Source organism: Natrix helvetica, assembly GCF_964273705.1.
Source record: "Natrix helvetica genome assembly, chromosome: 5".
NCBI lineage: Eukaryota > Metazoa > Chordata > Lepidosauria > Squamata > Natricidae > Natrix > Natrix helvetica.
This window is the reverse complement of record NC_138551.1, coordinates 118,781,051-118,853,139: the sequence shown is the minus strand read 5'-3', so window position 1 is coordinate 118,853,139 and position 72,089 is coordinate 118,781,051. Positions and strand designations below refer to the sequence as shown.

The window sequence follows — 72,089 nt, the reverse complement described above, 5'->3', positions numbered from 1 at the left end:
ATCGAAAAATAGGCCTGAAAAAAAAGCTGAAAGGGCTGCAGGTTATTTTCCTCTTTCAGTTCAATCCTTAATTTATCACTTGAATAATGAATTTTATTTAAAGTAGTGGTGGAACCAGTTGTAGTTACTGCACCTCAGCCCATTTCCATATTTGTATAACTGATTATTGCTTTTTGATCAATGTTGGCTTAAGGTTCAGTAGGCTTTTGGGGGCTTATATATTTTTAAAAAGTATTTGTTGCTGCCCATTATAATAACGTTTTTGTTTACAATAGGGAAATTTATGGTTTTCTACATGTCTTAATATTCATTTTCAACATTCAAACGGTCAACATGAATTCCCAGCTCCTGCACAATCTCACACTTGGCTACAACATCCATGCCAACTATTGGAGCACTTTTCGCACTTCAGATGCCTTGCTGGACATTCTCTCCACTGGAGAAGCCAATGTCCCCAACTACGGCTGTGGAAGGAAGGACAACCTTCTGGCTCTTTTTGATGGAGCTAGAAGGGACATCTCCATCCAGATATCAACATTAGGAGGCACCTACAAAGTCCCACAGGTTTGTGTGTGTTTTTCTCTCTCTGGTAAAGTGAGGGGTGGGTGGTGGTGGGTGAGCAATAGATGCAATCATGTCTTTTCCATGGAATTCAAGAGCTACTTTTCTACATATTAGCAAAAATGACAATATTTTACCCCATTATGTTCGTGTTGAGATTAATCATAAAAAGCCTGAAATGCAAGCAATACATTCCCCGGAGAAGACATTCTACCAACTATTTAACTGATCAAAAAATATCCCTCGTTGTTGGGGCCTCTATTGGCATCTTCATTTCCACATATAAATAATATCCAGTCGGATTGATAGAAATAGTAGCATTTTATCTATCTAAAAAGTGGAATAAAAAGGACTCTAGCAATTATATGCCAAATAGACTAGCAGATATTGTGGCTGAAATGTATGCCTGGATCCTCTTAGTTAAACTTGAGAAAAATGCATTCCTTGCAGAAGAAACAGAAGGTTTTAGGTAGTGAATAGCTATATAGATTTTATAAGAAATATTGCATGTCAATAATCTAATATTGGTAACAAATTTGTCTTGAAATATCTAATCTATATCAGCAAAATAAAACACAGTTTTTCTGGCTTTCTAGATGTTAGTGCATTTGTCATAATTAACAGAGAAATATTATATAGGAAATTGATTGCCCTCAAAATGGAGCTCAGCCTTGTTGGCCCTGATCCAGGCTCTTTCTCCAGGTCCTTGTTTGAGAGGGAGGTTTGGGCTCAATAGATCAATGAGAAAAAGGATTGATACTTACCAAGGAGGAAGGGAAGGATGCAACACACTTGTTATTCTCTCTTCATATTGAAAATTTACTTCAACTAATGAAGGATCCAAACACAGATCATAAATAAATGTTATTTCTTTCTTTGCCAAAAATTACTAAATTAGTGGACCAGTGAAATGCAGTGCACATAGTTTCCAGTACTTGGACTTTAGAAAGGCTTTGACAAAGTAAACCACTATCTACTTCTTGGTAAGCTAAAAATATGTGGGATAGACAGCATCACCCCCAGATGGACTCAGCCTGTGGTCCTCAATGGAACTACATCTACATGAGGGAAACAAGCAGTGGGAGACCCCAAGTTTCCATTTTAGGCCCAGTCCTCTTCAACATCTTCATCAATGGTTTGGATGAGGGATAGATGGGAAATCATCAAATTTACAGATGACACTAAACTGACCGGAATAGCCAACAGCCCAGAAGATAGGCTCAAGATCCAGATGGATCTAGATAGACTTGAACCCTGGGCCTATCTAACAAAAGGAAATTCAGTAAAGAGAAAAGTAAAGTAATACAATAGCAGAGTTGGAAGGGACCTTGGAGGTCTTCTAGTCCAACCCCCTGCCTAGGCAGGAAACCCTATACCGTTTCAGACAAATGGCTATCCAACATCTTAAAGATTTCCACAACTTCTGGAGGCAAGCTGTTCCACTGATTAATTGTTCTAACTGTCAGGAAATTTCTCCTCAGTTCTAAGTTGCTTCTCTCCTTGATTAGTTTCCACTCATTGCTTCTTGTTCTACCCTCAGTGCCTTGGAAAATAGTTTGACCCCCTCTTTGTGGCAACCCCTGAGTCTTACACTGAGGCTAGAAAAACCAAATGTACAGGTACAGATTAGGTGAAACCTTGCTTAATAGCAGGAACTGTGAAAGGGATCTTGGAATCTTAGTGGACAATCTCTCAAATGTGAGCCAACAATGTGTGGCAGCAGCCAAAAAAAGCCACTGCAATCCTAGGCTGCATTAACAGAAGGATAGAATCCAAATCACGAGAAGCATTGGTACCATTTTATAATGCCTTGATAAAACCACCCTTGGAATAGGGCATTGATGGCGAACCCTTTTGGCACCAAGTGCTCTTGTCTGGGATGCAATCTGGAAGAGGAGTTGACCAGTGTGCATGTTGGTCCATACATGTGCACCAGGCAGCTCCTCTTCCAGTTCCTGGCACTGCCGCGCATGTAAAGGCCAGCTGATCGTCTTGCTCACATGCACACAAGAAACCCGGAAGAGCAACGGGCAAGGCCATGCGTGCCAGTCGACATGGCTTTGCGTTCCACTTAGCCCAAGCTAAGAATCTGAAGCAGAGGGCACCATTTCCCCTCCTGCGGCCTCTGTGCATCCATTTTTGGCCTCCCCAGCCCCCAGAACCACTCTGCCGGCCAAAAGCTTTGGTCTTACTTTGCAGTTTCAGTCCGTGGGGCTTGCGAAGGGAAGGCCTGCGCTCAGCTGGTGGGTGGGGACTGGCAAGTGGGTGGGGTGATTTGGGCAGGGCAGCCTCGTGGTCCCATGTGGGCTGGATTAACGGCTTCAGTGGCCTGTATCCTGCCCGTGGGACGTAGTTTGAGGACCCCTGGTATAGGGTCTCCTTCTTGAGCAGGGGGTTGGACTAGAAGACCTCAAAGATCCTTTCCAACCCTTTTATTTTGTTATAAGTTCTGTTATGGGTACACATGTTTAGCATGCTAAATACCTATTGAAACATGCTGATTTACACTGTGATATTATCATACTTACACATTGGATTGTATACCCTGTGAGGAAGACTTGGGTTCTTTTGTCATAGTAATTATCTGATAATTAATACTGGTAAATCAAGCTCAAAAGTTATGATCTTTGGGAAATGACATCCTAGCCATAGATGGTCAGTCAATAGAGCAAATAAGACCTTTCCTTACCTGGGGTTGTTTTCTCTGAGTCTGAATCTTGTCTCCCTCATCATCAAAGGAGCTCAGTTAGATCAAAGACATGAGTGAAAGTGGTGCTTAAAAGAAAACCTCAGAGCTCTCCAGCTTCCTCAGCCCCAATTATTGAAGTATATGAGGCCAAGGTTTCCCCCATGTTCTTACATCAATCTGATGTTTGGGGCTTCAGAGAGAAACCACCAGCAGAACCAACCGAAATCACAGCCTCCGAGGAGTATCTTGGGGTGGACAAAAGGACTTCAGCTGCTGCCCCCCAGAGCTCATTTGGGAATTTACACAATTTCTACTTTGTCTAAAATGAGAAAATATGGGTATTGGCATAAAATTTAATCTATGGAAACTAACAGACTCTGAAAATTGTGGCTGTTAGAACAGACAAAATTTCAATTAAAGACCAATCTTGGATTCTACTACTGACAAATTGTATGAGGAACTAAGGTCTCCCTGTTTCTTGTACAACTGGAGAAGCTAAAAAGATTCCTCCACAAAGAATCTGGGCCTTAGAAGCATTAAAATATGCAGCAATCCTGAAAAATTATAGTAGGCCCTTTATTGGAATAGAATACTTCAGTTGGCATTTGCACATGTTAATCTAATTGCAATAAATTGTAGGGGTGAGATACAGTAATATGATTTATATTGTTTATAGTTTTTAAATTTATTTATTATTTTCCACTTTTATAATACAATCTTGCTAATATTCTGTCTTTAATATTTTAAACAATGTCGAATTAATAAATTATTCTAATGCTTTCATGAGAACAAAATTGGATTTATTAAAATCTAATATTTTGCACTTGATTTGACCCAAATATAACACAGCATTCTTCATTGTGCAAGGTTTTTGAATGCAGCTCAGAATCTGATAAGTCCAGTGAAACTCTGAAGACGAAGCTATGGATTATCAGCTTTTATTTCTGCAGAAAGCAAAAGACTGGATGACCTTTTTGTCTCCCACCTTAACAGAGCAGGCAGAGAGAGAAAAACAGGCATGTGCCAAAAACTTTTCCAAACATCTTATAGCTTGCACAGAACATCATTGGTATAGAAACATAATTTGATATCACATAAATTTCATGATTTTTGTCAGCGCTCTGAAAACCATAGAATGTAGAAGGGAAAAGAAATCCATTTTTTGGAGTATAACTCATAGCTTTGTTAGGGAATGCTGAACAGACATTTTAAGGTACAAGCAAGGCTACTTGGCAGAATCCACATTCTACTTTTCACAAGACGTTACTTTGCTAGGCTAAGCTTGGCAAATTGCCTAGAAGTTTTATCTATGTAGTTGGCACGTTAGGTTACAATGGAGCTTCTCTCAACAGCAATTTAACAAAAGCTGAATTAGGTTACACTCTGTGCAGTGGCGTAGCGTGGGGGGTGCAGGGGGTGCCGGCCGCACCGGGCGCAACATCTGGGGGGGCGCCCTGACTCGCCCCGCGCCGCCCTTTGCCGGACTGTGGCCGCCTCTTTCCGCGCCCGGCTTGGCCTGCGAACTAAGCTCCCCGGCCCCGGCCCGCCCAGGCCCCTCCTGCGCACCGCCTACCTCCCAGCGGAGCCGGCAAGACCCGCCGCGCCGCCCCCGCGGGAGCCGAAGGAGAGCGGCGCTGCGCTCCGTCTGCCCGCGACTGCAACGCCACAGCGTCCTCCTGCTCCGCCTGGAGCGCCCCGGGGAGCCGGCGCCTTCCCGAAGCCCCTGGTGCGCCTCCCACCCCCGCGGCACCTGCTTCCCTTCAGTCGAGCCTTTTCCCGCTGCCCTGTCGAGCTCCTCCTCGGGAGGAAGGCAGGAGGCCAGCATGGAGAGCCTCACTTGACTGATGCCGACCAAGGGGCAGCTGCAGTCGGGCCGCCCTCGGGTTAGGGGGCGCAAATTACTTGCCCCGGGTGCTGACAACCCACGCTACGCCACTGACTCTGTGTATGCTCTAATGCAGTGATGGCAAACCTTTTAGCGACCGAATGCCCAAACCGCAACCCAAAACCCACTTATTTATCTCGGAGTGCCAACACGGCAATTTAACCTGAATAATGAGGTTTTAGTTTAGAAAAACAACTCATACATGATTAACGTCTTTTCTTTGAAAAAAACCCACAATAACAGCGCATTCAATGATACAAACACCTTTTATGGAAAGGTAAACGTTTGCATTTGGCATGCTTTTGATTAAAGTGACTTTTGCTGTTGTATGCATGCTGATAATCTTTCTAACCTTGACTCATACTTTGAGAGTTTGAGAGCAACACATGAAGCACTCAGGTCATCTGTTAGTCCAGGGGTGTCTCTTTTGCAGAGTCAGGGATCCAGAAACTTTCATTCTCGGGGGTGGGTGGGGGGGGTGGGGAAAGTGGTTACCTGCAGGTCTCCTGCTCCTCCCCTCCCCCCAACTACTTTCCCCTTAGCTACTTAATGAGGCTTCTTTGTCTCAAGGAGCAGCAAATGGGGCCAGACAGAGACAGGCAATCCAAGTGTGTTTGGCAGAGAAAGCATACTTCAGCCAAGGCACCCAAACTGCTGCCAATGGTGTGGGCCACAGCTGAGCATGCAAATGGGGCCAGACAGAGACAGGGAGGGTAAGAGAGTAATCTAAGTGTGTGTGTGTGTGTGTGTGTGTGTGTGTGTGTGTGTGTGTTAGAGAAAGCATGCTTCAGCCAGGGCACCCAAACTGGTGTGGCCGACACCTGAGCAGGGAGGCAGGGTGTGTGTGTGTACTTTCATCCTCATTCAAGCAGGGCCTCTTATTTCCTCCCCAGCACAGTTGGGGCATGAAGGCTGCTGCCACCTAAGCACCATGATTGCCCCCTCCCCAGCCAGCCAGCCAGCCCCACCTGACCTGCTCCCTGCCGGCTCCTGCAAAGCCTCGCCATTCTCCTCCTCCTCTTCTTCTTCGTGGGGTCGTCCTCCTCCGCCCAAGTGGCAGTGGGCTCCACAGGACAGGTTTTCATTTCTGCCCTGGGGCAGAAAACTCTGGTGGGCTGGAAGTGAGTGTGAATGGCCTGGCTCTCCAGGGCTTCCTGGGTCAGTTGGAGGCTTCCTTCAGCCTTCAAACAGTTGCAGGGCTTGTTTGGGATTTTTTGCTTCCAGGTTGGTGCAGGAGGCTTTCCAGGGCCAAAATGGGGAAAAAAAACCTGTGCTTTCTGCACCCCATTTTGGCCCTGGAAAGCCTCCTGCACCAACCTGGAAGCAAAAAATAAAAAATAAAACCCCTGCAACTGTTTGAAGGCTGAAGGAAGCCTCCAACTGAGTGAGAAAGCACTGGAGGTCCAGACCATTCACTTCCAGCCCAGCGGACTTTCCTGCACAATGTGAGCACACACACAGACACACACACAAACACACAAACAGACACTGCATACTCATGCATCCCTCGCCCTGGCCCTTGGCAATTTTGAAACCCACCACTGTTAGCAACCCACAAGGAGGGGATACTTTCCTAAGAGCTCACAATTCGGGAATAACTGGGGGAAAACCCTGCGCTTTCCATGCCCCATTTTGGCCCTGGAAAGCCTCCTGCACCAACCTGGAAGCAACTCCCCCCCCAAACCCTGCAACTGTTTGAAGGCTGAAGGAAGCCTCCAACTGAGCCAGGAAGCACTGGGGGGTGGGGGGGGGGAGGCCATTCACACTTCCAGCCTACCGGAGCTTCCTGCACAATGTGAGCCCCCCTCCCCCACTGCATTCTCACGCGTCCCCTGCCTTGGCCCTCCACAAAGGCCCGAAAACCAGATGGCCGGCAGGAGGTGCGCCTGCATGTGGATGCTAGTGGAGCTGGGCTGGGGTGGCTGGTGTGCCAGGAGAGGACGCTCTGCATGCCACAGGTTCCCCATCACAGCTCTAATCCTTTCAATTCCTTTTTCAGATCAATCATGTAAGAGCTTCAGAGACTCTGAGTGATAAAAGCCGATTCCCCTTTTTCCACCAGATGGAGCCAAAAGAAGGATTCCAGTACTCAGCAATTGTCCAGCTGCTCCTCCACTTCAGATGGACCCTGATTGGCCTCTTTGCTTCAGACGCAGAAAAGGGGGAGAATTTCATGAGGATTTTTACTCCTGTGCTTGTCAGGAATGGAATTTGTGTGGTTATATCACAACTGTTCTCAAAGACTGGATATACTGCATACCTCAGGGATTCCCTCTCTAAGTGGAGACAAGTCAACGTCTTTGTTCACTTCATGGAACATGATTCCATTTGGGAGAGAATTCTTCCTTTCCATTTAACATTTATGCGTCTCCCAAGACCCATTGAGGGGAAAGTCTGGATCCTCACAAATTTTGTAGGGTATAAAATAAACAAGCGCAGACTTCTCAAATACATCCATAGTATTTGGGGCTTTGGTTATCTGGGAAAAGAAAGGCCAAAAGATTCTGCCTTTGAACCCTTTTTCTTTGTGGAAGTAAAGATTAAAGATCCTTATTTTCATTGTTCTCTTTCAAAGAATGTCTTTTCTGTCAAAGGCCGCAGAAGATGCACCCATAAAGCCCCACTGGAGACCCAGAGGAAAAGGGACAGATTAAGGATCCAAAATGACTACCACCATTACAGTCTCATGAAGACTCTGGCCCAGGCCCTGAATGCTGCATATTCCTCCAGACCGAGGAGGGGAAGGAAGGAGGGAGAAAAGATCTTGGGGTCTCCAAGGTTGCAGCCATGGCAGGTATGGGGGTCCCGATATGGATCCATTAATCTTAGATCCTTTGGAGGAGGAATCCAGAGGAGAAGGAGGGGAACCATCTCAACAGATCTGGCCAATTTAATTACTCAGGGAATTAATGGTTCCAAAGAGTAGATACCATGGCATTTTTATATTTAGCACTGCTATTGGAAAATGCTATATTCCTTTTAAAATAAATTCCCGTATTTGTGGGTTTGTGATGAGCCTTGTGGAATTCCACGTTCCTTCCGTCCCCATTGCAGGTGGGTCTGTGTGCAGCTGGAGAGGCAGCTAAGCCCCTCTATTCTCCTCCAATGAAAGGGAGCCTGACGTGGATCTGGATGCTTTATTGGGAGAAGAGGGCAGGTGAAACTGAGGAGATGCAAAGAGTGGGAATCAAATAGAAAGACGAGATAGGCAGCATTAACTAATAGCCAGCAAAGAAGCAGCTGGAACCTCTCCAGCGATGCTCCGTGTGAGGGATGGAGGCGTCTCCGGATGACTAGGGGTCTCGGGCACAACGGCTGCTTCCGTCTTCTCCAAAGGCTGACAGAAAAGGGAGTCTGGCTTCAGACCGTTTAGTGAGGCTTATCTGCCCCCGGCCACTAGGTGGGGCTAGAGCAACAACAGCACAACAGTTACCGTATTTTTCAGAATATAAGACGCACCTTTTTCCTTCAAAAAAGAGGCTGAAAATCTGGGTGCGTCTTATACAACGAATACAGCATTTTTTGCCTCACGAAGCCCCGCCCCTTCACCAAAATGGCCGTGCATACCCTTATGGAGGCTTTCAGAGAGCTTCTGGGGGCTGGGGGGGCAGTAAGGAGCACGAAATGGACCCTTTGTGCCCCCCACAACCCCCAGCAGCACTCTATAAGTCTCTATACGGCTATGCATGCAATTTTTTTTGACAAAAAACAAGCTTGTTTTTGAGAAAAACCTGGCATTTTTTTATCAATTTGCCCCCCCCCCCCAGGAACATTCTGCAAGCCCCCCCCCAAGGCTATTTTTAAAAGGGGGGGGGCATTTTCACAAAAACAAGCTGTTTTGGGGAGCTTTGCAGAGTGTAAAAACTTTTTCCCCCTCTTGGAAAGCTCTTTAACTGGTTGATGAGAATTACATTGATCAAGTGCTGTGCCAGCAGAAACAAAGTCTTAGGTGCTGCAGATTGTCAGCGATTTCCTTCTCCAGCACATGGATAAATACACCTTGAAACATCTACCTATCTACCTACTCTTTCTCTCTCCGTCCCTCCCTACTGTATTTCTCTCGCTATCTCTTTTTATTTCTCTCTCTCTATCCCTCTATCTACCTACCCCCCCTCTCTCTATCCCTACCTACCTACTGTATTTCTCTATCTCTATATCTCTCTCTATTTCTCTCTATCTCTATCCCTTTATCTACCTCCCTTCCTCCCTACCTAATTACTCTCTCTCTCTCCCTACCTATTGTATTTCTCTCTCTTTCTCTCCCTCTATCTATCTACCTACTTTTTTAAAAAAAATTACCTCTTCAAATCCTTGGTGCGTCTTATACTCCGGTGCATCGTATACTCCGAAAAATACGGTATATGTTGTGGCATGACAACCGTTATAAATTAGAAGGAGACACTGAGACCATCTAGCCCAACCCCCTCCACTCTGCAGGAATCCCAGTTCAAGCTTCTCTGACTGATGGCTGCTCAGTCTTTGCTCTCAGACAATCCATGAAGAGGAGACTGAACTTCTCTGCTTCACTGGCTCAGCTTTAAAACAGCTCCTCCTTTTATGATATTTTTTTTTCTCTCATTCAGTTAAAATCTCCTCTCTTGTAACTGAATTCACTTTTTCCATGTCTGACACTCTGGAATAAGAGTGAACAGATCTTACACTCGTGTGTAACAGGAGTCAATTATTGAAAGAGGGTTGTATCCAGTGGTGGGATTCAAATCTTTTTACTACTGGTTCTGTGGGCATGGCTTGGTGGTCTTGTGACTGGGTGGGTGTGGCTTAGTGGTCATGTGATTGGGTGGATGTAGCCAACTTGACATCATTCCCGTCAAGAGGTACCTTGCCTGGCCTCTCCTTGCGTCAACAAGATACAATTTCCCTGTCTATTTATTTACTACTAATGAACATCCAAAATACACAATTTAATCCTATGTATATATGCCATATGTGTACATACATATTACAAGGTATAGTCTGTGTATAGGCCCACAAAAAGATACATTATTTACTTTATACACTGTATGTGTATGTACACACACACACACACACACACACCTCTTCTAAAACTATACACATTCAACCTCACTTATTACGTTTGGAAAAACACACCCAGAGTCCACTTTCTGCCACACATTTAACTATCACTTCTGCACATTTGAACATTACACAGGCCTTCAGATGTTCTTCCCTAGCCTGCACATGACTGTTAGAGCCAGGAGATGTCATGGATTGCGTAAAATGTGGCAAAGCTCACTTCACAATGCTCTTGCTTAGCAACCAAAATATTGGGCTCAATTGTCTTAAGTCAAGGAATGTCTCTTCCTTCCTCTGCATGGCAGCCTTGTCCCAGTAAATTCCTTCCCTTTTCTGGCAATTTTCCTCTCTGTTAGAGGCACCAAAATAATCCAGGGGATATTGTTATGTATCACAAGTTTTCCCTCTGGTCCGTTTCACTAGGGGGCGCTCTGCTAAACGCTGATTGGCTGGCTGCTTGACAGCCGGCATATATAAAGGCTGTCAAAGCAGAGCTCAGCTGTTGCCTGTTAGCTAAATGCGCGAAATGTGAATTGCCGCGTTGGCAACCTGTTAGCATTTTGTTAAGTCCTGGCTTGCCTCCGTTTGTCCACCTATGTTCTCCGCAAGATAGAACATTTGGCGACGAAGGTGGGATGCTCAGGAGGAGCCCAGGCAGAGCTGTGAATTCACTAACCACGAGCTGAGTCACTAAGAGCTGAATTCCCTCAGGGGATCACTCGACGAGAGGTCGAGTAAGTCACTTGCCTACGAAGGCTACCTCCGGTTATCAATCAAGGAACGAATTTACCTCAGAAATGGCATCGATGAATACGTTAGCCACTTTCAACGCGACCACAGAGACCTGGGCTTCATACATTTCACGTTTTGAGTGTTTTTTAGAAGCCAACAGCTTTACAGATTTAACTGAACAGCGGAAAAAGGCATGTTTTTTAAATTTATGTAGTACGGAGATGTTTAATTTGGCAGAGACCCTAGTTGCCCCACACTCTGTTCACGAGGTAACCTGGGACGTATTAATGACCAAATTAAAAAATCATTATGCCCCAGCGCTCTCCCGTACAACACGTAGATTTCCTTTTTACCGCAGGGTTCAGCAGGAAGGAGAGTCTATAAACGACTATGTGGCTGCTTTACGAGCCGCAGCTGTTCATTGCAGATTTAAAGACTTAGATGAAGTCCTGACAGATCAGATTGTGGGGGGTGTTAGGGACCTCCGTATAAAGCGCCGCCTGCTGGCCAAACCTGAACTCGACTTACAAACAGCCCTTGACGAAGCCAGGGCTGTAGAGCTGTCAAATAAATCCACAGAAGAAATCCAGAAATTCGCAAAGCCTCTGCCCACAGACAAGACCACTGAGGTTCACCATGACGACGTCCTCGATGACACCGGGGCCATCGGAAATGATGAAGTACATCGTCTACGTGGTGAGCAACTTAAGGGGTGACCGGGTAAGGCTATATCCCGAACAAATTGCCCTGGGTGTGGGGGTAAGCATGATAGGGCGGACTGCCGTTTCAAAAACGCGTCCTGCCTCCGTTGTGGAAAAAGGGGCCATTTGGCAAGAGTTTGTAGGGCAGCTGCGCCTTGTGCCAGCGCCTTAGAAGGGAACTCTCCCAACACCAACCAGGGGTTCAGAAAACCCTCTAATTTAAGCAGGAGCACAGGCTCCAGGAAACAGGACTCCTGTTTTACAGTCAGTGAGGACAGAGATGAGTCTGAAGTAGATCAGATCATCCATGCCCCGAGAGGAAAAATTTTCCTCACAGTTAAGCTAGAGGGCAAACCCTGCCAGATGGAGGTAGATACTGGATCAGCAGTGTCTATCATATCGTGGGCAGGAATTAAGAGACTAGTGCCAGACATCTCCCAAGCAAGATTAACCCCATGACCATTGAAGCTAAGGGATTTTCAGGGAAATCCCATTCCTGTGCTGGGGAAATTTTCTTGTAAGGTGTCATTTAAGCAGTATCATAAGAGGCTCCCTCTTATTGTAGTCAGGGGTCCCAGGCCAAGCTTGTTAGGGCTGGAGTGGTTTGAAGCCCTGGGTCTAGCAATAACCGGCATAGATCAGATTCAGACCACTCCACACCTTGACATATTGATTAAGGAATTTCCCGAAGTTTTTGGGGACGGGTTAGGGAAATACACTGGCACTCCTATTTTGTTCAATTTAGACCCCCAGGTACCACCACGGTGTCTTAAGCCGTGCAGAGTGCCTTTTGCTTTAAAACCCAAAGTAGATGCCGAATTGGACAAGCTATTGGCCCAAGGAGTGTTAGAACCTATTGACCATGCCCGTTGGGAAACTCCCATTGTCATACCAGTGAAGCATGATGGGTCTGTGCGCATCTGTGGGGACTGTAAATGCACGCTTAACCACGCATTGTAACAGAGCGCATACCCTGTGCCAGTGGTGCAGCATTTGCTGCACTCTCTGGGTCAGGGAACCATATTTGCAAAGCTCGATCTGGCTCAGGTGTATCAGCAGTTGCCTGTGGATGAGGCAACTGCTGAAGCCCAGACAATAGTCACCCATATGGGCGCGTTCAAGTGCAACCGCTTACAGTTTGGGATTAGCGTAGCGCCTGGGCTATTTCAAAACTTGATGGAAAGGCTTCTACAAGGGATACCAGGCGTCGTGCCTTACTTTGACGACGTCCTGGTATCAGCCCGTTCCCTGTCACACCTTATGGCCCGTTTGCGAACTGTACTTCAGCGTTTCCGTGGTGCTGGTTTAAAACTGAAGACTACCAAGTGCCAAATTGCAGTTCCCCAAGTTGAATTTTTGGGATTTTTAGTAGATAAAAAAGGGATCCATCCGACCCCTGAGAAGGTGCGGGCGATTAATCAGCCCCCCCCCCCCCCCCGACAAACAAAGCCGAGCTTCAAGCCTTTTTGGGTCTGCTCAATTTTTACAATATTTTTCTGCCTCACAAGGCGTCTGTGGTGGAGCCCCTCCTCCGATTGCTAGACCGATCAGCTAAATGGTTTTGGGGGGAAAAGGAAGCCACAGCTTTTGAAAATGTCAAGAAGTTTTTAACCTCTGAGACTGTTTTGCACCAGTACAGTGAGTCCCTCCCGGTGATCCTGACTTGTGACGCGTCTCCCTATGGGGTCGGAGCAGTCTTAAGCCATCGTCTGCAGTCCAGGCTAGAAGCACCGGTGGCGTTTTTCTCCCGCACCCTGTCTTCACCCGAAAGAAACTATAGCCAACTCGATCGGGAAGAGTAGAACAACCTAGAGACTTACCTGATCTTCCCCGTGAACTTCCAGCGGTGATAGAGTCGGGCAGGGAAAGGCCCGAGTCTTTGAGAACCATGGCCACTAACCCCGAAGCAGAAGTCACTCTGCGGAGATCTGGGCGGGTCCGTCGCAGACCGGGGTATTTGCAAGACTACGCATGCGCGCTCTAAGTGTGAAGGAGTGTTATGTATCACAAGTTTTCCCTCTGGTCCGTTTCACTAGGGGGCGCTGTGCTAAACGCTGATTGGCTGCCTGCTTGACAGCCGGCATATATAAAGGCTGTCAAAGCAGAGCTCAGCTGTTGCCTGTTAGCTAAATGCGCAAAATGTGAATTGCCGCGTTGGCAACCTGTTAGCAATAAATTGTTAGCATTTTGTTAAGTCCTGGCTCGCCTCCGTTTGTCCACCTATGTTCTCCGCAAGATAGAACAGATATAATGTCTCCAGCTGGAGCAGGGGGTGGACTAGATGGTTTCAAGGTCCCTTCTGACCCTACTAGAGCAGGGCTTGGACTAGAAAATGACCTCCAAGATCCCTTCCAGCCCTTTCAAACATTGTTCTGCTGTTTGAGTCTTCTGAAGCCATGGTTTGTGTCCTTCCTCTCATTTTCCCTCTTTCCCTCCCTCCTGCCCTCTCTTCCTCCCTCCATGTATCTATTGACCCATCCATCCAACTATATCTCATTCACTTCCTCCTCCCTCTCTTCACTTCCCTCTCTTTCTTTCGCTTCCTTCCATAACTCCCTCTTTCTTTCTCTCTCTCTCTCCTTTCCTTTATTTTCCTTTCTTTTTCCTTTTCTTTCATCTCTCTCTCCCTCTCTCTCTTATTACCCCTTCCTTTCCTCCTTCCAAAGCTAGGAGATCCACCTGAAACAAAAACTCCTTTGGATGAAACCGCCCATTTTACACACACACACACACACACACACACACTCTTCCAACCAGCTCTGCGCCTCGCCTCATTGTTTGATTTTAGTGGTGGGCTGGTGGCCGAAGTCCTTTCCAAGCACCTGGCAGCATCGCTCGCATCCCAGGAAAGCCCGGCTGATTAACTTATTGGGACGCGTTTCGATCGGTGCCTCTTCCTCGCAGGCAAGCTTCTCTCTCTGGAGCAGGCAGAGAAGGGGGACTTGCAGGGATAAGATTGTGAGTTTGTGTGCGTGTGTGTGTGTGTGAGTGAGAGAGAGAGAGAAAGAGAGAGAGAGAGAGAGTAAGAGCAAGAGAGAGGGGGGAAAGAAAAAGAGAGTGAGAGTGAGGAATCAGAAGCTCTTCACCCTTGTGGGCCGCCTGGGAGGAGGTGGAAATGAGGCGAGGGCCTCTCCCCATTTCCTCTGGATCTCCCTCCCTCTTCCCCAAGTTTTTCTTTCCTCCCATCCATTCTCTCCCCCACTCCTGAGAGCAAGGCGGCGCTGCTTTGCCTGGGAGTTTTCTGGGCCCTGGAAGGGGGTGGGTTCCCCAGAACTTCTTTCCGAGAAGCGTCATTCTGAAATCCGCGTTGGAGGGCATGTGCGTGGGGTGTCCAATGAGGGGCTTTTAGCTGGAGGCACCTCTGGCCAGGGGGAAAATTGGAGTGGCTTGGGTGAGTCAGGAGGGACAATTGAAATCTGTTGGCTGAGCTGGTCAATCCACCACCCCCCGTTGGGCCTGGCCGAACTTTCCTCCCTCCCTCTGTTCACCGCGGAGCTGCTGCAACCTCTCCCCCAACACGCTGCCCAGTTATAGGCCCAGCCTGACCTTCCCTGCAGTATTTGGGGGGGGGGGGGGGTGTTCCTCTGTTTGGGGGTAGAATTTGGCTGCAGAAACACAAGGTGGGCAGCCTTGGAGGGCCTGTTCACCCTTCCCCTTTTCCTCTCAGCCCTGCAAAACCAGGAATCTCCCCCCCCTCCAAGCAACAACTGAGACTGTGCAGGGGGGAGGAGGGGGGGCAAGAGAAGAAGATCTGAAAGACCCCAATTCCGCAGCAAGAGGAGTTTCTGCAATGGGGAGGGGGAGGGGGTAGCCCCATCTTCCAAAGGCCTTTTAGTCATAATTGCCATCAGAGCAGATGTTGGGGAGGGGGTCAAGGAGGAAAGGGGTCCCCTGACTCTCCCTCAGACCCGAAGGAAGGAAGGTGGGAGGGAGGGAGGGAGGGAGGGGAGGAAGGAAGGAAGGAAGGAAGGAAGGAAGGAAGGGGAAAGGGGAAGGGGAAGGGGAAGGGAGGGATGGGAAAGGAAATGGAAAAGAAGGAAAGGATAAAAAACGGAGGGAATGGGAAGGGAAGGATAAAGGAAAAGAGAAAGGAAAGGAAAGAGGGAAACGGTGAAGAATGGCCCCTGCTGGAGTGGTCAGGAGCAGCCTGAGGTGGGCATTCGGGAGCAGACCAAGACAAACAGGAGGCCACGGCAAAGACAGGCAAACAGGCTGGGCTGCGTGGCCACGTGGTCGAGGCAAGGGAGCCAAACAGCAGCTGCAGCAGTGACTCTAAGGCCCCAGCCAAGGCGTGCGAGGCAAGTAGTGGTGGGGAGAGACGTGGCCAAGCAGAATTTTTACTATTGGTTCATTCAAACCAGGCCGGACCGTCTGAATCCCACCACTGGCTGTATCCTCCCTTCCCCAACCGAGAGATTGTTTCAATTGGAAAAGGGGCTCCCAGACTCCTCTTGATCTTCAGCTCTTCTCCTTGTTGTCTTTCCTCAAGGCTAAAAGCAGCTCCTTTCAACTCTTCTTTGGCTTCATTGTCCTTCCCTGAAGTTCACGTAGATTGTGTGCAAATTCTCCTCCACGTGTGATGCCTGCAAGGGGACCTGGTCCTTGAGTTGGGGTCTCCCCAAACCAGAACGTTCACTTCCTCAGATTCTTATGGCTGCATTTGCCTTCTTTCCAAGGACATCTCCCGGCTGACTCAGATTCTGTTTCCAGTTAACTTCTATTTTGAGATCATTTTCACAAACATACATATCAAGTTTGTTATCCCTCATCTTTTTTCCAGTCCATCATTCATGTTCTTATATGAGGCTCGATTGTTAGTCAAGTCCTAGTTGCTAAAAATGAGATACTTTTCTTCTGCTTTTTACTTATGAACCCTTCTCTTTGTGCTAATCATAAATATTGTTTCTTGAAACTTGATATTCCTCTTATAAAATTTTATTTTATTCAAAAAGGTAAAATACAAGTTTTGGAAAATAAAACTATTACAAAGACAAAACAAAACTAGATAAAACATTAAAAACAGAGAAAGACATGCATATTGTCTCCCCAATTGAATACAATACAGCAATAATAGTTTCTCCCACTTGCAAAATAGGCCCACAATTATAAACTATATATCTACTGGACTTGTCATCTATCTGCTGTATATAAAGATCATAGTTAACAGGCAATCCAACAATAAAGTTAAATTTCAAAACTTCAAAATTGTCGGTTATCTGCTATTGTATTTAACTCACAGAAAATTTCTACCACAGACCAACACAATCATTACCTCTGATCCATCCATAAACTGTCCAGGGTTAAACATCTTTGTTTCATTCTTATAATAAAAATACATTTCCTTAAAATTTTAATTAGGATCTTTCCCAACAACTGCTTTCCATTCCCCAAAGTTATAGGACCTCCTGTAAATGGAAAAACAACGGCTCTTAAGACTTGTTTTCCAGTTAAATATGACAAGTCCATTCCCCAATCTCCCTCAATCTTTTTGAAAGAATCCATTTCCTCAGTCCTCCGTTCTGTCCACTTTGAGTCTTCAGGGTCCATGGCCTCTCCAGCCATCTCCAAGCAGCCTCCCTTCAAAGCAGACTCCTCCTTCAGGGATGCCAGCAGCAAATTAAATTCTAGTCCATCCATCCAATCCATCCTATTCAACAATTGTTGCTTGCTTCTGATTATCTCCTTTAAGTTGATTTAAAGCCATTGTTATTTTATCAAACTTTTAAAATGAAGTTTCAAATAAGGCTTCTAAGTTGAAAGACTTTATATTCTTTAAATCACATCAAATTAGCTTAGTCTAAGATCCTATTAATTACCGTATTAATGACAACATAGAATAATTGTTGACCAAAGGCAAATTTGTATCCATCACTTTTAGGTTTCATAAGAAAGATTAAAAAGGGTTAAAAATTATTTGAGTATCATTTTGAAGACAGTTTTTATCTACTTAGTTATCATACCATCCACCCCTCAGGTTTCTAATCCTATCACAAAATTATTTCTGAGTCCTTTAGTGAAATCCAGTTCTATCACCAGAGTTCCCATAATCTATTTAGGAAGTGTAATGATGTGTGAGAATGATTTTTGGGATGAGGGGAAGAGAGGCTGCCTAGGGAAGGATCAGATAAGAGGGGAGAATCCTGCAGCTGCATAATTGGAGAGAAAGAAACTCAGGATCCTCACTAACTTTTCAGACTGAGAAAAGAGCTGGTGGGAGATTTGTTCTTTCAGATCTGCAAAAAAAATAATAATAATGTCGTATTACAATCAAGTAGAATTAGCACATTTAGAGATGTTTTCCATCAGGATGACCAGGGAGAAGATTAGCCTGACAACTTTCTTCATGATCAACCCATGCTTTCTGGGAAACCTGTTGTTCTCAAAGAGTTTATGGATCATCTTTTATTTCTCTGTTCATTTTATTTGCCATTTGCTCTAGAACGTTCCCTATAATTGACCAATTGTGTCGATTACATTTTCTTTATATTTTGTCACTAAATGATTGACAAATTTTTCTCAAACTTTTTCATTCACTTATGAAGAGACTGGCAGTATTTGTATCCTATTTAACCATATTTGGAGATTAGACAATTGTAGAAGAAAGATTCAATGTGGGATAAGAAACAAAGTTTTCTGCTTTTCAAATTCCTGGATGTTCCCATTCTAGTTTCATCCCTTTCTGGAGAAGAATGAATTTTGGAATATTTCTAACTGGAAACTCTACTTGGACCAAAATGGAGAGATAAAAGCAGATCTGTACATTTCGGGCTTCTTGGTTCTCCCCAAGAAGGATGTTGTGGAAGAGACTCTGGCATATTTTCAAAAAGAGAGACTTTCTATCAAAGAAGATGCTCTTTCAGGGCTAAAGTTGCTTAATAAGGTGAGATAAATTTTGGTGTTTTTTCTCTGTTTTCCAAAGCCTGAGGTCCCATTTCAAGTGGGCAAAGCCTAGAGTCTCCAGGATGGTTGGCTTTCCATGCCAGTTGTTGTCATCTAATGGAAGTTCTTCAACAGACGGGACCTAAGTGGAGGGGCTTTGCTATGTTTTATGGAAATCTTTCAAGATCTTACTGGTCAGAGGTTTCTTTCTTCATCACAGTTTTATTTTGTTATTGAAAAATCTAATGGAATAGAAATTTCCTAAATGTTTTACAATAAATTTTATTCTCAGTTTTAATATGAATATATCATCATATGTATATCTTTTTTCAATTCTATCTCTGCTGACTTTATTAAGTAGAAAAATACTTTATTGTAATGTTAAATGCCAAAAGCAAAGAGAGGAACTGCATGAAGAATCTGCCAGTAGTTAGTTATACCTCCTGCATCTTCTTAGTAGTAGTCAGGTATTTCATATTTACTTACGTGAAGACCAGAGGTTGTTTGGCTAATGTCAGTGTCTATCTCTATTTTCCATGAATGTTGTCTATTAACACATTTTCTTTGGCATTCTTCATTTTTCTGCTCAGTCCCTGCCTCAGTCCAACTGTGCAGAAAATTGTCATCCTGGATTTGTCAAGAGGGCTCGAGAAGGAGAGCCAGTTTGCTGCTATGACTGCGTTCCTTGTCCAGAGGGGACCTTCTCCACTCAGGAAGGTGGGTCTCACTGAGGAAAATGGGAGGCTTTGTGGAACTGGATCCATTCAGAACATTTTCATGAAAGTGCAAGTTAAAAGACACAAGCTCACCTTTTTAAATTTTTAATATGCACAATTTCTTATCTAAAAGGAAGTAAATCAAAAAGTCTTTCAAGGAGGAGCTGGGAGGAGCTGGGAGGAGGGGGTGGCAGTCTGGGCAAGCTTTACTAATAGCAGAGGAAACATCTCTCCTGCTTTCTAGTCTGGATATGTGCTGCTAAGTTCCCCTTTCTAAGAAGATCTGAGTTCTTTGAAACTTGATGAATTGTTTTAGGTCCACCTTCTGAAAGATCTTGCAATTCACTGTAAATTGCATCCTCCTCTTGAGGATCACTGAGAAGGTGTCACTGGTCCATAATGTGGTGCTGTGGATAGTTATGGGGGGAACTCATTGCACAAATATTCTGCCAGTCATGTAGATCAATTAATCAATCAGAGTAGAGCTGGAAAGGACCTTGGAGGTCTTCTAGTGCTACCCCCTGCTCAAGCAGGAGACCTGATACCATTTCAGACAAGTTACTGTCCAGTCTCTTCTTAAAAAACATCCAATGTTGAAGCACCCACAACTTCTGGAGGCCAGATGTTCCACTGGTTAATTGTTGTCACTGTTAGGAAATTTCTCCTGAATTCCATATAGCTTCCAGATGTTACAAGATACTGTAGGTATCCTCTAAATCCAGTATATTTATTGTTATGTGGCACGACTCTAAATACTTGTATAAAAAGATGATATGATTCATTATTAAACTGTAGTAGCTTCCTATGAATTGCATTACACATTACACCAGAAATAATTAATACCCTAGGACTTTCCTCAACTTCATATACCTAGCTACTTTAAAAAAAAATTACATCCTTCTTATGCTATTTTTAATGAAAAATAAAAGGAACGAAATATTAAAGAAAATTGATTTTTGGTTTCTCAGATGCAGAAAAATGCACCAAGTGTCCAGATGACAAATATCCAAATGAGGCCAGAGTCCAATGTATCCCCAAAGTTATAGCCTTCCTGTCTTATGAAGAACATCTGGGCATCATCCTGGTCTCTTTTGCCCTGCTCTTGTTCCTAACTACAGTCCTTGTTTTAATCATCTTCATTAAATACGGAGAAACTCCCATTGTCAAAGCCAACAATCGGGACCTCTCCTACATCCTCCTGGTCTCCCTTCTGATTTGCTTCTTGTCTCCTTCTCTCTTCATTGGTCAACCAAGGAAAGCCACCTGCCTTCTCCGACAAATGGTTTTCAGCATCATCTTCTCAGTTGCTGTTTCTTCTCTCTTGGCCAAAACCATCACGGTAGTGCTGGCTTTCCTGGCCACAAAACCAGGAAATCGGGTGAAGAGATGGTTGGGGAAGAGCTTGGCCAATTCCATCATCCTTTCTTCTTCTGCAGTCCAAATTGTCACCTGCTCCATCTGGCTGGGAGTTTTTCCCCCCTTCCCTGACTCTGACCTCCACTCCCAGCATGGAGAGATCATCCTGCAATGCAATGAAGGGGCTGTTGTCATGTTCTACGTCACCCTCAGCTACATGGGCTTCCTGGCTGCCATCTGCTTCACGGTGGCTTTCCTGGCCAGGAATCTGCCTGGGGCCTTCAATGAAGCCAAGCTGATCACCTTCAGCATGCTGGTCTTCTGCAGTGTCTGGGTGACTTTTGTGCCCACCTACCTGAGCACCAAAGGGAAATACATGGTGGCTGTTCAGGTCTTCTCCATCCTGGCCTCCAGTGCTGGTCTGCTGGGCTGCATCTTCATCCCCAAGTGCTACATTATCCTTCTGAGGCCAGACCTGAACACAAAGGAGCATCTCACAGCCAGAATAAATATAAAAGCATGAGATATAATACCATTATGATATTGGAAGAATTGTTAAAGTTTATTTTATTTGAAAGGAGATATTCTTTCCATTTAGATTGTATGCAGGAGTCAAAGAAAATATTTATATGTTTCAAAGTAGGAAATTATTGAATTGTTTTAGCTCCCTTCCCTTTCAACTTAATAAACCTTGCTGAAAGTCATTCAGAGGAATTTGCTGTACAGCAACAGCTACTGAATTTGACACCTTTAAAAATAATTCAGGCACTTGTTCCTACAATTAATTTTTGTGTGTGTGTTTGTGTATGAGAGAGAGAGAGAGACAGAGAGAGACAGAGACAGAGAGAGGGGGGAGGCAGGAGGAAGCTGTGGGAACCAAGAACCAGCATGGGTGGCTGATCCTCTCCCTGAGAATGCCAGAATGATGTGAAATGCCATGTTTGACTGGCTGTCAGCTGGGGAGGGAAATCGAATATAGAATTCTTTCTTGATTTCCTGATAAAACCTCCTTTGCAGAAAGTGTTCAGCAGAACAGCTGTCTGGGATTTCAGTTTGTGATTGTTTTTATTTTGGTATAAACTTCACACCAAAATAATAAAAACAAAGTAAATTAAAAAAAATGTGTAAAATTTCCACTGTATTTTTTTTCTTTGATCAACCAGAGAATTAAAACAGCTGTTTTCACACCCTTTAATTTTCCACTCTACAATTTCTACCTAAAGCATTTTCTCTGCTCTTCTTCCATGCTTGTCTTGTCAATGAAGGGCTGGAGAAGATGGCCAGAGAAAGGGGACCTTGAGACTCTCCCCAGGAGGAGGTTGGAGGGATCCTGTCTAAAGGCAGCTGCATCATTGACCAGGTCACAAACCTTCAATGCTGCATAATATCCATCCAGGTCCAAGAAGGGGCTGAATTAGGGGGTGGGGGACTTTGAGGTTTCTAGGATGAGGCACCCATGGAAGCTCTTCTGCTCCCCATCACACAGATTGCTGATCAGTTGGTAATCAGTGTTTAGGACTATGAATGGCTCCTAATTGGGAATAGGATCCCTTTGCAATTTCATTTTAAGGAGGTAAGAAAAGATCTGATGGATCAGAAGAAGGTCAGTCTAAGATTCACAGGGACCACACAGAAGTCTCTGGTTCTCCAACAAGCAGAAGAAGGCAGAGACTTATGGCTTTGCTCAACATGGAACAGACATTTTTGCACAATTTCACTTTCTTCCATCACACATCACAATATTGGACACTCGGACATCTCACACTCTAGGAATCCCCAATTCTGGTATCCCAAATTAATCTGAGAAAATATTTCCAACTTTCACAGCCCCATTCAATAAGAACTAAGGTGGGACTGGAACTCAGGAGTCTCCTGGTGATTGGCTCCAAGTCGCCCCTTTGGCTTTTATTTGATGGTAAATAAATGTAAAAACATGAGATATAACACCATTATGATATTGGAAGAATTGTTAATGTTTCTTTTATTTGAAAGGAGATATTCTTTCCACTTAGATAGTAGGCAGGAGCCAAAGAAAATCAAATCGACTTGTTTCAGAATGAGAAATGATTGAATGGCTGTACTTCTTGTATCTCCCTATTCAACCCAATAAATCTTGCTAAAGAGAACTCTGGGAAAGTCATTCAGAGGAATGTAATATTCAGCAACTACCAATGACCCAGACACCTTATGAAAAATAATTGAGGCACTTGTTCCTACTGACAGAAACTAAAGGTTCGTGTATGTGAGAGAGAGAGAGTAAGATCATAAGAGGTAAGATGAGAGCTGTAGGAGCCCTGCTCTAACCGTGTTGTTGGATCATCTCCATGAGAAGCCTTGGAATGGCAGAATGACCTGGAATGCAGGGATTGATCTGCTCTCCATCACTATTATGTCCTCCTTTCTTGATTTCCTGATAAAACCCCTTTCACAGAAAGCATCAACCGGAACAGCTGTCTGAGGTTTCACTTTGGGTTTGTTATTATTTCCCTATCTACCTTTTAGAAATCCCCACTTTTTCCTTCCTCATCCAGAGAATGAAAATAGCAACATCTAATCTGTCCCTTTAAATTCCCACTCTTTCATTTGTCCATAAAGCCTTTCCCTCCTTCTATTCCGAGTAGGCTTCTGTGTATGAAGGGCTGGAGAAGACTCCCAGAGGAAAAAGCCCTTGAGACTCTCTCCGGGAGGAGATTGAAGGGATCCTTTTAGACCAAAAGCTCTGGATTGGGGCATGACCATTGAATGCCACCTATTCATCCAGGTCAAGAAGAGGAGGGGGAGGAAAGGGGGGAATTACAAATCCAGGTTTCTAGCAAGAGGCACCCATGGAAAGTCTTCTGCTTTCCAACCACAGAGATTGTGGATGAATCAGGAGTCATCCTGGGGTTTCAGAATGGCTTCTGGTTGCCACTTGGATCCCTTTGCAAATTCCATTTTAAGCAGATAAAAAAGGTTTGATGGATCAGACCAAGGTCAATCTAAACTCCACGCTGACCCCCCAGATGCCTCTGATCTGCCCACAAGCGGGAGGGGGAGGGACGTATCACTTGGCCCAACATGGAACCAGGTAGGAGTGGGATTCAGCCAGTTCCGGTTGTGAATTGTAGGAGCAGTTCAGCGAACAGGCCGAATTACCCGGGCCTGGCTCCGCCCTCCCCTCCCCTCCCTGAGAAAATGACCTGTCTCAAGATCCCATGGACCACTTGGGCTCAGGCAGTGGAATTCCCCGCTGATTCCCACTCTACGCAAAGCGAAGGAATCGCAGAAAGGCTGCCGAGTCCACAATGGGGCTTCCTCGAACTTCGGTATTGGGAGGGTCCAGAAAGAAGGAGGACCAATGGGAACTCTCCCTTCTGCAGCGTCATCGGTCTCCGGGCAGAGTCTCCCTTGACTTCCCCAGTGCAGGAGAGCGTTTCAAGCAGAGAAGAAGCCCCAGTTGGTTCTTCAGGCCAAGATCCCCTCTCCCACTTTCCCCGCCTCTCTCTCTGCACAACTGGATCTCCTCCTTCGGGTGAAGCCCCAAAGGACTCTGCCCAGAGACCGATGACGCTCAAGCAGGGAGAATTCCCATTGGTGCTGCTACTGGTTCTGGCCCCTTTCACCTCCAAAGATCAACACTTCCTCCCACCCACCCCCCTGCACAATTCAGAACCACCGATTTCATTTCAGAGATGAAGGTTTCTGCCGTGGAGGAGAAGGTTTCTGCGCTGGAGGAGAAGAGGGCAGGCGCACCGCATAGCCAGGGAGGACTTGGGGGTCACAGAAAGCCCCCAATCCAAAGGGAAGCTACGGAAAGCTCTCAGCTAAACCAGGAAGAGGCGGAGAGGCTCCTCAGGGATCTAATCCCAGCTTCCCCCCACCCACCCCTTCCCGGGGGAATCCTCCGCTGGGCTCTCTCTGAAAAGGCACCGCAGAAGAAAAATGCCATTTCCTTCCTTCAAACACGTGTCTCTCCTGCTCAGAACGTATGGAGGAAGCAGCCCCTTCCGATTTCCCACCCGTCAACCCCGATTGTGTCGGGATCTCCCTCTTTCTTTCTGTGGCTCAGGAAGATCCCCGTTTCCTTGCAAAACAGCCCCGAATGAAGATCCCAGAATAAAGTTTGGCACTTTCTCCTCCGTTTTCCGCTCCTTTCTTCGGAGAACTTCGATACCCTTGCGATAAAGGTCTCCTCCGATATCCACGATTTCCCTCTTCTCCTGATAAGTCTCATTCCTTCCTTCTTTGCCAGTTGTGGTTGATGCAGCCAATGGCGGGGGGGGATCTGGCAGCCCCTGTTAGTTTCTCAAACTGATCTCCCCCCACCCCCATGCATTCCTTCCCAGGTCCTTTTGGCTGGAGGGACAGAGAGGAGCCAATGCCTGGCTTTTCCAGAGGTGTCTGTGGATGGAAGCCTCCCTGGGGCTTTCTATGCCCCTTGACAAGCTCCTCTTCAATGTAAGTTTTCTGGCCATGAAAAAGAGCGTTGAGTGTGTTAGTTCAAGGCCAGTTTGACATTCCTTTGAAAGACTCTTTGAATCTTGTGCTGCACAAAAGGTCCGTTTATATTGGGAAGGAAAGTTGGGTTCTGCCAGCTAGAATGTTTCTGATTCGGCCATTACTAAGTCAGTTACAGGTTTTTTTTTTAATGCTCCAGATGATAATGAGGCTCTTAGAGCCAGACTTTTTCTGTTTTTACTACTTTTATTCATTTTTCAACACTAGACGGATGCCCTGCCTGGTTGATGCTCTCAGGACAAACCATATAAAGCATATCCCATCCTCATTCTGATACTGTGAAGTCTGCTCTTCTCTGTATCCTTAACCACAGATAATAAGATTTGTACTGTTCATGGGATGAGTCAAATGTACAGAAACATAAGCGAGGGCGCCAGGTGCTGAATTACGCACAGACTCCACCTCCTGCTTTAAAGTAAGGCATCCCCTCCAAAATAAGACTTAATATCGGGTTTTTTATACATAAAATCATCATTAGGGCACAGAACTGGTTGTTAAATTGTTTGAATCCCACCACTGGGCTGCTGTGCCTTGTTCTGACGTTCCCCAGGTGTGTGGGGACAGCCATGACTGTATGTTTGGGCAAGGCAGAGGGGAGTATGGGGGTGACTTACCATCCATCTCTCTCTCTCTCTCTCTCTCTCTCTGTGTGTGTGTGTGTGTGTGTGTGTGTGAGTCTAGATTAAGTGGCCATCTCTCTCCGCTAAATAAATCAAGAGAACGTGGCGTTTCTCTCTAATCTCCTGTCCAAGGGCCTCATCCAGGCAATCCTGGAGAATGAGGAATTTGCGTGAAGTCTGTGTGAGTTGATGTAACGGGAAGGGAAAGGGGGATTGAAAGAGAAGGGCGAGGGGAGGGGGATTGAAAGAGGAAGGGGAGGGGAGGGGAAAGGGGGATTGAAAGAGAAGGGGGAGGGGAGGGGGATTGAAAGAGGAAGGGGAGGGGAAGAAACCTCGTCAACTTCCCTTGCCTTTGGATGATTTTGTAACTACAAATAACCAAACAAGACTCAGCCTGACCTGCTCAAAACTTCCCAGATGAAAGCAATGCCAAAGCTGCGCTCTTCAGAAGAAACCCACTGCAGCTCTCTGGGCTTCTGGGCATTTGGTGATTTCCCCCCTCCCCCTCTTCCCCCTCCCCCTCTCTCCCCTCTTTCCTGTCCATGGACTTTCCCTCCTCATCTGCCACCGGTGTCCGCAGCGTATTTGTGACGTTCCCTTACGCAGCTCTTACACAGGAGCTGCTAATTACCCCCTGCCAGACCGAGGTCCCTGCCGCAGGTGAAAAGGAATGGATCCGGGGACTGAAGGGGCGTCTGCAGATCCCCAGAGCCGGAAGGTCTGAAGAGGAGGAAGCGGGTCCGGCTCAACTGGAGCAAAAGGCAGACTTCGCCCCCCCCCCCCTTAATTTGGGCAGCTGTCACCTCTTCATTCCTCCCCCAAGGCAGAGGAAGCCCCTCCTTCTCCAGATGTTGCTGCCTACAGTTGTGGGAGTGAAGAAGGGCCCAGTTGTCCCAATCACCTCTCCCCCCACCTGCAACTTCCCAATAAACCCCACCCCGAGATCGGACATGGGGGAGGGGAGGTTCGGGAGCCCCCGGGACTCAGCCCAACCGCCGACCACAAAGGCAGAGGGGGGAGGAAAGGGGGCGTCTGGCCTTGGGCGCAGCTACCCTCGCCCCCTCCCTCCATTCGCTTCTCAGTGAGCAGCTGCCGGCCAGAAGGAGCGCAGCGGGCGAGAGAAGAGCGGATTCCTCCCAGGCGGCTGCAGGATCGGGTGCGTGGGCGGTCTGCGCCTCTTCCCTCCAGCGCCAGGTCGGGGCTCCCATTGCAGAGTCTGCGGTGGAGCCGGCGAGGAGGGGGCCCGGGGACCCACGGAGGGCGGGTGGGCGGGCGGAGCGACCGCAGCCACCCGGATCTGCCAGAGGGAGAAGCGCCTCGGACGGGCAGGCTGCCTAAGGGTTCTGGAGCCCACGCAGAACCTTTACGCGGAGGGGAGAGTCGGTCGGCGCCTGGGGGGGGGGGAGAGGGTGGATCGGCCCCCTCAGGGCTCCAGAAATGGGCTCAACGAAAGCCGCCCGGATTTCTCGCCCTTCCAGGTTGCGCTGCGCCGGGATGGGGCGGAAAGGCGCTGGGTCCGCCGGGGGCTGCAGGCCCTTCGGAGAGGCGACGTTGCCCGAGGGTGGGATGCGAAGGTCCCTGATTGAGTCTCTCGATCCCTCGGATGGAACCTCCGTCCCTTCCAAGACTCTCTGGCAACTATTCCTCCCCCCCTCCAAAGAACAAAGTGGGGCTCTGGATTGACAAACAGGCTTTATTGGACGGTCAGCGCAGCTTTAGGGGGTCCTCTGTCAGCTTCCCCAGCCCCAAAACCCCTCGGCCTCAGTCCCTCAGTGGGCAGATAAGAGCAAGAAAGAGAGGGGGGATCTGGAGGCTGAACCAGGGGATGGTCGATTAAGGCACCCCCACCCAGGGACTAGTTCCGTGGAGAGAGGTTTTTCCCTGGACCAGAAGAGGAAGGGAGGGGGGTTCGTGGGCTGCCTGCCTCCTGCAGGTGAGGCTTGCTGGTTTTTGAGTACCAGTTTCTGGCATGCAGGGAGGGGGCACTGGATTAAGGGACTGGGTGTGTTTGGTGTAACGAGTAGAAGGTGCATTAACAGATTAACAGAGTTGGAAGAAAAGGACTGCAGGGGATGGGATGACACCTTCCAATATTTGGCCCAGAGAAGAGAGGCTCAATTCATCCTCTGGAGCCCCCGAAGACAGGGAAAAGGAGCAACGGGATGGAAGCTCGGAGAAGTGAGATCCAACCGAGAAGCCAGGAGAAATTTCCTGACAGGTGAAAAACTCTTCATCAGTGGAAGAATTTGCATCCCAGAAGTTGTTGAAGCTGCTCCATTGATGGAGATTTCCAAGAAGAGATAGGACAAGCATTTGCCTGAAATTTCCATCTTGAGAAGCAGGTTGGTCTTGAGGACCTCCAAGGTCCCTTCCAACTCTGTTGTTTTGTTATTCTGATTCAGTCCAAACGTGAATTCAGAGACTGGTCAACAGAATTGCTTATTAAAAACCATCTTATACACCTTTGACAATTTGTCTGGTGTCAAATACCAACAAGTAATCATTTTATAAAAGTTCTCTTTTAGGTTGCAGTTCAGCCTAAATTTTAATGTAGAACACATCTTTTCCCATTGCTCCAATATTATGACCAAAATTATAACCAATCCAGTGAATCATGCAACATTTAACATATTCACTGTTAATGGATTCACCATCTACTTCTTCTTTTTAGCTTCTTCTTTTATTCTTCCTCTTCTAATTGGAATTGCATTTGGATTTTGTGTGTTATATTGTCATCTAGAGTCATTCTGGAATCTGGCAGAATCTAAATGTAATAAACAAAAAAATGGATTTTCTTAACTTAGATACTAGATGTTCAACTATTAAAAAGATAATCTTTCAAATAAAAGGTGTTTGGGTGTGGATAAATAGACAAACCAATTTTGGGTGTGTTCATGAGGCTGCCTGAGTCAAGATGGATTAAAATAAGGACTTTTTAAGTGTCTGTCTGGAAATGGACTCGAATGAATCTCACTGGGCTGATTTGTCACATTTTGAAATAAACCTCTCAAGTGGGAAAGAAGCAAGAGAATAGGAAGGCTACAGTATGCAGAGACACATCTCAGGCCAAACCAGTTATTATTGAGGGCAGCAAGATAACTTTGCATTGTATTTCTCATTCACCAGGCTGTTTCCAAGGTGACAGAAAACTTCTTGGAAAGAAAAGAGGGAGGAAGAAATCCCCAGGGCTTCCAAAATTATAGGGGAAAGGTGTGACACCTGCTACAGTTCCTCTGCAGAGCTAAAAATGAGCCTGTAAACAAGAACTTCCTTCCAAAGACACAGAACACTCTCCCTCCCTCTGTGTATGCGTGGTTTTTGTTTAACTACACAAAGTTCTGTGACTAGTTTCAACTGAGCCTCGTTGTGTTCTTGGAGAATGGCCACACTATTGCATCAGCTGTTTTGTGGCAATGCCCCTGAGCATTAACTTTCAAAGTAAAGTAAATTTATTCTGCTCCCTGAAATAACAGAGAGCTATTTCAGATCTGTGACATGCTCAGGCATTAACTGACCCCTGGGATTTTCTCTTTAACTACTATGCCAACAAATATCAGATGTCTTTTCCTTCAGCCGTAGGTGCTGTGTATTCCCTCCAGGGCCAATTTCAAGGTTGGAGATCCCAAACTTCTTAATTTTAGATGACGGATTTAATTCTATCTCTGCCTCTATCATTATAAGCCACGTGGGGATTATTTCCCTTTCATTTCCCTCCAGAGAAACAGCCAACAAACTTTGAGTGCAAAAACTAATTGGAGAATTATGATAAAAGTTTCTGCTCTGCTCTTTGGCCAAATCCTCCAGGGGAGACTCTGGGCAGAGACCCAGGGAGTCAGGAGCAGCTTCTCCTCCCACTGACTCCGAATGGAAACTTTTCCTGCTGGAGAACTTGGCTTCAGGCAAAAAGTGTCTAAGAGTAATTTCAGACTTTGGACTCCCCTCCCCACTGAAGATCAGGGCTGCCTGGATCCCTTCCCATCAAAGCGTCTCCAGGGCAATCATGAAAGATGAGCCCAAAAGCAGAAACTGCTTCTCCCTTTTTGCAGCTTGTGGAAACCTGCAACCGTCTGAATGCTTGAATCAAAAGACGGCTTCCTATTTCATTGTCTCTTAGCTCCACTTTGCCCATCGCTCTTATTAAATCAGTAAAAGGCCAATTATGGCTTCTCAATACACTGAGATATGTTTTAGAAACAGGAAATAGACACAGGAAATCTTTCTTCTGGAGAAAGCTTTGTACATATCACCCCAACCCCAATTTAGGTTCCTTGAAACATATTAAATTAAATAGCTTAAATTACATTCCTAAAAAAATAATCCCAGAAGAGTAAAATATTCTGCTTTACCTTTATTATTATGATTAGATTGTGCATACGCTCACACAAAGGAAGCCCACTTTTTGCATTGTGGCCCCATCATGTGCACTGGGCTCAGAAAATGACTCCATGTTAGGTCGTTTGTTTTAAGCACCATTAACTCACCTCAGTTCACCCCCTGGCTCAGGGCACCTCAACCTTGGCAACTTCAAGATGGCTGGACTTCAACTCCCAGAATTCCCCAGTCCTTAATCTGTGCTGGCTGTGGAATTCTGGGAGTTGAAGTTCACCCATCTTAAAGATGCCAAGATGGAGAAATACTGCTCTACATAGAAGTCAGCACTACCAAAGAGAGTGTGTATGTGTGTGTGTGCAAGAAACCCATCAATGTTCTTTCTCAATCCCTTCGGATTGAGAAAGAACTACCTCTAGAGAGGGAAGGTTCAGAAATGGGGACTTTTCTTGCATGGAATGAAGTTTAAGGAGCAAAATGGGGGCATAAGCAGAGGTTTGAGGCAGCTTTTTAAACCCCTCTGAACGACCCTCAAAACATTTAGAGTGCAACGGAAATTGTGTACTGTGCAGTCAACTTTCATTTACTCCCATGTTTCTTAAGTTTAGCTGTCTGGGGAATTCTGGGAGTTGAAGTCCACCCATCTGAAAGTCTCCAGCGTTGAGAAACACTGGTTGACGTTGATTCAGCCCTGAAACCGGCTTTCCCATCCTAAACTTTCTTCCCTGGTGAAGGAGACTTTGGTTTTTCTACTGATTGTTAAGAGGCTTTTGAGCTTCTCCTTGCAGGGTTTTCCAGCTTGGTTTCTGCCCTGGACCTTCCCGCTCTGTTTCACGTGGAGTAAGTAAACACACTGCAAGCCATCCCTGTGCAGAAGCCGCCTGATTGGAGAGGGAAAACTACAAGAACAACCGGAAATGCATCACAGGAACAATAGAGATGAATGTGATACAGGAAACAACTGCAATAGAGAGGAATGATAGAGCTGCATGGAAGGTAGACATAACACCTGTAACATCTTCCCCTTTTCAGATTAACCAAACAACATTGTGAAATTTCAGATGAGAACCAGCACCAACACATCCTCTACAGGTTAAGTCTCTGACCTCTGCCAGAGAAAACGGGGCATGTGGGGCCACATACCCCCTCCCCACCAAGCTCCGTTTTCACTGATCCTTTGCTATTTCCAGACCCCCCTCCCCCTGGACAAGATCTAAGTCTGGTTTCGTTCTGTAGGCCTTGAGTTTGACCCCCCTGTCCTAATGGTAGTTCCAGCACACAAGTCAGGGAGAAGTTCACATTCCCAGAAGTCTGAATAAAGATCCACTAATATGAGGCCCTCTTTTCCTGCTGTAGGGAGAAACGTCCATCTGGGTTCAGTTGCAAGTGGGGAAAAATAGACTGGAAACATGGAGGCTGCTTGGAAAGATGGCTTTTAATGGTGGACAAGATCCCCTGCCCTGATGATGTTGGGTGAAGAAGGAAAAAGGGAAGAGAGGCTGAGGGTGCCTGAGTTTTGTACCCTCTCTGGGCTTTTGGATCTGAGCCAGGGACGTGCGGTCAGGGAAGGCGGGGGAGGCAGAGCCTCACCTCTCATCATGAAATAATAATATATAATAATAATATCCATGAGGGAGTTTCATATATATAAGAGGAAGAGGAGGGAGGAGGAGGAGCGCACGCGGAGCGGTGCCAGCTGGGCAACTGGCAGAGGCAGGAGGGTTCTCGGAAGCGCCAATAACCTTCCTGCCCCCGCTGTACTTTGCGCGCTCCTCGCGACTGCAATAGATGCCCAGAAGTGGCAGGAGCTTGATGACATCGCCGCAGCTGCCATGCGTGGACAGACGGAGGTAGCCAGAGTGGCGCCGAGGCAGTCCGGCGGACGAGCGACCGAGGATCAGGCTGCCTGATCCTCCATCGCTCGCTCGCTCGCTCGCTCTTTCGTCCGCCCGGATCCCTCGGCGCCACTCTGGTTACCTCCGTCCAGCCGCGCCCAGCAGCGACGTCGGCAACGTCATCAAGACGAAGTGCCTTGGAGGCGAAGTGCTTTTCAGTGTTTTTCTGTGCGTCTGGCGTTTAGGTAGATAGCTGGATGTCCTAAACGCCAGACGCACAGAAAAGCACTGAAAAGCAGCTGCTATTGGGGATCGTGGAGCGCGAGCCGGCGGAGCGTGCTCAGGAAGGCGGGAATGGGATCATGTGTGCTGGAGGCTGAGGCAGCCTCAGCCTCCAGCACACATGGTCCCATTCCCCGCCTTCCTGATGACGTCCCCAGCCTCACCAGCCATAAACCTCACTGCACGTCACTGATATATTCCAATTGGTTGTCAGGCTCCCATGGGGCCATGCAGGGGCAACTCTTTCCTGAGTCCCAAGTTTGGTTGAGCCTTGCTGGGTGATGATGTAATGAAAGAGCTTTGGGATTCCTATTATGGCTCTGCCTGAGGGAGGTAGATCTTTGTTATGTAGAATAGACTGGCTCAGGCCTTAATGGCCCATTGACAAAGGGGTGGGGGGCAGGAAGCTGCTTTGTCTTTAAAACATGTTTCTCCTTTTTTCATCTAGGCAAATATAATATTCTGCCTTTTTAATATTCCATAAAATATTTCATTTTTCTAGGAGATGGGTGGGTGCTAACTTCCTACCCTACGTGGTTGAAAAAATCTATATTGATGAACTGCCAAGGATGTGACGGTGTCTCATGTGATATCATAGTTTCTTTTTGTTGCAAATGTGCACATTCTTTGCAAGTGGGACAATTGCTACCAAAGTCTTTGATTTCGCCTTGCATGTTAGGTCAGTAAAGAGTGTCACAGGCTTTTCTATAGCATGGCTCACTCCCAGTGTGGCTTGAATGTATGCACAATAACATCTCTGCTCTCAGTGACTTTCTCACTATGACTCTCTGAAGGATCAATATTCCCTCACGATTGCAGGACCTGCCTCCTTCTCATCCGGCCACCCACTCAGAATGACCATCTTCAGTGCCTGTAAGGCTGCATCAGTGTCTGTGTGCTGCCTGAGCTGACGTAGACCCTGATTTGTGACATTAAGCTAGTCTGCTTGATTGACTTGATTTTTAGAGGGTTTAAGCATTTTTAAGGCATCTAGGATGGCTTTAGTATCCCATTTCTGCTCCTCTTTAAGTGTTAAAATTGTGCTTGTAAACATGGAGGCATTTGCTGCCCATCAGCCTCCTCAGTGTGGCTGCTTGCACTGCTGCCGGCTTCTCCTTTCAGCCTCTGGCCAGGGAGAGACCCCCAAACTCTGCTCTGAAGTCCCCCCAGTTGCTGCTGCAGCCTCCGCTCCCCCTAATGGCCTCAGGCAGGGGAGGCTGTTAGCGGCTGCCATGATGTGGGTTTTCCCGCTTCAAGTGCTCGGCTTCCAGGCCGGGACCACAAGTGCCAGACTGGCATGTGTCACATGTGGAGAGGCAGCACAGGTTCAGATCCCGCTTCTTCTGACACCACGTTTCATGCAGAGAAAGTAAAGGCAACACAAGCCATCACTGAGCAGAAGCCATTTTGTTAGAGAGTCATACAACAAGAACAGGAAATGCATCACAGGAACCATAAAGGAGAATCCTAGAGTGGCAATGTGATATAGGAAACAGGTGCAATAGAGATGAATGCTAGAGCTGCTTATAAGGTAGACATAACACCTGTAACACTAGTCTGACCACAAGGGATCAAAGTAAAACAGGAACAGAGAGGCTCCCAATTAAGTCTTCAAAGCACTTGGATGGTTTTTGGTGTGGAAAAGCATCAGAGTTGGGAATGTCAAAAAGATCCCACCCCCCAAGTGCCTCCACACCACCAGAGAAAGGGAGACCAGGTGCCCCCCAAACCATCTTCTAGGTGGGCATGGCAAGAAATAAAGTTGCTCCATCCATAATGATGTGGGCACCTCTACAAGCTTACCTGCAAACCTCCCAACCCAAGATTCAGTTAATAAATGAAGAGACTTCAAAATATAAAGGATCTCAGTGTCTTACATGAACACGGAATGACAACACGGAAAGCATTAAGGGGAAAAAAAATAAACATTTCTATCCACTCTATAACTTTCTCCCCAATGATACAGTCCAGAGGCTTTCAGCTACCAGCCTCTTAGTCGGCTCTCATCCAGAAATTGACATTGCTAGAAAAGATAGGAAATGAAATTTCACAAGGCACAAACAGTGTTAAAATCAGCCCCAATTTAGGATTCATATACGGAGTTCTGATACATAAAAAAAATCACCAACAGGGCCTCCTCTTAACATTAGGGAGGGTTTATGAGTGTTGATTGCTTCCTTGGCATTAGAAGAGAGGCAGCACTAAAGCTATGGGACATCCACCTGGAGTGGCACCCAACTCTGGGCTCTGGGAGACCTTCCCCAGCAGTCCCTGAAGACAAGAGGCCATGTTGAAGGACAGCAGAAGTCAATCTCTTTGTTATTGATTTTTTCTTCCTGCATCGTCATTTTCTGGACGTGTCCTGACAGGAAGGGTCACAATCCTCAGAATAACGGTGACCAAAGAGGTGTATCCAGTAGTGGGATTCAGCCAGTTCACACCACTTCAGGAGAACCAGTTGTTAACTTTCTGAACAGTTTGGTGAACTGGTTGTTGGAAGAAATCATTAGGGCAGAGAACCAGTTGTTAAATTATTTGAATCCCACCACTGGGTGTATCTGTGATTTTTCTCCCACATGTTTTTCTCCAGCCTCTCCTCTGCACATGGATCCCAGAAGAAGTTCAGGTTCCCAAGAGGAAAAGTTGCTTCTCACTGTAATTATGGCCCTCTGGGCCTTTGAGATTTCTATGCCTTTGATGTAAATGTCATATTGAAGCAACATGGAAGGGATTTTGCATCAGAAAAGGATAAAATCCTTAGGTCAAGCTATGTGGGAAGAAGTTTTAGGAGAGGCAAGGTCTGTACTCTTGAATGCACCTTTCTCTTCTTTCCAGGTGACGCTCTGATTGTCTCTGTCTGAATCAGAAAAGACACTGGCATTTCCACCTTCTGAGAATGGTCTAAATTCTTCCAACTCTTGTTCGTGGTTAGAAGCGGTCAGGGGATTGATTCAGCCCATGAATTATGGGCGTCTTGCTCCTGCTTTTGATGCTGCTCATGTCTCATCCAGTCTCTGGGAAGCTGAGAAAGAAGTGTGCGATCAATTTGGATCACCAGGATGGACAGAATACATGGACCTATTACAAGCCAGGAGACCATATCGTCAGTATGATCATAACTGAAAGAATAATATCAGATGCAACATTGGTTTTCAACAGTGCTCCTTCTATTCAGTCTGATTTGTAAGTCATTCAGGGTGATGGAGTTGCATCCCTTCCATTTGCAGTTCTAACTCTCTCCTTCTTTTCTTTTTATTTCACTTACTTTCATAGTGCAGGGCCTGTTTAATTTCCTGAATGATTTAATTTCCATGAGTTCCCTCTTTTGCCTGATTTTGTGGAAGAGACTCAGATCCAAAGTTGGGGTTGAAAAAAAAGCTGAAATAATTCCTGATGATTTTCCTTTCCCAGTTCAATCTTGAGTTCATCACTTGAATTCCGAATTTTGTTTAAAGTAGTGATAGAAACAGTTGTAATTGCATCAGCCCAGCCCATTTCAATACTTTTATAATTGATCAGAAAGAGGTTTGCATTTTTTTAAAAAAAAATATTTTGTTGCTCTTGATGATAATGATGGACATTTCTTTACAGTAAGCTTTCTTACGGAGTTTCAAAAACCTTACACTTCATTTTCAACATTCAAGAAATCCACAAGAATCCCCAACTCCTGCACAACCTCACACTGGGCTACAACATCCATGACAACAATCTGAACACTTTACGCACTTCAGATGTCCTGCTGGACTTGCTTTCCACTGGAGAAGCCAATGTCCCCAACTACGGCTGTGGAAGGAAGGAGAACCTTCTGGCTCTTCATGATGGAGCTAAAAGGGAAATCTCCATCCAGGCGTCAACATTAGCAGCCCTTTACAAAGTCGCACAGGTTTGTCTGTGGTTTTCTCTAACTGGTAAAGTGAAGGGTGGAGGGTAGGGGATGAGCAATAGGTCCAATATCTTCTCTCCAGAATTCAGGAGGTGTTTTTCTCCATATTAGCAAGCATCTTAACTATTTTTATTCTATTAATGTTCAAATTCATCATAAAAGGCCTGATGAGCAATAATGTTCCAGGAGAAGATTTTCTACCAGTTATTCCACTATTCAAAAAAAATATCCCTTGTTGTAGGACCCTCTATTGGCCATTACAGTTAGTCTCTCAGATATTGTGGCTAAAATATAAGCCACATTTCTCTTAAGTAAATTTGAGAGTGGGTAGAAGAAGAAGACAGGGCAGAAGAACAAACATATTTTAGGGAGAGTCATATAAATTTGTATAATCAATTAATAATCTAATATTGACAAAAATTGTCTTGAAATAATTACAAAATATGTCAGTCAGATAAACCACTTTTTCTGGCTTTATTTATACTAGTGCAGCATCTGGCACAGTAAATGGAGAAATGTTATGGAGGAAACCGATTACCCTCAATATGGAGCTCAGCCTGTTGGCCCTGATTCAAGTCCTTTCTCTAAGCCCTTGTTTGAGAGGGAGGTTTGGGCTCAATGGAGCCAAGAGAAGAAGGTTGGATACTTACCAAGGGGAAAGTAAAAGGTGCATATCTGAACCTTTGTTATTCAGTCTAAATATGAATGACTCACCTGCACTAATGAAGGATCCTGAAGTCTTCATGTCTCATGTACTAAATGCATATTGGAATGGCCTGACTTACACTGATAATATGATATTACTATTATATGTTGGATTGTGTAAGCTGTTAAGGAGTCTTTGATCATATTGTCATTGGATCATTAATAAATCAAAGTCCAAAGTTTTGGTCTTGGAAAAGGACATAATGGTGAGCCAATAAAGCAAATTAACACCTTTCCTTACCTGGGGAGGTTTTCTCTGAGATTGAATCTTGGGTCCCTCATCATCAAAGGAGCTTATTTAGAGGAAGGACATGAATGAATCTAGTGCTTAAAGTGAAACCTCTCAGCTCTCCAGCTTCTTTAGCCCCAACTATTAAAGTACATAAGGCCAAAGTTCCCCCATATTATTTATTATTTATTTATTTTATTACATTTATAGACCGCCCCCTCTCCCCGAAGGGACTCTGGGCGGTGTACAGACAGAAGCTAAAATACCGTATACACAATAAAAAATATATTAGAAACCCCTTAAAAACAAATTAAATATAGAGTCTGTACCATAATAATAAAAATTAAAAAACAGCTTAAAAAGTCTACCCCCAGAAATTTCAAATACCGGCCAGGAGGATTGAGGATTAAAACTACGATTGGGCCAGGCCAGCTAATTGGAACAGGTGGGTCTTGAGTTTCTTGTGGAAGGAGTGGAGATCGGTGGTAGTTCTGATGTCGGGGGGGAGGTCATTCCAGAGGGTCAGGCCCATCACAGAGAAGGCCCTACTCCTGGGCGCCGCCCACTGGCATTGCTTAGTGGACGGCACCCGGAGGCGTCCCTCTCTGTGAGAGCGAATTGGTCGCAGGGATGTGTGGGGCAGGATGCGATCCCGCAAATAGCTAGGTCCTGTGCCATGGAGCGCTTTAAAGGTGATAGTCAACACTTTGAAACGCACCCGAAAAGCCACAGGTAGCCAATGCAGCTCGCGCAGGAGAGGTGTTATATGGGAGTACCTGGTACTTCCCATGATTGCCCGCGCGGCCGCATTCTGGACCAGCTGCAGCCTTCGGGTGCATCTCAAGGGGAGCCCCATGTAGAGAGCATTGCAATAGTCCAGGCGGGACATCACAAGCGCGTGAGTGACTGTGTGAAGGGTGTCCCGATCCAATAGGGAACGCAATTGGTGCACCAGGCGAACCTGGTGGAATGCCCACCTTGCCACGGCTGTCACATGGTCATCCATCGACAGCCGGGCATCTAGGAGGACGTCCAAATTGCGCGCCTGTTCCACGGGGGCCAGTTGTTTGCCCCCGATGGCCAGAGATGGAACCCACTGGTTGAACCGGGGCGCCGGTAACCACAGCCACTCCGTCTTGGAGGGGTTGAGTTTGAGCCTGTTGCTTCCCATCCAGACCCGCACGGCCTCCAGGCACCGGGACATCACTTCGATTCTTATACTAGGCTGATATTTGGGGCTTCAAACAGAATCACTAGTAGAACAAACCTATCACTGCATCTGAGAAGTGCCTTGGGAGTAGATAAAAGGACTTCAACTGTTGCCCTTAGAGCCGATTTGGGAATTTACATTACTTCTTTGCTTAAAATCAGGCTATAATAGTATTGGTTTAAAATTAAAGCTATGGAAAATGACAGACTCCCCAAATTGTATCTATCAGAACAGAGAAATCTCAATTAAAGACCATCTTGGATGGTACAACTGACAATTCTATTGGGAGCTGCAGTCTCTCTGTCTCTTGTACAGTTGGAGAAAAGGGTAAAAAAATGGTTCCATTTTTTGGCTTAATTTTTTTCTTATATTTCATTTTTATACACAGTCTTGTTAATATTCTGTTAATATTTTAAATGATGACAAAACAAACTATTCTAATATGTTCATAAGAACAAAGTTGGGTTAATTTAAAGCTAATATTTTGGGCTTGATCTGATCCCCATATAACACAACATTCCTGAATGGTTTTTTTTCAGACCAGAGATAACTTTGCTTCAAAGGCTCTGAGTGATAAAAGTCAATTCCCCTTTTTCCACCAGATGCTCCCCAAAGAAGGATTCCAGTACCCAGCAATTGTCCAGCTGCTCCTCCACTTCAGATGGACCCTGATTGGCCTCTTTGCTTCAGACACCGAGAAGGGAGAGAATTTCATGAGGATTTTTACTCCTGTGCTTGTCAGGAATGGAATTTGTGTGGTTATATCACAACGATTCTCAAAGACTGGACATGCAGCATCACTCAGGGATTCCCTCTCTAAGTGGAGACAAGTCAACGTCTTTGTTCACTTCATAGAAATTGTTTCCCCTTTGGACAGAATTCTTCCTTTCCATTTAACACTTATGCATTTGCCAGGACCCATTGAGGGGAAAGTCTGGATCCTCACAAGTCTTATAGTGTATCCAATAGAAAAGCACAGACTTCTCAAATACATACATAGTATTTGGAAGTTTGGTATTGTTTGGAAAGAAAGACCAAACAATGATGCTTTTGAACCCCATTTCTTTGTGGAAGATCTGCTTGAAGACCATTATTTTCATTGTTCTCTTTCAAAGCATATATTTTCTGTCAAAGGCCGGAGAAGATGCACCCAGAAAGCCCCACTGGAGACCCAGGAGAAAAGGGACAGGAGACGGGTCCCAAATCTCTACTATTATTACACTCTCACAAAGACTCTGGCCCATGTCTTGAATGCTGCCTATTCCTCCAGATCGAGGAGGAGAAGGAAGGAGGATGAAAAGATCTTGGGGTCTCCAAGGCTGCAGCCGTGGCAGGTATGGGGGGGGTCTCGATATGGATCCATTAACCTGAGATCCTTTGGAGAAGGAGTCCAGTGGAGAAGGAGAGGAACCACCTCAACCTACTTATGCTACTAAAGTTGGACAGATTTGACCAATCTAATTGCTGAGGGGAAAGTGCTCGAAAGAGTAGACACCATGACAGATAAATTTTCATATTCAACATAGCTGATTTTAAAAGGCATTTTATTCAATGCATTTTTAAATAAATCCCTGTATATGTGTGGTTTTGTGATCAACATCATGTAACATTACCCTTATAAATTTGGAGGAGACCCTGAGACCATCTAGCCCAACCCCTCTTCTTTGCAGGAATCCCAGTTAAAGCTTCTCTGACTGATGGCTGCTCAGTCTTTGCCTTAAGACAGACATGTCAAACTCAAGGTCCATGGCCCACATCAGGCCCACAATGTGGTTAGATCTGGCCCATGCAGCTGTCCTAGAGACAGTGAGGGGTCAGCCCCCCTGCCTCCTGCCCTGCTCCCATGTGCATGCAGCTGACATGTGACGAGCGCCGTCTTGCCCTGCATCCAGCATCGGGTGGCTGCCACGCTACCATGCTCCCCGCAGAGTGTAGAGCCCAGCAGCTGTGCGCTGCCTGCCACCAGTGCCTCCGCCACCTCCATGGCTCATTCACCGGCCCAGCCTCACCCACTGGCCCTACAGGCACTTTCCTTTCACTTAGATGCCATTCAGTCAGGACTGGTGTGGGGACCTCCAGGAAGCCACCATGAGCAACCTGGCCAAGGAGAGCAAGCACTGCAGCCGCAGCCGTGAGGAAGAGCTCAGGAGCTTGTGGGCTGGGCTCCACTGCCTGGGGCTCTGGACAGCTTATGGCATCATCTGGAGGGTCCTCTGAGTGGCCTGACAGGGACGGTGAGGCTCCTTTGTTGGACAAGACTTTGGTGCTTGCCCTGGTTTCACCTTTCTCCACTAGATTCCCTCTGGATTCCCCCTCGAAGCCTTGCCTGTGTGCGCTCCCCCCCATGAAGCGAAGGAGGACACTGCTGCGTGTGGAATCCTGGAGGAGAAAGTTTGCAGGAAGCCGTTTCCTCCGAGTCCAACTTCTGCCTTGAATGGGGATGGCCGCAGTGTCAAAGTCCGTGAAGGGGAGACTGAACTTCTCTCCTTGACTGGCTCAGCTCTTTCAGGATATTTTTCCTCTCATTCGGCCAGAATCTCCTCTCTTGTCTCCGAGTTCATGTTACCAGGACTGACTCTCTGGAATAACCCTGAAAAGATTCTAAGCTTTTGTCTCAGCATCTTTCAGTTAGACTGAATCCTCCCTTCTCTCACTGAGAGATTTTGTAAGATGAAGAAGCTGCTCCCAGACTTCTTTATTTTCACTTCCGTAGAGCAAGATGGCTCTTCTCCTCCTCGACTTTCTTTGAGGCCAAGAGCAGCTCCTTTGAGGTCTTTCTTGGCTTCTTTGCCTGACCCAGGTTTTGGGCAAAGTCTTCTCCAAGTATGGGACTCCAAGGGGACCTGGGACTTGAGTTGGGGTCTCTCCAAACCAGGACTTCCTGGGAGTCTGATGGATGCATTTGCCTTCTTTCCTGCTGACTCACATTCAGTTTGCAATCATCTAGTATTTTGATATTGTTTTCGTAAACACACTTAATAATTTTGGTATCCCTCATCTTCCTTCCACTGCTTCATTATATGAGATCCTATAGTTTATCAGGTCATAAAAATCAGATATTTTCCCACTGCATTTTTACTCATGCACTCCTTTCAATTAGGAAATCAGAAATAATTCCTTAGAAATTTAATACTGTTTAAAACATATCAAATTAGCTTCTTCTGAGAACTGTTATAAACACTGCATCAAACTTTGAATTACAGAGATTTATCAATTCTTCTGTACTGACAGCACAGAAAAATGGATCACCCAGGACAAGTTATTATTCATATCTACCCAGTATTATGAGAAATATCAAAAACATTAAAAGTTATTTGAGTACAATTTTTATGACAGTTTTTATCCACTTAATCATACCATTGACCTCTCATTTAACTAAGTTTCTAGTCACATTACAAAAAATGTTATTAGTACTTTACTGAAATCAAGTTATACTACAATCATTGCTATAATCTGTGAGATTTACAGGTTCAGATATACAAACTTTTGTTAAAGTAGCATTACAATAAAGTTGAATTAGTTCATCTCATGATGTTTCCTGTCTGTTCTACCAGGGAGAAGATTAGCCTGACAATTTTCTTACTTTCTGTTAATCAACTTGCTGTTTCCAATGAATGTATGAATAATCTCATTTTATCTGTTATTCATTTTATTTGACACCTGCTCTAGTAGATTTACTATAATTGAGCAATTGTGTCAATTATATTTTCCCAATAGATATCTTCTCAGTATATAATTGACAAATCTTGCTGAATATTCTTTCTTTGCTTATGAAGATAATATTCTCCTAACTAAGCATATTTGAAAGATAGGAAATTGTAGAAGAAATATTCAAATCTGTGACAAGAAACAGTTTTCTGCATTTCATATTCTTGGATGTTTCAATACTAGTTTCATCCCTTTCTGGACAAGAATGTGTTTTGCAATCTTTCCCACTTAAAACTCTACTTGGACCAAAATGGAGAAATAGCAGCAGATCTGGCCTTCTGGGGCTCCTTGGTTCTCCCCAAGGAAGATGTCAGGAAAGAGATTCTGGCGTCTTTTGAAAGACAGATACTTATTATCAGACAAGATACTCTTACACAGTTTAGGCTGCTCAACAAGGTGGGTGAAATTATGGTGTCTTTGTTTTCCAAAGCCTGAGGTCCCATTTCAAGTGAGCTCAGCCTTGTCCCCAAGGTGGTTGACCTTCGGGTTGAACTGAATGTGGGGAGTAGAAACCTGATGGTTTTCTTAGACTGTTTGGGAGGTTTCCGTGCTATTCCATTTTGTAGCATCTACAATCTAGTATCTTCATCAGAAACCCAGAAGGGCCGGGGAGTATGTAGCTACTTGCATTGGTTTTGTTTGCTTCTTGTACACAAATAGCAAAGAAGAAGGCAATTCAGTTGACCAGTGCCTGAGTTTAGGTTTGGAGAGGTAAAATTAAATCATGATTGGATGGAGGTCCTTTGGGTTCCACTGGGAAGAAGCTTCATCTTGTTCTGCTTGGGGAAAGTGTTCATAGTCTGGGAAGTTCTTCCACAGACCAGACTGGTCAGAGTTAATCCATACCTCCCTTTCACACACACACACACCCTGGGATGGAGCGAGTGACCTTCTTCTCCTAAGAAGAACCTCCAAGGCTCTCTGTTCGCATGAAATCACCATGACTGTCATGATGTTCCCAAGGACAGATGATCCCTGACCCAGACAACTGAAGCACTGAAACAAGACTTTGATCCAAAGGAAAGCCATTCCTCATCTATGAAGTTACAAGGGAGAAATTGAAAGGAAACGCTAGATTTGGCCTTTGTCTTGTAAGAGGATCCTTTTTGAGGGACATGTTCTCATGATCTCACACTCATCTCAACTCACTCCAGTTCTAGAAACTAGGCAGTCAGTTTTAGTTTGACTTCTCCAGTATGGCAGACACCAAAATTGAACAATAAATATGCAAATCAACAAAGAATATCTCCTTTAAAATAGACAGTCCTAATTTCTAAGAAATATTTCCTTTGTATTTTAAATTTGAGAGAGTTTTGGACTGCTTTCAAAGGAGAGAAGCTTTGCAATGCTTTACATACTTTAGAAGAAAACTTTCCAGATCCTACTGGTCAGAAGTTTCTTTCTTCACCACAGGCCATGATGAGGAATTCCTGGCTTTCACTTACTGCTTAAATCTTTTCTCAATTCCATCCACTCAGATTTTATTAAATAGAAACTTCCTTTATTGCAATGTGATATGCCAGAACCAAAAGGGAGGAATTAAATGAAGAATCTGCAGTAGTTGCATCTCCTAAACTTATTTTGAATCACTTAGAGATTTCAAATTTATCTAAGTGAATTGTAGAGACTACTTGGGAAATGTCTATGCCTACCTCCATTTTCCATGGATGGAGAGTCCTAACACATTTTCTTTGGCATTCCTTGTTTTTCTGCTCAGTCCCTGCCTCAGTCCAAATGTGTGGAAAGTTGTCATCCTGGATTTGTCAAGAGGGCTCGAGAAGGAGAGCCAGGTTGCTGCTATGACTGCGTTCCTTGTCCAGAGGGGACCTTCTCCACTCAGGAAGGTGGGTGAGACTGGAGGAAAGAAAGTGGAACTGATTCATTACATACATGAAATAATAAAGTTTCCTATGATGGTTCTGAACATCACACAGGAAATTATTTGGGTCCCAATTCTTTTCTTTGTCATGATCAGTCCAGACCTTGAAAGGCATATCCCCCCCCCCTTCCAGGAATTGTCTCCAAGTGAAGCAGGGACCACCTGATCACCAACGCCTCTTTCTGCCAAATGGCCCACTTCCTTTCAGTAGCGGTGAGTTTTTTGGAGATGTAAGCGCACAGCAAGAGGTGTTCTTCTTTATTCTTTTGCAGTAGCACTGCAGCTATTGCTACATCACTGGCATCTATCTGGATTATGAATGGTCGCTCTGGGTCGGGGTGTTGCAGGTCTTGGGCAAAGAACCGTTTTAATTTCTCAGAGGCTTTTTGATAGTCCATTGTCCACTTTAGGGGTTGGCTTGCTTTTGGCTTTGTTGGGGAAGGCCCCGTTTTTAATACCTCAGTCAATGGGAGGGCAATTTCTACGAAAGCTGGAATGAACTGCCTGTAGAAATTGGCAAATCCAAGAAAGCTCTGTAGTTGTCTGCGAGTACTTGGAGGTTTCCAGTCTAACACAGATTTCCCTTTTTCTGAATCCATTTCTATCCCCTCATTGGAGATGCGGTAACCCAGGTAATCTAGTGCGGTTTTGTGAAATTCACACTTCAACAACTTTGCATAGAGCTTGGCAGCTAGAAATTTCTCCAGGACTTGTCGTACCAGCTTCACGTGTTCTGCCAGAGTTTCAGAGAAAATCAAGATGTCATCGAGATAAACGAGTACTCCGTGGTACAGGTGCTCATGTAGCCCCTCATTTAAGTACTGTATGAAGACTGGGGGTGCTCCTTGTAGCCCAAATGGCATAACTTTGTATTGAAAGCTGCCAAGGTGGCAGTTAAAAGCGGTCTTCCACTCATCTCCCTCTCTGATTTGTATGCAGTAATACGCATCTCTCAAGTCCAGCTTGTCCAGCCATGGAAGCCCCAAGATAATTAATTCTGGCATCTTTGGAGACACAATGAATCTGAGGAGCTAATAGTGACGACCTATTTGTAACTTTACCAGTTTGGTCATTAGCGTGGCTGGGGTTCCCCCAATTAGCGTTCCATCTACCTACTCAACCCGAACGGGATGGGCTAGAGGTCTTGTGCATATGCCCAGTTGCTTTACAATTGACATGCTGATTAAGCATTGGGTGCAGCCTGTGTCCACGACTGCTTCAACTTCCCCTTCCACCCTGCCTTTCATGTGGGAGACAAAGTTTTCATATCTACCAAATACATAAGATTAAGAATGCCTAGTAAGAAATTTGGCCCAAAATTTCTAGGTCATTCCCAATAGTAAAGATAGTTAACCCAGGTACAGTTCAACTCAGTCTACCCAGAAGTCTAGGGAAAATTGACCCAGAATTTCCTTGTAGCTTGTTGAAGCCAGTAATTGGGTCCAGCATAAGACCATCCACCCAAGCTCCCCCTGCTCCTGTAGTGATAGAAGGGGAGACACATTATGAGGTGAAAAGAATCTTAGACTCCAGGCTTTTTAGGGATCGCTTACAGTATTTAGTGCATTGGAAGGGGTGCCCTTTGTCCGAAGCTACTTGCGTGAAAAGCTGGAACCTAAAAGCAGATAAGTTAGTAAAACAATTCCATGATAAGTTTCCCGATAAGCCAAAGGGTCCTCTTGGGGGGGGGAGAGGTGGTTAATTCTGTTATGTTAATCGCTATATTATTCTCTTTTCAGGAAACATTTTTCTTCTGAAGAGAGGCTACTTGTCAGGCCTGTATGCTGTTTCATTAGTGGGGAATTGGGGGTGGGAATCGTAAGGAGTAAAATGTGATGTTGCCAAAATAAAATTCCTTTCTAGAATCCAAGGTCATCCTTTCTCTCTACACCTCTGCACCTGACCGGAAGTGGATGGGTGGAACTGCCAGCATGGCAGTGGAATATTGGACCATGTGATGGGCTTGTGGGTGTGGAGGCAAGAACATGAACTCTCAACTGGGTGGGGAAAACTAGGAAGCTCAGATTCGGGTTTTCACAGATGTGCCAACATGACTCTCTTAATAAATTGGAATTTAGAGAAATACTTTGCCTTGGACTCTGATTTAATTTTGGATATTATTTGGAACCTTGACACTCTTACTTTCATAGATAATTAAACAAAACTTGATTTTTAAAATAAGTCTTATACTTTTTATCTTCTTTCACTAGTGGTAGTAATAAATGTGTCCTGGACAATGCTTCTGGTATCACTTCTTATCCACATAAGGTATTTCTTCAAAGGTAAAAGGAGAGAATAGTAAAGAAATATGTTTTTTTTCTCAGATGCAGGAAAATGCACCAAGTGTCCGAATGATAAATATCCAAATGAGGACAGAATCCAATGTATCCCCAAAGTTATAACCTTCCTATCTTTTGAAGAACATCTGGGCATCATCCTGGCCTCTTTTGCCCTGCTCTTGTTCTTAATCACAGACCTTGTTTTAATCATCTTCATAAAATACCGAGAAACTCCCATTGTCAAAGCCAACAACCGGGATCTCTCCTACATCCTCTTGGTCTCCCTCCTGCTTTGCTTCTTGTCTCCTTCTCTCTTCATTGGTCAACCAAGGAAAACCACCTGCCTTTTCCGACAAACGGTTTTCAGTATCATCTTCTCAGTTGCTGTTTCTTCTCTCTTGGCCAAAACGATCACGGTGGTGTTGGCTTTCCTGGCCACAAAACCAGGAAACCGAGTGAAGAGATGGTTGGGGAAGAGCTTGGCCAACTCCATCATCCTTTCTTCTTCTGCTCTCCAAATTGTCATCTGCTCCATCTGGCTGGGAGTTTCTCCCCCCTTCCCTGACTCTGACCTCCACTCCCAGCCTGAAGAGATCATCCTGCAATGCAACGAAGGGGCTGTTGTCATGTTCTATGTCACCCTCAGCTACATGGGCTTCCTGGCTGCCATCTGCTTCACGGTGGCTTTCCTGGCAAGGAATCTGCCTGGGGCCTTCAACGAAGCCAAGCTGATCACCTTCAGCATGCTGGTCTTCTGCAGTGTCTGGGTGACTTTTGTGCCCACCTACCTGAGCACCAAGGGGAAATACATGGTGGCTGTTCAGGTCTTCTCCATCCTGGCCTCCAGTGCTGGTCTGCTGGGCTGCATCTTCATCCCCAAGTGCTACATTATCCTTCTGAGGCCAGACCTGAATACAAAGGAGCATCTCACAGCCAGAATAAATGTAAAAACATGAGACATAACACCATAATATTGAAATAATTGTAAAATTTCCTTTTCTTTGAAAGAAGACATTAATTATTTCCACTTAAATAGTATGCAGGAGTCAAAGAAAATCATATCAACATGTTTGGAAATGGGAAATGGTTGAATGAGTGTAATTCTTGTAACTCCCTTCCCTTTCAGCTCAATAAATCGTGAAAGTCATTCAGAGGCATCTTCCTTCCCCACTGACTTCGCTTGTCAAAAGGTCAGAAAAGGGGATCACATGACCCAGGGACTCTGCAACCATCATAAGTACATGCCAGTTGCCAAGCATCAAGACTTTTGATCATGTGACCATGGGGATGCTGCAATGGTCATAAGAGAGGAAAATGTTCATAAATCAATTTTCTCAGTGCCATTATAACTTCCAGTGGTCAATAGAGAAACAGTTGTAAGTTAAAGACTCCTTTTACCATTGCTAGGAGTTGGTCCAGGGCTGCTTTGGGGGCCATAAACTCCTGAGCTGCCTCTGACCTCCCACCTGGGGATGGCTGTCTGGAGCCCCCCAGCATCATAAGCTCAGGGGACTCCACTGCCCGCCGAGCCCCAGAGCCCCGGAGGTCAGGCAGGGAGTCTGGTGCAAGAACAGCAACCCTCACTGACCCCTCCTCGTGCCCAACTGAAGAGACAGCCTCTTTTATCTGGCCATCTGTGGGACAAGGGCCCTGCATGTCCCCCAAGCATCCCCCCTCTCCTCCCCTCCTGTCCCCTGGAGTCTCAGCTGGTGCCAAACCCAGAAACCGTCCAGGCAGAGCTCCGTGAGCAGAATCGCCCCCTCCAGTCCCAACCAGGTCTCAGTGATGCAGCCAGAGCAGCCGTTTCCTACACCATGAAGTCCTGGATGAATGGAACTTTATTGCAGACTGGCCTGGCATTCACCAATGATCCAGGGTCTTCAGAACCTGCCATCCAGGACTTGGGTTTGAGTCCGAGAGGCTGGACAGAGCCACAGGAAAGAGATCCCTCTGACTCGGTCCCCATGAGTGAACCATTTCTCAACTCTCTCCGTGTTTTCCTCTCTCCCCATCACTATTGGGATCTTCTGACCTGCTCAGACCCCTTTGGAGCCCTCCCCCCTTCCCAGTTAATGGCCATGGGGGTCCCAGTCTGTGGCTCTCAGTTCCATCACTCAGTCGGGGGGGATGTAAGGGGAGGAAGCCCTGCGGTATTTCCACGTTAGCCTCAGCACCAGAAGGAGCTCCCACCCACCCCCATCTCTCCCACCCCAGAGGGTTCTCTTCCACTGGCCAGTTGGGAAGACAGCCAACATACACACACACACACACACACACACACAGAGTCTCTGTCTCTGACCCAGTGAGAGTTGTGTATTCTGGGGGATGGTGCAGAGCTCTGGGGCCATGAGATGTGCCTGAATTGCACGTGGGGTTCAGCCTGATCCCTGCAGGAAGAAATGGGCCCTCCTTGAGGTTGGAGTCTGCAGGTATCCAGAAAATCTTTTCCTCAATTAAAAGGAAATTTAAAAAGTAATACATTGTTTAGCACATTGTGTGAACCGATTCCAGGATTGGCATTCAGGCAATAGAGCTGGGATAATGGGAGAGAGACAGAAATGAACCTTTGTGGATGGAGGGAGTCAGAGATTTCCCTCAAGGTCTGGACAAAACTTGATGGAGACTTGCAGATATCTCTCCATGTGTCTTCAGAGGATCCACTGGGGACTTTGAGGCTCTTTCTCCTGCTTGGAGCCTCACAGAGGTTTTTGGATGCTGGTTTCCAGAATTCCCAGTTAGGCCAGGCCTCAGGATACTGGGGATGCTGACCACAGCAGAAAGGCTGGGTGTTTATGAAGCCAAATGGCTTCAGCTCTCTCTCCTGCCAAGCGTTGTGAGAAATGATGGACGCTGCTTGCTTTAAAGAGTCTTTTTCCAAGTCCTGTTTATGGATCTCTGTCCTGCCTGAACAGCCACCAGCAGCCTCCCCATGTGCACTTTCCAAATGCATGGATTCCAGCTCCCATCATCCTCAGCCACAGCTATGCAGTCAGCAGAGACAATTAGCAGATGCCAAAGATGGAGCTTTAGAGAAGGTTGTTCTTGGCCTCAGTGGTTACAACCAGATAGAAAGAGCGAAGGAGATGGTCCTGGAAAGGTCCGATGTCATTCCTGGCCCAGTGAGGTTCTTAGCATCTGGAATCTGGGAAGGTTTTGTGATTCTGCCCAAGTCTGAAGGGTCAGGAAGGGGCTGGATTCACAGAGCATCCCATGCTTTGCTCAATGTTGGCTTCTTAGAACCAACCAGGATGGCCTCCAAACCAACATCAGGGTCTTAGAGTTATATATCACTCCAATTAATTGTGGCATGTTTCACTTCTGATGGCCCTAACAAATCATGGTTTCCGCATTATGCAAGCCGGCCAATGACTGGTGGTCTCTTCAGTTGTGTTTGTTGTTTTCCAAAATGGAGGTAACATGTGAGGGTTTTTCGGCCTACATCAGTGATTGTCAAACTTTAAGATGAATGGACTTCAATCCCCAGAATTCCCCACCCAACAATGCATGGACTTCATCTCCCAGGATTCACTGGCCACTATGCTGGCCAGGAGATTCTGGGAATTAAAGTCCAATCATCTTCAAGTTCCAAATTTGAAAATTACTGGTCGACATTCTTCCCTTCTGTCAGGAATTAAAGCCCTGAACCAAAACTTGGCTAATTCACACGTTGCTGAATAAGTCAGAGACAATTTGGCGATGAATCCTAGTTTGTTTGGCTAATCCCTGGTTAGGCTTCCTCCTTTTGAGGCTGTTGTTTTATATCTCAGGGTTGATTAGCAGCCTCAGCAACAAGCCAGGAGAAACTGCAAATACACCTCACGTTTCCAAAATAGTTGTTTGAGGCCGACATTGATAATTCTTTGGTTTTAATTGCAATATGTATCTCAAGAGTCATACTTTATAAAGCTGAATTCTTTTTGCTACAGAGTTTGATCTATTTTATCTGTTTTTAGTTTTGGTTTTCTCTTCTTGTTCTCTCAAAGACTTTAATTATTCTTTCATTTTTTAAATATATCTTTTAAACGTTCCTTCATTTTCTCTGTCTCTTCTCTCCTTCTGATTCTGGGCTTCGTCTGAGCAGGATTTCCTAAAAGGTGTGTGTTAGATATTTGCATAAACTGCTGTAGTCTCCATTCAGGTCCGCCACTAGGGCGGGAACAAGAGGTTGTTCTGATTGGACGGGAGGTCTGCCAGCTCCCCATAAAAGGGGAGCTGCACGACCCCGTATTCAGCTGGATCACTACTACCTAACTAATAAAGAGCTGTTGTCACAATCGTCTGGAGTCTGTCCTCTCGTTGCCCGAATCTAACACTGGCAATGAAGGTGGGATCGAGAGGCAGATAGGACGAAGATCTACTAGCAAGAATCTACGGAATCGATCCAGCCCCGGGATTCGGCAGAAATCCCAGCAGCCATCTCAGCACGGCAAATTCAAACGTAGGACAAGATGGCGATGCACGCTCCACCAACCCCGTATGACCCAGTAGCCGAACATTGGGAATCCTATATGCTGAGATTCGAATGCTTCCTCGAGGCAAATGATCTCATGGGAGTACCGGACTCCCGGAAAAAGAATATGTTCCTGGGCTACTGTGGTCGAGAGGTCTTCGATACAGCCAGGGATCTATTGGAGCCAACCCCCATCCAGGCGGTAACATGGACGGCGCTACAACAGACGCTACAGACGCATTACGCGCCAAAACCTTCCCGCCACGTTCGCCGCCACGAATTCCACATGAGGAACCAGAAAGCGGACGAATCCATCAACCAATATGTTGCAGCGCTTCGAAAGGCAGCAACGTATTGCGAATTTAGGAATCTGGATGAGCACATCCTAGAACGCCTCATATGCGGAGTGCGGGACATTTCTTTGCAGAAACGTTTGTCGGCCAAACCCAATTTAACCCTGCAAATCGCACTCGATGAGGCAAGAGCATCGGAATCGACGGACAGATCTACAGAAACGCTGCAATGCCAGCACAGCGCACCCCAATCTGGGACCAGACAGACCCGGGTGCATCACGAGGCCACCGACCAGGAGACCGAGGACAGCGAGTGCGAAGACAGCCATCGCATGCGCAGTAGCCACACAAAACCGGCGTGAAAATTAGAATCCCGTTTGCCGCCCTGCGCAAGCTGTGGAGGGAAACATCCCCGATCTACCTGCCATTTTAGAGACGTTGTTTGCCAGCGCTGCGACAAAGTAGGACACATTGCAAAAGTGTGTCGGAGCGAAGTCCCCGCTACAATATGGCAACCGCCATCTTATCGCCAACAGAAGCCCAACCCAGGGGCTTGGCGAAAAAACAAAGGGCGCCCAGAGAGAGAACCAAGAGAGTCAGCCGAGAGAGAGTATTCCCAGAGAGAACCACTAAGAACCTATCTCACAATGATAGGACAGGTCCGCACAAAGCGACCTAAAAAGCTGAAACTCACTGTCCTCCTTGAGGACTCCCGATGCGAGCTTGAAGTCGACACGGGATCATCGCTGACGATCATCTCGTGGTCAGTGATGAAGAAGGCGATTCCCAACCTGAAAAAGCACCAACTGCGGAAACCAGACATCCTGCTTTGTGATTACCAGGGGAACAGGGTCCCCATCGTGGGTCAAGGCACGTTCCGCGTCCAGTTCAAAGACGACATGGCCCAACTGCCCGTGACCGTAGCCAGCACGCCACTGCAAAGCCTCCTGGGATTAGACTGGTTCAAAGCCCTGGGGCTGGAAGTCACAGGCATCAACGCCGTGGGTAACAGCAGCGCCGAAGGAATTTTTAAGGAGTTCGAGGATGTGTTCAGCCCCGGCCTTGGTAAGTATGTGGGGACACCAATCTCATTCAATTTGGATCCAAATGTGGCGCCTATCAGACTAAAACCCAGGAGAGTGCCTTTTGCGCTCCGACCCAAAATTGATAAGGAAATTGATAAGCTGGTCGAGCAAGGAATCCTCGAACCACTGGACCACGCTCGCTGGGAAACCCCAACTGTGACCCCGGTTAAGCCAGACGGGTCAGTCCGCATCTGCGCGGACTATAAATGCACAATTAATGTCGCTGTCCAACAGAGCGCATATCCTGTGCCCGTAGTACAGCACCTATTGCACTCGTTGGGGCCAGGAAAAATCTTTGCAAAATTAGACATGGCACAAGCTTATCAGCAGAGGCCCAAACTATAGTGACGCACAGGGGTGCGTTTAAATGCAACCGTTTACAATTCGGCGTAAGCATAGCTCCGGGATTGTTCCAAAGCGTCATGGAACGGCTTTTGCAGGGCATACCAGGAGTCGTCCCTTATTTCGACGACATCTTAGTATCGGCTGCAAATGAGTAGCAACTATTAAAGCGTGTTAGGACTGTTTTGGCCAGAATTCGAGAAAAGGGTCTCCACCTGAAAAAGGAAAAATGCCAAATTAACGTGCCCAGCGTAGAATTCCTGGGTTACAGGATCGATGGACTGGGAATACACCCGACATCGAAAAAAATTAAGGCCATTCAGGACGCCCCCACACCATGAAATCAGACCGAGTTGCAGGCCTTCCTCGGACTTCTTAACTTCTACAGCGTCTTTCTCAGACAGAAAGCTACCGTTGCTGAACTGTTGCACTGACTTCTAGCGAAGAACGCAAAATGGACCTGGGGACGTCCCGAGGCGACCGCTTTCACCGCAGTCAAGCGCCTGCTGACGGCCGACTCTCTGCTAATCCAGTACAGCCAAACCCTGCCTCTGGTGTTAACTTGCGATGCCTCACCTTTCGGCGTCGGCGCAGTACTCAGCCACAGAATGCCAAACGGAAACGAAGCCCCCATCACATTCTACTCAAGGACATTGTCTTCGGCGGAACGCAACTACAGCCAACTGGACAGGGAGGCGTTGGCCACTGTGGCGGGAGTCAAGCGTTTTCACGAATACCTCTACGGCCGCGATTTCAAACTTGTGATGGACCACAAACCATTGCTGGGTCTACTGGCGGGAAACCGCCCCACACCGGTCTCCCTCTCCCCGTGCATGAGCAGGTGGACTGTTTTCCTGGCTGCGTACTCCTACAAATTGGTACACCAACCAGGTTATAAATTGGGACACGCGGACGCGCTCAGCCGCTGCCCGTTACCGGAACTGTTGGCCGACCCCACTCCGGAAATACCGGTCCTTTTGATTGACTGTTTGGACACAGGACCAGTATCGTCTGTGGACGTTGCTAGGTTTTCTGCTAAGGACAACGTAATCAGACAAGTACAAACTTGGGTATGGAGGGGGTGGCCCAAAGGGATTGTGGGACCCGAATTCAAACTGTTTTGGTCTAAGCAGGATGAACTGTCGGTTTTGAAAGGTTGTTTATTGTGGGGGGATCGAGTTGTTGTACCGCACAAACTGCAGAAGGATGTATTAGAAGCTTTGCATGTAGGGCATCCAGGGATCGTAAGGATGAAAGCATTAGCAAGGAGCTACGTTTGGTGGCCTAACATGGACAAGGAGATAGAGGAATGGGTGGCCACTTGCAATCCGTGCCAAGAATCCAGACCAGCTCCCCCAGAAGCGCCCACTACGGAGTGGGACAAACCGCAGGCACCCTGGTCGCGAATACACATAGATTTCACAGGACCAGTTCAGGGCCAGACGTTTTTAATAGTTGTGGACGCATACTCCAAATGGTTAGAGGTAGTCCTGATGACCTCGATCACGGCAGAGGCGGTCATCAAGGTACTACGGAGACTTTTCGCCACGCACGGCTTGCCCGATCTCCTAGACTCCGACAACGGGCCCCAGTTCGCGGCCATGCAATTCGAATCCTATCTAGCAAGTCAGGGAATTCGGCATGCCCTCGTTGCGCCATTCCATCCGGCATCAAATGGTCAGGCAGAGAGAATGGTGCGAGCTGCAAAAGAGGCCCTCGCTAGGATGGGCCCGGGTGATTGGCAAACACGGGTTGACCATTATCTCCTAATTCAACACATTACCCCTAGCGCCACGACGGGAAGGAGCCCCGCTGAACTCCTCATGGGTCGCTGTGGATTCTGGCAAAGGTAATAGGCATCACCGGGCCTCGTTCCTACTTGTTAGAATTGGAAGATGGTAGGAACTGGAAAAGACACATCGACCAACTCCGAGGTTGCCTGACGCACTCCAACCTAAGATCATCTAACGAACAACTTACACGATCGGAAGGATTGCTGACACAACAACCCTGCACACCCAGTGCAGGCGACTACGGCACAACGGAAGCGAGGGTGGAACCAGAGGCTGGCGTAAGAACGGAGCGTATCCCGAGCGAAAGGAATCAACAATCCCAAACCAGGTCGGAGGAAGAAAAAGAACACTCCGAGCAAGAACCAACTCAGGCGGTGTCAGGGGAAGAAAAAAACACCCTGGAGAAAAATGAGGTTTATGGACCGGGCTGATTCCCTTCAGCATATCATTTGAGATATTAAGAAAAGAAATAAAAGTCTTTGAGAAGTATATTCTAATTAATAAACAAACTTTAATACGAAAATAATAAAAGTAAATAAAACAGAAAGTTAACTAATGGTTACATTTTGATAATAAATGTTCCGTCTGCCAACTTGGCAGCCGGACAAAGAACAAAGGAAAAGTTCTGGAATGTGTGAAGCATGCGCAATAAATCACTTTCAGATAACATTTTATGACCTGCGCAATAAAGCTTTCTTAGTTTAACTCTTGAGTGTCAGTTTCCAGTCAGTTTATGTCTAGCAAACTTTTTAACATCGTGACACCCCTTCTTTTGCTAGTCTGGGCTGACGTCATCAAATCATGAATTAAGGCACATCTTCTTTCACAGATACTCGTGTTGATTTACAGAAAGTGGTTTGTTCAGCATATCAGCAATCTGATCATGTGTAGAAACATATTGCAATTTAACAAAACCTTGCTTAACTAATTGCTTTATGTTTTGATAACGAATGTCAATGTGTCTGGACCTAGAACCTGTGAAATGTGACTCAGAAATATAAACCACAGATACATTATCTTCCATCACGGTGATTGGTCGAATCGGACGTGTCCAGATATCTGTGATCAAAGCATCAAACCACGTAAGAGAATTACAAGCATCTGAAACACAAGCATATTCAGCTTCAGTAGATGAACATGAAACAAAACTCTGTTTTCTCACTTGCCAGTAAACAGGACAACCATTCAGGAACATCATGTAACCAGAAGTGCTTTTGCATGACTTCTTGTCACTCGCCCAGTCAGAATCAGAAAAACAAATTAACTGTGGATGATCAGTGTGTGTTGGTTCTAGCAATAACTTCATGTGTTTGGTGTGTTTCAGGTATTTCAACAACTTCTTAATGCATGACCAATGAAATTGTGTTGCCTTACCTACATGTCGTGATAAAAGATTAACACTAAGTGCTATGTCAGGTCTGGTCCAACTACTGATGTATAATAGTGAACCAATGACTGAACGATAAAGTGTTTGGTCCTCGAACTCAGGACTTGGTTCATGTGTTAAGTTGTGAAAATCTGTTTGCATGGGTGTCTTTGTTGTGCTAGCATCTTTCATGTTGCAATGATGTAGAATGTGGTCAATTTTCTCCTCTTGTGAAAGACTAAACCCCTTCTGTGTCCTTTCAATTTGAACACCTAAATAAGTGCTAATGTGTCCTAAAGATTTCAGTGTGAAGTATCTCTGCAAACTTTTGGCAAAAATCTCACTCATTTTCTTATTTGGACCAATATAAACAATATCATCAACATAAACAAGAATTATCTCATATGCATTGTTAGATCTTTTTGTGAACACGCATTCATCAGTTTCGGACTTAATAAAGCCCATTGAATTTAGTTTGTCAGTAAGACATAAATACCACATTAAACCTGACTGTTTCAGACCATAAAGACTTTTGTTCAGGAACCAGGTATCCCCTTCTTGCTTTTGGAATCCTGGAGGGCTTCTCACGTAGATCTCTTCATCTAGGTCTGCATGTAGATAAGCTGTGTCCACATCAAATTGGAAAACTTCTAAACCAAGAATAGTTGCAGTGGTTAAAGCAATTTTTACACTTTCAGTTCTGACTGTTGGTGAGTAAGTGTTTGTGTAGTCCTCAGGATAACGTTGAGCGAAACCCTGAGCTACAAGTCTGGCTTTGTATAAAGACTCACCATTTGGTTTCTTCTTGATTCTGTAGACCCATTGAGTGCCAATGACTTTCTTGTTTGCTGGAGGTTTTGCAGGTGTGAATACATTAAGTTTCTTTAAACTGTCCATTTCATCCTGCATTGCATCATACCATTTGTTTTGCTCTGAATCAGGAAGCTGTTTGATTTGTGTGAATGTCTCAGGAGGAAGAGTAATGTTGCAAATCAAAGGTAATGGTGATTTTGTCAGTTGCCATGAATAACGTTGTGGAGGGATTCCTTTTGTGGCCCTCTTGGAACGTCTAGGAGCAACAGACCAGTCTTCTTCTTCTTCTTCATCATCATCCTCGTCCTCACGTTCGTCGCTAGCATCAGCATCCGCGGCTTGCGAAGACTGAACATCAGGTTGTGAAGAACTGGTAGAAGGAACATCTGCCTGCGAATTGTCATCAGGCTGCGTGGCATCTGGAACACCATCTCTAGGAAAATAAACTTCAGGATCATTGGAATGAATCCTGGACCAGTCAATGTCTTCCTCAAAATTAGCAGATTGTGAAATGACAATCACATGTTTAGTATCAATGAATTTGTACCATTTTGAATTATCATCAATACCCATAAATCTCAGTCTCTTTGCTACTGTACCTCCCTTTCTTCTTTGACTTAAGGGAGTGTTCACCATAGCATATGAACCAAAAATGTGGAGGTTCTTGAGATCAGGCTTGTAGCCATACAGCATGTAGAAAGGAGTTTGATTGATTACACTGCTCCAAGTACGGTTGACAATGTAATTTGCATATTTGATTGCTTCACCCCAGTATGTGTTACTGAGATTGGCATCTTCTAGAAGACAACACATCATGGTTTGTAGAACCCCTTGTCTTCTTTCTACGACTCCGTTATGAGCCGGTGTATATGGAGCAGATGTCTGATGACGAATTCCATTCTTACGCATCCAGTCCTGGAAACGCTGAGACATGAATTCTGCACCACGGTCACTCTGGATTCTGGCGATGCGAACTTGGTATTGTGTAGAAACAAAAGCTGCAAAGTCTTTAAAGATCTGAAAGGTCTCAGATTTCTCTCTCATAGGATATACAAATCCATATCTAGAATGATTATCTACTATTGTTAAAAAATACTTTCTGCCACCAATTGTTGGTGGGAAAGGACCCACTATGTCAGTGTGTACCAAATCAAAAATGCGTGTTGACCGGCGTGTAGTGTGTTTTGGAACTGCAACCGCCTTGGATTTAGCCTTTTTGCAAACCGCACAATCCAAAAACACCTTACACCCCTTTAGATCCAAACCTTTTCCGAACTCCGGCATCTTTCTAAGAACACGAAAACTGGCATGTCCCAATCTTCTGTGCCACTTGTGAATACACCTGGAATGCAAAGGTTTACCAGTTAGTGAATTCTCAACATTAACAGTTTCATGAGGACCCTCAGGCTTGTTCTGAGCAACCTGTTTCTGTTTTCTCTGTTTGTTGGCTTTAGGAGCCTTTGGCACAGTAATGTTTTCTCTCTCTGGGGCAACTCTCTCTGGGTCTGCGTTGTGCCTTTTTGGAGTTTGCATACTTGCCTGTGCTTGCCCTTTAGGCTTTGGCTTTAAGTAATAAACACCACCAATCAGCATAGTTTCGGCAATAATATCTCCATCTTTAACTAAGTAACTTGCTTTTTCGAGGTGGTGAACCTGGAACTTTAAATCTCTAGACAAGTGACTTTGACTAAGCAAATTACTGGTTGCTGAAGGTATGTAATAAACATCAGGGATGTGTGTATCGAGCTCTTCAATGTAAACAGTTCCTTTTCCCATAACCTTGCAAGTGTGGTTGGTGAAGGAATACAGTTCTCGATACTCAGGCTCTGGTTCGCCCATCTCTGTGAAAAGTTCCCTTCTGTGGGTAACGTGCACAGCTGCTCCACTGTCTAAAGTCCACAAAAGATGTCTGTCGAACTTTGGATCAGGTTGTGGAACGTTGGTTATGGCCAGTGCTACAAGTGGAGCTTGTGGATCACGCCTTGGACCACGACGACCTTGTCTTCCGCCTCTACCTCTGCCTCTGGAGTCTGTTCCTCTGGGCTGGTACGTGGCGGGAGCTGGAACTCGTTGGGGACAATCCCGGGTGTCATGTCCCACACGGTTGCAGGTGTAGCATTTTGGCATCCTTGGAGCGTAGCCTCTTCCTCGGAAGGGACGTCTGGCTGGAGCCTTTGATGCTGGGGGCCGTTGCAGATGTGGTGTAGCTAACTTGATAGCTTCCTCTTCCACTAAAAGTCTGCAAACGTGGTTAACTGTGCGTTGAGCAATAGGCACGTAGTTAATCTTTGCAACAGCATCTTTCCATTCATAATTCAATGAGTTAATGATGATGCTAATCATTTGGATATCATCGATTACATGGCCATTTTGTCTCAATTCACTTCTCATTCTTTTCAGTTTGGTCAAATGTCCACCAATTCGTTCACCAGGTTTCAACTTCGAACCATGGAACTCAGACATGAGTAAACATGAAGATTCAATTGAAACGGGCCTGTAGCAATCTTCCAAGATAGCCCAAATTTGTTGCGCAGTTGCATCAGGTGGAAAAGATACCCTGGATCTCAATTTCCATTGACATGAGCAAAGTCGTGATTGCTCTGTACGAGGTCTCTCATTGCAGGTGTCCAGGGTGGAGGAGGAGGATTAAAAATCATGCAATGTGTGCCTTCTCTTCGAAGCAAGAGCGCAATTTCACTGACCCAGACTTTATAATTCTCTCCTGACTCCTTCAATTTGGACTCACCAGTCAAGGGATTGACTGTGAATACCTGTTGAGGAATGTGCATGGGAACAATTTGTTGAGCAGGTTGCAAAGCTGGTTGTTGAACCAGGAGGTGCTGGAGTTGCACCGTTGGTCTTTGCGTGGCAACATCAAATTGACTTCCTTGCATTCGCCTTTGACTTTGCCTTTTTCCATCTAGGGAGGATTCAGCACCACCAGGGGGCGTTGAAGACTTAACCTTTGGAGGCAAAGCTTTGGCTTCTAAAGGACTCATAGCTAAATCTTTAAAACTTTCATGTAGCTGTTTCATCTTTTGCTCTAATAATTTTTCTCCGCCAGCAGATGGCAGTGCAGCCTCACTTTTTGGCTGCCTCACCTTTCTATACGTGGGCGGAAGTTCAGTTGACTCAAAGGGATCACGTGACCTCGGTGACGTGTACATGTCTCTTTGTTCTGATTCACCTAAGAACTCCTCTTTGGGGTGTGTCTTAGGCTGTTGTTTTAAAGAAAAGATGGCGTCCTGAGACATTTTGGGAGTGGGGGAGCCTCTCCTACTTCTCTTTATTTCGTTAAAGCACTCTCTCGCCTCCCTAGCATATTTTTCAAACAGCTCTAATTGATATAGATAGCTTTGCATTTCTTCCTCATCATCTGGGAAGGATTCATAAACTTTGCTTCCTGCGTGGGAGAGGTTTTTTTCTGCCAGCAGTTGCCATTCATCAAGTGTTTGATAATCTCCGAGGGTCTGGGAATGGAGTGGCTTTGGCAAAGTGGGAAGTTTTGGCTTGGCCCCCAAAAATTCATAATCTCCTGGAGATATTTTAGAAGGAGGAACCACTGACCTCTTTTCGTAGATCTCGCCTTTTGTAGCTCCTTCCCCCACATCTGGCTCGGCACTTGAAGGAATTTGTTGTTCCTGAAGTACGTTTGAAAGGTCTTGTTTCTCTGTGTCTGAGGAAGCCTCCTTGTCAGAAGAAATGGATCCATCTGTGCTTGTTCCATTTTTCTTCTTCTGTTTCTTTTTCTCCGACATTGCTAATTAGCCTTAGTCGGTTATCTTAAGATAGCACGAAGGGAAAAAGCAGCCGTAAATTATGGCCATCTCAGCTGGTATCATCGACCAACCTCTGCATACCAAGTTGTCAGGGGAAGAAAAAACACCCTGGAGAAAAATGAGGTTTATGGACCGGGCTGATTCCCTTCAGCATATCATTTGAGATATTAAGAAAAGAAATAAAAGTCTTTGAGAAGTATATTCTAATTAATAAACAAACTTTAATACGAAAATAATAAAAGTAAATAAAACAGAAAGTTAACTAATGGTTACATTTTGATAATAAATGTTCCATCTGCCAACTTGTCAGCTGGACAAAGAACAAAGGAAAAGTTCTGGAATGTGTGAAGCATGCGCAATAAATCACTTTCAGATAACATTTTATGACCTGCGCAATAAAGCTTTCTTAGTTTAACTCTTGAGTGTCAGTTTCCAGTCAGTTTATGTCTAGCAAACTTTTTAACATCGTGACAGGCGCAACCCGATTTACGCAGGTCTACCCGAGCAAGGCAGAAACCCGCTTATTTACAGGACTTTGTAACAAACAAGAACACTCCATCTAAGAGGGGAGGGGTGTTAGTCTCCACTCAGGTCCGCCACTAGGGCGGGAACATGGGGTTGTTCTGATTGGACGGGAGGTCTGCCAGCTCCCCATAAAAGGGGAGCTGCACGACCCCGTATTCAGCTGGATCACTACTACCTAACTAATAAAGAGCTGTTGTCACAATCGTCTGGAGTCTGTCCTCTCGTTGCCCGAATCTAACAGTGTGTGTGTGTGTGTGTGTGTGTGTGTGTGTGTGTGTGAAATAAAGGGCAAAATTCAGAGCTTTGGAGGGGATGAGAAAGAGGCAAAACCTCCCAGAATTGCAGAGGGAGGGGGACTTAAGCCCCCTCCCCAGGAAAGGCTACAATGAAGAGGGTCTCTTCAGCCTGGGGGGCCTGGGGGATCTGGAGGGGTCACAGGGGACCCCCATCTTCCTTAGAGTCATGGAGTGTCCCCTCCTGGGTGAGGCCTTTTTCTCCAGGACAACCCCTGATCCCCCTTGGAAGACCCAGCCCTGCATGGATTCTCCCCCACAAGAGCCTCTCCTGGAAAGACACGGAGCCCAAGCGAGGCTGGAGAAACCCCAGGGGCTGCATCCCCCCAACATTCAACCCTGAGACCCATAAACCTGGTTAGTGTCTTCCCAGGAATGCCCCAGATCCCCTCCTCCTTCCTGGCCATCCTGGGCCCTTTGTGCCATGCCCTTGAGCATTAGCTTTCAAAATAAAGTAAAAAAAATTCTTCCAACTCAGTAGGCAGCTATTTCAGATCTGTGACATACTCTGGTATTAACTGGCCTCTGGGATTTTTCTCTTTAATCACAATGCCAACAAATGTCACATTTCTTTTTATCTTCAGTCACAGGTGCCCTGTATTCCCTCTGGGGCCAGTTTCAAGCACGCAGACCCCAAACCTCCCAATTCTAGATGACCAATTTAATTCAATCTCTGCCCCTGTTATTACAAATCACATGGGGATTATTTCCTTTCCATTTCCCTCCAGAGAATTGCCAAACAGCCTTTGAGTCCAAGAATGAGTTGAATTATCCAGGGATCCCTCCTGAGAGGAGAATTATGATAAAAGTTTCAGCTCTGCTCTTTGGCTGAATCTTCCAGGGAAGACTTTGGGCAGAGAAATATGGAGTTTAGGGACAGGCAGGGTCTGTGCTCTTGAATGTCCGTCTCTCTCCTTTCCAGATGAAGCTGAGTGTTTCTCTGTGTTTCAATCAGGAAAGCAACTGAATCATTTCCCACCTTGTGAGAGTCCTTTGAATTCTTCTTTAGAAACAGAAAAGGGATTCATTGATTCACCCCATGAATTATGGACCTCCTGCTTTTCCTTCTGATGCTGCTTTTTTCCCATCCAGTCTCTGGGAAGCTGAGAATGAAATGCCCGCTGAATTTGGAGAACCAGGATGGAAAACGACCACAGAGCTTTTACAGTCCAGGAGACCATCTCATTGGTATAGTCACCACTGGAGAGGAAACATTGCATACAAAGTTGCTTTTCAATGTGGCTCCTTCTCTTCAGTTTGTTTATCATGATCTGTAAGTCATTCAGAGTAATGGAATTACACTCGCTCCATTCTAACACTCTCCTTCTTTTCTGTTTTTATTTTTCATTTATTCCTATATTGGGGGATATGTCTAATTTCCTGAATGATTTTTATTTCCATAGCTTCTCTTTTGTCTAATTTTGTGAAAGAGACTCAAATCCAAAAATGGGTCTGAAAAAAGGCTGAAAGGGCTGCAGATTATTTTTCTTTCTTCGTCCAATCCTTGATTTATCACTTCAATAATGAATTTTATTTAAAGTAGTGGTGGAATCAGTTGTAGTTGCCGTACCTCATCCAATTTCCCTTTTTGTGCAACTGATCATTGCTTTTGGATCAATGTTGGCTTAAGGCTCATTAGGCTTCTGGAGGATTATATATTAAAAATAGTATTTGTTGATGCTGTTGTTAATAATAACCTTTTTTTTTACAGTAGGGATGTTTATGGTTTTTTAAATTTCTTAGCGTTCATTTTCAACATTCAAATGATCAACAAAAATTCCCAACTCCTGCACAATCTCACACTGGGCTACAATATCCATGCCAACTATTTCAGCACTTTCCGCACTTCAGATGCCTTGCTGGACATTCTAACCACTGGAGAAGCCAATGTCCCCAACTACGGCTGTGGAAGGAAGGAGAACCTTCTGGCTCTTCTTGATGCAGCTAAAAGGGCCATCTCCATCCAGATGTCAACATTAGGAGGCACCTACAAAGTCCCACAGGTTTGTGTGTGTTTTTCTCCATTTGATAAAGTGAGTGGTCGGTGGTGGTCGGTGAGCAATAGATGCAATCATGTCTTCTCTATGGAATACAAGAGCTGCTTTTCTCCATATTAGCAAAAATGTCAATATTTTACCCCGTTACATCCATGTTGAGATTAATCATAAAAAATCTGAAATGCAAGCAATACATTCCCTGGAGAAGACATTCTACCAACTATTTAACTGATTAAAAAATATTCCTGGTTGTTGGGGCCTCTATTGGCATCTTCATTTCCACATATAAATAATGTCTGCCCTACCCACTCAGATTGAAGTTGGCAATAGTAGCATTTTATCTATCTAAAAAGTGGAATAAAAAGAACTCTAGCAATTATAGACCAAATATACTAGTAGATATTGTGGCTAAAATTATGCTATGATCCTCTAAGTTAAACTTGAGAAAAATGCATTCCTTACAGAAGAACCAGAAGGTTTTAGGTAGAGTTAAATGCTATACAGATTTTATAATAAATAATGCATAAATTAATAATCTAATATTGGAAACAAATTTGTCAATATCTAATCTATATCAGTGAGGAAAAACAAGGTTTGCTGGCTTTCTAGATATTAGTGCAGCATTTGACTCAATAAACAGAGAAACATGATGGAGAAAATGGATTGCCCTCAAAATGGAGCTCAGACTGTTGGCCCTGATCCAAGCCCTTGTTTGAGAGGGAGGTTTGGGCTCAATGGAGCCACGAGAAGAAGGATCTATGCTTACCAAGGGGGAAGCGAAAGATGCATATTTGAACCCTTCTTATTCAGTATAGATATGAATGACTTACTAGGGCTAATGCAGGAAAAACAGATTGTAATTAAATGTTATTTTATTTTTTGACAAAAATGGCTAAATTAGTAGACCAACAAAATGCAGTGCACGTAGTATACAGTACTTGGATTTTAGAAAGGCTTTGACAAAGTAAACCACCATCTACTTCTTGGTAAGCTAAAACTATGTGGGATAGACAGCATCACCCCCAGATGGAATCAGCCTGTGGTCCTCAATGGAACTACATCTGCATGGAGCAAACAAGCAGTGGGGGACCCCAAGATTCCATTTTAGGCCCAGTACTCTTCAACATCTTCATCAATGCTTTGGATGAGAGGAGAAATGGGGAAATCATCAAATTTGTAGACAACACTAAAATGCCAGGAATAACCAACACCCCAGAAGATAGGCTCAAGATCCAGATGGATAGACTTGAACACTGAGCCTATTTAACAAAATGAAATTCAATGTAGAGAAAAGTAAAGACTTACACTTAGGCTAGAAATACCAAATGTACAGGTACAGATTAGGTGAAACCTGGCTCAATAGCAGTAGCTGTGAGAGGGAACCAACCCAATCACAGCCTCTGAGGAGTATCTTGGGGTGGACAAAAGGACTCCAGCTGCTGCCCTCAGAGCTGATTTGGGAATTTACACAATTTCTGCTTTATCTAAAATCAGAAAATATGGATATTGGCATTTAATCTATGGAAACTAACAGACTCTGAAAATTGTGGCTGTTACAACAGACAAAACTTCAATTAAAAGACCAATCTTGAATTATACAACTGACAAATTGTATTAGGAACTGAGGTCTCCGTGTTTCTTGTACAATTGGAGAAGAAGCTAAAAAGATTCCTCCACAAAGAATCTGGGCCATAGAAGCATTAAAATATTCAGCAATCCTCAAAATTATAGTAGGCCGTTTATTGGAATAGAATACTTCAGTTGGCATTTGCACATGTTAACCTAATTGCAATAAATTGTAGGGGTGAGACACTAATATGATTTACATTGTTTATAGTTTTTAAAATTTATTTATTATATTCCACTTTTATAATATAATCTTGCTAATATTCTGTCTTTTATTTTTTTAATAAAATTTTTAGACAAACACAAACACACAACATATATAACATAAAAGCTTCTTCAGCTACATACAGTGTGTCGATTGCTTACAAGATCTTTCTGCGTCCTTTCCATAGTCATCACTTGAATTTTATCAAAATTCACATATTGTTAATCAAGACATCTTTGTATACATTGTTTTTAATAAGTTTTACAATTATTTCCCACCTTTCCCTCCCTCTTCCCCCAACCCTACCCCTCTTCCCTCCCTCCCTCCCCCCAACCTCCCAGAGCAGAATACAGGGTATAAACATTTAACAACCATACGCTAACATAAGCTAACTAATTTTAACATGCTACTATTCTTGTGCTTTAACTCCCCCTTTATTAAACTATGTTTAAATAAATTGTAGCATTCCTTATGCCTTCATTCATAAGCTAGCTGAAATTTTTTAGTCCGGTATTTGTTTTGAATATAGTCAATCCATCTTCTCCAGTCCAGCTTATACTCCTCATCTGAGTGATCCTTCAAATACGCTGAAATTTTGGCCATCTCTGCTAAGTTTACTACTTTTAACGTCCATTCTTGGATAGTGGGCAACTCTTCCTTCTTCCAATACTGCGCCACCAACAATCTTGCTGCGGTTGTTAGGTTCAAAATCAAATTAGTCTCTATAACAGTACAATCTGAAACTATACCTAACAAAAACAACTGGGGCGTAAACTTTATCCTCTTTTTCAAAATATTTTGAATAAACCACCATATTTTTATCCAAAATGCTTTAACTTTTTTACAAGTCCACCAGATATGGTGATACGTGGCACTAACACAGTCACATCTCCAACATTTAGATTGTAAATTTGGATACATACAGGCTAACTTTTTTGGATCTAAATGCCATCTGTACAACATCTTATAGAAATTCTCTCTCAAGTTCTGAGCTTGTGTAAATTTTACATTTCTTACTCAGATCTCTTCCCATGTTTCCATCATTATTGGTTCTTCAAAATTTTGTGCCCATTTTATCATACAATCTTTAACTAATTCTGTTTCAGAGTCTATTTCTATAAATACATTATACAACCTTTTTATATGCATTTGACCCTGGTCCCTAATTTGTTTTACCAAATTATCCTCATTTTGGATGATACCAGTTTTCTGGTCTTTTTTCCATCTAGCCTGTAACTGTCCGTACTGAAACCAGGTTTGAGTTATCCTTTCCTCTCTTAGTACAATCAAAGATTTTAACTGTGTTACACCTCTGCATATGTAATTACATCTTGTTTTTGTTCTATATTTATGTTCTCTATAGCATGTCAGGGCACCCCCCCCCCCCACATAGGTATCTTATCATTTAACCTATATTGATATTTCTTCCAGACACGCAATAAAGCATTCCTTAAAATGTGACTTTTAAAAATCTTATCCACCTTCTTGTCATATATTAGACAAGCATGCCAACCATATACCACATCGTAACCCTCAATATTCAATATTCTATCCTCCGTTAGGTTAATCCAATCGCTAATTGTTGTTAAAACTTCTGCTTCATAATATAATTTTAAGTTGGGCATTTTTAAGCCTCCTCTTTCGGGTATATCTTGCATTATTTTAAGTTTTATTCTTGGTTTCTTCCCTGCCCAAACAAAGTTGTTAATACCTTTCTGCTATTCTTCCAAATTTGCGTCTTTTTAAAGTATTGGTATCATTTGAAAGAGGAATAGAAACTTAGGCAAAACATTCATTTTGACTGCTGCAATCCTTCCAAACAAAGACAATTGTAGTTTTTTCCATTTATTCATTTCTATCTGTATTTTATGCCATAATGGTTCATAATTATACTTATATAATTTCCCATTTGAAGTTGTAATATAAATTCCTAAATATTTAACCTTTTTTACTATCTCACATCCTGTTACTCTTTCTAATTCTACCATCTGTGCCAGGAGCCTTGCCAATTTTTAACTGCTTAATTGCCAGGAAAATTTCCTCTGTAGTTACAAGTTGATTCAATCTTCCCCTTTGCTCATCTGTGAGTATAGGAATTTTCTCTTTCTCCAAATATCTATCTATGTCTGAACCTTTGTTTCTCCCTTTGTCTGTGCCTATAAATATTATTCAAATTTATTAAAACACCTCTCATGTATGCTTTACTTGCGTCCCAAACCATTTCCATAGATGTCCCCTTATGCATATTAAAAGCAAAATACTCTTTCAATAGTTTTTTACATTCTGTAACTCTAACTAGATTTTCATTTAACTTCACAAAATAAACAAAAGATAGACGTTCTGGAGGAGTGTGCTGTTGGGATGAGGGAGGAGATGAAGGCAATACAAAAAGGAAATATAGAATTTGAAAATCATATGATAAAGATGGAATTTGAAAGGATGTCTTTTTTCCTTAGATTTCAAAATGTGCTTGAATCTGAGAATGAAGATTTGAAGGAGATTATGACAACAATGTTAGCAGATTATATTAAAAGAGATAAACAACAGCTATGGTGGGATATTGATCTGATATATAGAATCAATTCAGCATACGCTAGAACACACAATGTTCCAAGGGAAATTCATGTTAAATTTCTCAGAAAGACTACAAGAGATGAAATTCTGGGGGTTCAAAGGGGGGAACCTTTAAGATATAAGGATAAAGAAATAACCATTCTAAAACAGATTCCAAAGAAAGTAAGAGATAAGAGGAAAAAATATTCCTCTTTAGCCAAAAAATTATATGAGAAAGAAATCTGGTTTAGGTGGTTATTGCCAGAAGGTATGTTGATTTTCTGGGAGGGCAGCAGAGTTAGAATTAACACAGTCATGGAGGCGGAGGCCTTCATTAAAAAACACAAGGATCTCCTAGACGAAATAGGGGACAGTACACAAGATATGAAGGAGGGAGGGGCCGAGGCTCTGCCAGCAGACAGGGAGGAGGAGGCAGCAATGAGAACACTCAGGTCACAGAAATGAGTTTAAACAACATTGCAATTGTTGATACAATGAAATTGTTGGAAGTGATACAAAGAAAATAATTGAAGATACTAAAGGATTTGATGTAAAAATAAGCTGCCAATGTTTATGTAATAATGATATTTTGTTTTATTTTTCTTCTAAAGGATATGAGATTTGGGGGGGACTACCACCTTCCGCATGATGTAGCTGTCAAAAAAATTTTCTTACACCTATGTACCCTTTTCCTTAAAATATTTGTAAAAATCAATAAAAATTTTCAAAAAAAAAATCCATCCAAACCGGGTTGTGATCTGTTAAAGTTCTCGGACATATCTTAGTCATCTTCACCCTGGAAAAAAAGTCATTTGTGATTAGTATAAAATCAATTCAGAAAGGGATTGATGCCTAGCAGAAAAAAATGTGAAGTCCCGTTCTTTAACATTCCGTTCTCTCCAGATATCCCTCAATTCAAAATCGTCCATCATATCAAAAAAGGATTTAGGTAATCTTGTTCATGTTTGAGTATTTTGCAAAAGCCTCTTCTTGTCTTGAACGGGATCCAGTGCTCCATTCCAGTCAGCCAATAAAACACAGGATCTATAACCCCATTGTGTTAATTTAGTGTGAAGCAACTTATAAATTTTTTCTTGTTGTTGATTGGGAGCATATACACCTGTTAAGAGTATTTTCTTTCCTTATATTAACAGTTCAATTGCAATATATCTTCATTGAGGATCTGCTTCAATTAATTCAGCCTTTAAGTCTTTTCTTAAATATATGACTATACCGTTTTTCTTCTCCGGAGCAGATGCTACGAAATGCGATCCCAGTCTTGCGTTCATCAAGTATTTCTGATCCTATGTTCTAATGTGTGTTTCTTGTAAGCAAATTACATCATTTTTAAATTGTTTCAAGTAGTGAAATATTTTTTTCCTTTTCTGTGGTGAGTTTAAGCCATTAACGTTCCAAGTTAGAAATTTAATTGTCATCTTAAGCACGCTGAAGCTTTCTAAGAGCTGCCTGGAAATCTTGCTGAGATTTCACCTTCGGTCTAGCTCCTCCCACAGCTTCTGTGCTCATATTTATATTTTCTTGGACTGTCATCTGGGCTTGTTGAGACTTTAATTCTTGTTCTTTATGTTTAGTGGCTGCACGGGTTTGTCTTTGTTCCATAATTTCTTCTGTTTCCTGCAGTAAACTCACAACCCCAGTTTGTGCCTGACTATCTTGCTGCCTGGGGTCCTCTGTCTCTTTTCTTTCTTTGAGACCTGGAGATGGGGGGCATCCTGCCTTTAATACTATGGTATAAAAATCTTTTGCCTTCCAGACAGAGTTGAGACGATGTCTTTCTCCCAGGTAATTCACCACCAATCCAGCTGGGGTCTCCCATCTGTATTGAATCTGGCGATTCCTAAGCTCATCCACTAGAAATGCATAGTCCTTTCTTGATCTCAACATTTTGGGGGGGATTTCCTTCAATACTATCACATCTTGACCTGCCACTTGCAGTTTATTTTTATAGGTTGCTTGCAATATTTCATTCCTAATTTTCCTGGTGACAAAATAGATTACAATATCTCTTGGCAGTTGTCTTTGTCTGGCAATTCATGAATTAATGCGGTAAATTTTGTTGATTTGCCAGGCACATTCGGCCTTTGGTTCCCCAGTTAATTGAGCGAAAGCATCTGCAAAAATCTCTCTTACATTTTCTTGGTTATGGTCTTTCAAACCCCTTATCCTCAGGGCAAATTCCATTGTTCTATATTGTATCATTGTAAGCTCAGCCTCCGACTTATCAATTTTACTTTGTCCCTCCATAAGTTTATTGTCCAACTTTATATTAGACTCATTGATTTCTTTCACCTTCTCATCGAGAGATGTTACATAACCAAATAATCCTTTAAATGCATCCACTATATCCTCCCTTATCTCTTGGTTACGCATTTGGATTAAATCCTTAATCCCAGATATTTCATCAGAGACATCTTTAAAGGCATTTGAGATTTTCCCCTCCAAGACAACTGCCTGTTCTTTTAATGCATTTTGTAAGTTATTTTGTAGAGCCTCCAGTGTCAAGGTTTGTGTTTGTGTTTCCACCGGAGGTAGTAAAGATTGCAGCTTTTGCGACTACGCTGGAGAACTGCCAGCGCTTTTGGAAACACTTAATTTTGTTTGCTTTGAAGCCATTTCAAAGTGTTCAAATCAAGCTTTTTAACAACCAATTTATTCAGTCCAGAAAATCCACTTATTCTCTCAAGTCTTCCAACAACACTAACAAGCACTTGACAAGTGCTATTCTGCTTTCTGCTTCACTTTCACTTTCACCACACCCTCTATTATTCCAGCGCCATTTTTTAAAAGTTCCCTTTAAGTTTACAGAAGGAGATATAATCTATGGAGTTAAGGCTTGTACTTGCGTTATGTTGATCTCCTGATTTGCTCTGCCTGCATCTTGTTCTTGTTCAAATGTAGATTAAATGTTAGATCAGCAGGAGTGGTCGCTGACTTTTGTTTCTGCAAAACCAGAAGCATCCCGAGATGAGGAGATTGTTGGGCTTCCTGGAGAGTTCACACCCTTCATGCCACAGAATTATTTCTGGGGCCGCTGGGGACCTCTACCCTATGCCAGACAGCTCACCTCCCCCTCTTTTCCCGAGGGGGTGGTTTCAAACCACTGGACAGCTGATTTATGCTGTCCTAGCAGCTTGTTACTCAAACACGGAGTGTCCTCCAAGGCCAGCGGCGCCACGGGAAGTCCATCTTTGTATACATTGTTATTGTGCTTCCTTTGTTTGATTATCACTATTGTTTCTCCATTTTAGACAAGGTATTCTAAATATATAACCATTAATATTATAATGATTCATTGTATCATCTTCAATATATCCAATAATAAAGGGTTTTTTAAAATCCTATTCTAAGTCATTCTATTATTTTAGCATTGATAACATTTTCTAATAATTTTCAATCCCATGTTTTTCCCCTATTATTAGTATCATCAATCTAATATACACGTGGTCGGAGATGCCGAGCGCCGAACGCCTCGGTCGCCAGGAGTCCCAGACCAGCGGGAGAGCTGCGAGAGGGAGAATGAGGTCCGAGGCGCCGGAGGGCGCCGGAAGATCGGCAGGAGGACCGTGGGGGAGGCCGAAACGGTCCTGCGGGCCTTGGAACAACAGCTTTGGGTCGCCGAATAGGCGGAGGGCCACTCGCGACGAAGGTTGGACATGGAGGAGAGGCGCTGGAGAAGCGGGTGGCCATATGCCTAAGGTTTGACTCTTTACCCCTGCCGTTTGCTGACAACTTGCCTCCCCCGCTCTCTTATCAATTTTACTATTCTGACTATGGGCTATCCGCCCTTACCGTCCGCCACAAACTGCCTCCCAGCCCCACCCATAGATCAGCTGGCTAACTCACCACCCCATTCCTTCCACTCAGGGGTGGACAATCACCATCTATCTATCCCCCTTTTGTAGGGAATCCCGGCTTGCAAACTCATGGCAACAACTGCAGCACCCAAAAACGAGCTTGGCCCTGTGGCAACTATATGAACAAGATTTATTCGAGGTCAGACCTGCTGCTGCTGCGAGAGTCCCCCCTCTCGCAGGTTTGGCCCTCCGCCCTTCCAAGGGCCCACCTTGATGACGGGTTCATTAACCCAGAGAGGTGGAGGAAGCGAAGAGTCAGGGTTTTTTTAATAAAGTGTTTTTTAACAGTTTTAGGGGGTTCTGCAGTGGGGGGGAGGGATATTAATCAGGCCAGGAGTGTGATTAGAGCCAGGCGAACAGGTGTGGTCGGGAGGGGAGTGAGCGGAGTGGGGGAGGGGAGAGAAAATGACATTCCAACAGAGGGCTTCGCTATACCAACGGTCGTAGGGAGGGGTGGGTGCGAGGACAGACGAAGAACCTGTAGTCGTTTGGGAGACCGTGGTCGTTGGACATGCCCGGTCACTTGTACCAACCCCCACACTCTAGGTGGCCAGGATCTACATAGCCAGGGCCTGAGGCTGATGTTATGTAACGCGAGGTCCGTTGTCAACAAGGCCCCCCTCATTAATGACCTGATCTCGGAGGGGGAGCCGGACCTCCCAGGAATCACGGAGACCTGGTTGGGCCACGAGGGAGGTGTACCCCTCGTGGAAATGTGCCCACCAGGCTACTGAGCATTCCACCAGCCATGGGCCCAGGGTAGGGGTGGTGGGGTAGCGGTGATTATACGGGAGAGTCTGGAACCGAGAGAGTTCGCTGTGCCACAGATATCCGGGTGCGAGTCTCTTGGCGTGAGATGGGGCCCAGGGAGACAGCTGGGCCTGCTGATTGTATACTTGGCTCCTCGCTATACATCAGCGGCCCTGCCTGAACTCCTCGAGCTGATCGCAGAGATGGCGGTTGAGACCCCCAAACTTTTGGTTATGGGGGATTTCAACCTGCCGTCGATGGGTGAAGCATCCGAGGTGGTTCGGGAGTACATGGCTTCCATGACAGCCATGGACCTGACTCAATTAATTCAAGGC

At 44.9% G+C, this 72,089-nt stretch overlaps 1 protein-coding gene across 1 annotated transcript; it reads left to right on the top strand.

Moving 5' to 3' along the window:
- Window positions 1-11,537: 11,537 nt before the first annotated feature.
- On the top strand, window positions 11,538-70,773 carry LOC309392694 (vomeronasal type-2 receptor 26-like; the record flags this gene model as incomplete). The annotated part of the gene is made up of 5 exons (XM_081954123.1): window positions 11,538-11,621; window positions 19,072-19,198; window positions 46,055-46,953; window positions 47,710-48,138; window positions 70,570-70,773. The coding sequence occupies 5 exons, from the start codon at window positions 11,538-11,540 to the stop codon at window positions 70,771-70,773; spliced, it is 1,743 nt and encodes a 580-aa protein (XP_081810249.1).
- Between the last annotated feature and the right edge of the window lie 1,316 nt (window positions 70,774-72,089).